Source organism: Aristolochia californica, unplaced genomic scaffold (assembly GCF_029961685.1).
Source record: "Aristolochia californica isolate CCGP_79_NKW_82.1479 unplaced genomic scaffold, dmAriCali1.0.hap1 SCAF_14, whole genome shotgun sequence".
Classification (NCBI taxonomy): Eukaryota; Viridiplantae; Streptophyta; class Magnoliopsida; order Piperales; family Aristolochiaceae; genus Aristolochia; species Aristolochia californica.
The window spans coordinates 1,192,686-1,253,633 of record NW_027181815.1 but is presented as its reverse complement, the minus strand read 5'-3'; the positions used below and the strand labels follow the sequence as shown (position 1 = coordinate 1,253,633).

At 37.7% G+C, this 60,948-nt stretch overlaps 7 protein-coding genes across 14 annotated transcripts in view; 4 read left to right on the top strand and 3 right to left on the bottom strand.

Moving 5' to 3' along the window:
- The first annotated feature begins 1,594 nt into the window (after positions 1–1,594).
- LOC137950660 (UDP-galactose/UDP-glucose transporter 7-like) lies at positions 1,595–8,783 on the top strand. Of its 2 annotated transcripts, XM_068797243.1 has the most exons (9): positions 1,595–1,867; positions 1,982–2,073; positions 2,176–2,270; positions 3,060–3,165; positions 3,253–3,498; positions 6,424–6,534; positions 6,643–6,801; positions 8,240–8,383; positions 8,456–8,783. In XM_068797243.1, exons 3-9 carry the CDS (start codon positions 2,230–2,232, stop codon positions 8,624–8,626), a joined length of 978 nt encoding a protein of 325 aa, XP_068653344.1. In that variant the 5' UTR covers positions 1,595–1,867; positions 1,982–2,073; positions 2,176–2,229; the 3' UTR covers positions 8,627–8,783. The 2 variants fall into 2 exon arrangements, with proteins under 2 accessions (XP_068653344.1, XP_068653345.1); XM_068797244.1 differs by lacking the exons at positions 1,595–1,867; positions 1,982–2,073 and adding an exon at positions 2,080–2,108 and having other exon boundaries at positions 2,237–2,270.
- A 5,310-nt stretch (positions 8,784–14,093) lies between these two features.
- On the top strand, positions 14,094–18,009 carry LOC137949883 (probable xyloglucan glycosyltransferase 5). The gene is made up of 5 exons (XM_068796115.1): positions 14,094–15,533; positions 15,773–16,081; positions 16,173–16,463; positions 16,607–16,720; positions 16,807–18,009. Exons 1-5 carry the CDS (start codon positions 14,814–14,816, stop codon positions 17,446–17,448), a joined length of 2,076 nt encoding a protein of 691 aa, XP_068652216.1. The 5' UTR covers positions 14,094–14,813; the 3' UTR covers positions 17,449–18,009.
- Positions 18,010–18,695: 686 nt separating this feature from the next.
- LOC137949526 (preprotein translocase subunit SCY1, chloroplastic) lies at positions 18,696–23,435 on the top strand. 2 transcript variants are annotated; one of them, XM_068795589.1, is made up of 8 exons: positions 18,696–18,891; positions 19,961–20,127; positions 20,239–20,624; positions 21,028–21,327; positions 21,448–21,537; positions 21,706–21,829; positions 22,680–22,843; positions 22,925–23,435. In XM_068795589.1, the coding sequence occupies exons 1-8, from the start codon at positions 18,734–18,736 to the stop codon at positions 23,156–23,158; spliced, it is 1,623 nt and encodes a 540-aa protein (XP_068651690.1). In that variant the 5' UTR covers positions 18,696–18,733; the 3' UTR covers positions 23,159–23,435. The 2 variants fall into 2 exon arrangements, with proteins under 2 accessions (XP_068651690.1, XP_068651691.1); XM_068795590.1 differs by lacking the exon at positions 21,028–21,327.
- An 18-nt stretch (positions 23,436–23,453) lies between these two features.
- LOC137949525 (cyclic nucleotide-gated ion channel 17-like) lies at positions 23,454–38,020 on the bottom strand. Its single transcript, XM_068795588.1, has 7 exons — positions 37,660–38,020; positions 37,042–37,561; positions 33,004–33,216; positions 31,594–31,901; positions 29,753–29,864; positions 25,093–25,329; positions 23,454–24,392 (listed from the first exon to the last, which is right to left on the bottom strand). The coding sequence occupies exons 1-7, from the start codon at positions 37,686–37,688 to the stop codon at positions 23,652–23,654; spliced, it is 2,160 nt and encodes a 719-aa protein (XP_068651689.1). The 5' UTR covers positions 37,689–38,020; the 3' UTR covers positions 23,454–23,651.
- A 3,113-nt stretch (positions 38,021–41,133) lies between these two features.
- Positions 41,134–45,091, bottom strand: LOC137949993 (serine/arginine-rich splicing factor RSZ21A-like). Of its 2 annotated transcripts, none has more exons than XM_068796306.1 (6): positions 44,948–45,091; positions 44,255–44,358; positions 43,076–43,164; positions 42,098–42,329; positions 41,516–41,638; positions 41,134–41,424 (listed from the first exon to the last, which is right to left on the bottom strand). In XM_068796306.1, the coding sequence occupies exons 2-6, from the start codon at positions 44,341–44,343 to the stop codon at positions 41,388–41,390; spliced, it is 570 nt and encodes a 189-aa protein (XP_068652407.1). In that variant the 5' UTR covers positions 44,344–44,358; positions 44,948–45,091; the 3' UTR covers positions 41,134–41,387. The 2 variants fall into 2 exon arrangements, with proteins under 2 accessions (XP_068652407.1, XP_068652408.1); XM_068796307.1 differs by lacking the exon at positions 44,948–45,091 and adding an exon at positions 44,855–44,941.
- A 4,072-nt stretch (positions 45,092–49,163) lies between these two features.
- On the bottom strand, positions 49,164–50,168 carry LOC137950162 (uncharacterized). Its single transcript, XM_068796543.1, has one exon. It carries the CDS (start codon positions 50,166–50,168, stop codon positions 49,164–49,166), a length of 1,005 nt encoding a protein of 334 aa, XP_068652644.1.
- Positions 50,169–57,831: 7,663 nt separating this feature from the next.
- The window catches only part of LOC137949934 (SWR1 complex subunit 2), a 6,188-nt gene continuing 3,071 nt past the window's right edge, over positions 57,832–60,948 (top strand). For all 5 annotated transcript variants that reach the window (XR_011111908.1, XM_068796187.1, XM_068796185.1 and 2 more), the window contains exons 1-7: positions 57,832–57,992; positions 58,915–58,984; positions 59,565–59,636; positions 59,745–59,788; positions 59,865–60,153; positions 60,545–60,620; positions 60,734–60,853. Coding sequence is in view for 4 of the 5 variants with exons in the window: in XM_068796187.1 (XP_068652288.1) it covers positions 57,928–57,992; positions 58,915–58,984; positions 59,565–59,636; positions 59,745–59,788; positions 59,865–60,153; positions 60,545–60,620; positions 60,734–60,853 (736 nt within the window). In the remaining variant the exon portion in view is untranslated. The remainder of the gene's footprint in view (positions 57,993–58,914; positions 58,985–59,564; positions 59,637–59,744; positions 59,789–59,864; positions 60,154–60,544; positions 60,621–60,733; positions 60,854–60,948) is intronic.

Genomic DNA, 60,948 nt, shown 5'->3' with positions numbered 1-60,948 from the left:
TATGAATGATTTTATGCAGAGTGTATAGATAATTTTATATACAATTTATTTGACATTTATTTTATGCAAAATTTAAATATAGGTAGAAACTCGAACTCGATTAAAATTATTGGGCTCAAACTAGATTACAATTTTAGGTTTGAGGCTAGGCTCGACTCGAGCTCGAGTTCGAATTATTTAAATCAAGCCCAACTCGAACATAGGCAGCTTCGGGCTCGGCTTGATTCGATGCCACCCCTAGTTGTAAGGATGGTGATTGGATTGGAGTCAGGTTAGGTTTGAAATTTTGGTTTTTTTGGGTTTAGGTTTTGAGGTAGAGGTTCAATTAGGTTTGGATTTCAGAAACCCAATCACCATCAACAACCCTTGCGCACCCTTCATGGAGAGAGATCCCTTGTGCTAGAAATCACAACCCTTTGAGAAAGACCCTATCCTTAAATCTAATTATTTATTTAAGATTTTTTAAATCATTATGACATCATAGCAATTTAACTTGCGACGAAACTTAAGGGGGGTTAGTCAACTTGAAGTCCGAGATGAAGATCAACCGCATGACGCCCTTCATCAGTTGAAGTCGTTAGTGGAGCACATATGATATTTCATCTGGATGTTGGGGATGAAGCGGTCCTTCATCTCCACGTTTTAAAATCCTTCATCTCGTTGAAGACCATTTTTTATCTTCTTCGAGATGAAGGACATGCGCGCTTGGTTTTTTTTCCCCTCTCCTCGCACCCCCCTCTCTCGCGCGTCTTCATTTCTCTTTTTTCCTCCCTCTCTCCCGCACCCCCTCTCTCGTCTCCCTGCGCCCCCGACGTCGCTGCTCCCTCTCTTCTCTCGGACTCTCATCTCTAGCCTCCGTCTCTGCTCTTCGTCTCTCGGTCTTCTCTTGGACTCGCCCTCTCTCTCGCACCCACTCTCTCGTCTCCGTGCCTCCCTCTCTTCTCTCGGACTTGCTCTCCATTTTTCTCTCTTGCTTCTCTCTCTCTCTTATCCCTCTCGACCTCCCTTTCCTCTCTCTCTTCTCCCTCTCTTCTCCCTTTCAGCCTCCCAATCCCTTATCTCTCTGGCTATTCTCCTTTTCCCCAAAATACTTTTCGATTTTGTTCGATTTTCCCATTTCGATTTCGAAGATGAAGATGAACTGTCCACACTAACACCCTATTTTGAAGATTTCGAACATGAATTTGTCCACACTAACACCCATTTCGAAGATGAAGATCATGTAGATGCATGAGATGAAGATGAAGATCAAATTTCCAGTTTGTTGACTAAATCACTGGGGTTGAATAAAACTCAATCAATTGATCGATTTTATAAGGTTAAATATTCTTGTAATAACTCGTAATTAGTTAATTATTTCATTAAATTATCTTCTATAAAATCTGTGGAAATGCTATTCAATTCTTATTAGTTTGCTGCTTTCCATAATAATTTCACGAATTTTTAAAAATAATTAATATTAATTTATTGTTTGTTATTTCTTTAACTATTACCAACTCGGACTGTGACCTTCCGCGATGAAGTTTTCGTGCTTTTGGAAGTCCAATTTGTCATTTAAATCTCGGCAAAATTGAAAAAATTGCAGTAATAAGTTTTGAGGATCGGAATCCGGCAAAAGTACAAAATAGGGAACGTGGACTGCCCCAGTCGCTCGTTTTTTCCTATCACAGACAAATGCGGCAACCGACTGTCATGTCTCTTGAATACCATGGCGTGGATTTTCCACGCCAGCTGGTGTCTGACGGACCCAATCTCAATCTGCCCTTGCTTTTTTTTTTTTTTATCAAGCAGTCACGTTCTTGGTCTCACTCGCTGCGTTGAGCTCCCTTGATCTGTAGACTACCGGGCGATGTAATTCTTCCTGCATGTGAGGTTTCCTGGGTTTTATTCAATCTATTTTGCTGAGGGCTTGTATGGGATTTTGTGTCTTTCCTTATACAATATCTATTACGGGTGAATGCCATCTTTTTTTTTTTTTCAGGTTATCTTTTACCTGATCGATGTCGGATCTCGTGATTAGTTGATTGTTGTTCTTATACTTGTAGTTCCTCTACGATGTAGCAGAATCTGCAGGTGATGTGTTATTCATATTGAGAACCGTGGAATAGGTATTAATATTTATTCTTATTTCGGTTTTTGTGTTGAATCTTCCTGCTTTTGTTTTGTGGATTTCAGATAGAGGTGGGGTTTAATTCTTTCTATCTTTTCCGGTGACGTACTTCGACTACCATGGAAGGTGGCAGCGGCATGGAGCCGAGCCCATTTATAAGGTCTTCTTTTCTTTCCTTACTGTATTCAAATTCATGTTGTTTGGAATGGTGGTGATAATAAGTGGCTGTTTAAAACTGTGATTCACGTCTAATTGAAATGGTCTTTGGAACAAAAACGAAGAGTACAAACATAATTCTAGAACAATGTTTGTTTTGACTTCTGACAACTGGAAATTGCTAGAATCCTATTATAGACAAGGAATGAAAGTATTTGAATCCCTCTCTGTTTGAGGTTTATCAGAAGTAGTGTCGTCCATTTGATTGGTAGTGTTTGGTTAAGCTTGAGCTCAAATGTTCCAGCTTCTTTTGGCCTTGCAATTCTGAAATGCTGTACAATTTATTTGAAGTCGTATGGTGTATGTCATGTACTCCAAATAATTGGTTTAATGTTAATTTTCTGACGGGAGTTTGGGGTGTCCATGTGTGCAATGTATGGTAATCAAACTGACCAGCTAGGTTATGGGGCTTGTCATTTTCATTCTATCTGTTTCTATGTTTCAGCAAATATGTTGGAAGGAAACATGGCATTAAGATATGAAACTCCTATTTGAGTCCAATTAGAAGTGAAGACACTTCCATAATTGCTTTTATTTCATCAAAAAGTTTCTATTTGTAGCCTAGATTTCTTGGTTTCCTTCCTAATTAAAACTACTTTCCCATTTTTTTCTTCCAAAGATACAAATAAATGTATTTATCTTTCTGTTGAAACTATAATATATTTACTGATAAGCAAGGCATATACAATCATATGACCTTACATACACATCATATTGGTATCATTGTTTGCAGTTTACTTGCTGCCCTCTCCTATGGAGTTACTTCAATGGCCATGGTTTTCATCAACAAGGCTGTTCTGATGCAATACACATACTCAATGACTCTTCTCACTCTTCAGGTTTTAGCTCACAAAGCATAAGTGTCTGAGAATATTTTTCCTCTAGATGAATTGTTTGTTAACGCATATCATTCATTTTTGGTCTAGCAACTGGCAACTGCCTTGGTAATACACTTTGGTCGAGTGATGGGTTACACAAAGGCTCAGGATTTAAGCTGGATTACTGCAAAGAAGCTTCTCCCCATCTCACTGTTCTATAATGCAAATGTTGCATTTGCTTTGGCAAGCTTGAAAGGGGTGAATATTCCAATGTACATTGCTTTGAAAAGACTTACACCTCTTGCAGTTCTGGTGGCTGGATTTTTTTCAGGAAAGGGGAGACCACCGATACAGGTATGTTCCTTGTATGCCAAAATTTGAATTGAAACTCCAGATCCCATGCCCCATAAAATCAAGTTGCAAAATCATCCTGGAAAACACAGTGACTGATATTCAGTAAATAAAGCAGTCCATAAAATAGTTAAAGAAATCCTTTATTTAAGAAATCGATTGGATTCAGTCTCATGTGCCTGTATAAGTGATTTCTTTAGATGGTGCTTAGGTGGACCAGCCAACTTCAAGTTGGTGTGATTTAACATTCATTAATGAAAACTAGAGATCCAAATCAGATTCCTAATCATTTGATTTGGGTTAGAGTTAGCTATTACTACATCATAATGTCAAAACCTAAATCTCCATGGGTTATTTAAAGGTAACTGATGTAGATTGACTGAACAGTCAGATTAAGAACTAGGAGATGCAACATTGCTATCTTGTATCTTTATTTCTTGAGGATGGACCAGGTGACACTGAAAATTTTGAGAATTTAGGCCCTCTCGAGGAAATTTTGGCAAAATATATTTCAATCTACTAATTTGAGAAGAGGTCTGCAACCCTAAGAGAAATAGCAGCCTGGGCATCTAGCTTGTTGGGCTATGAACCATGCCTTAGCCAAATAGCTGCGGAAGTTTGGCACTGGAAAACCAATACCCTGTGGAGAAGGCTTGTCACTAAGTATATATACATGCGTAATTTATGACTCCATCCCTATATATGTTGCAAGCCTTTGGTATTTCATTTATAAATTTAAAGGTTAATTTATTCTAGATATAAAGTCACATTTGGTGTTGTTATCTTACCAAATTTAGAACAATGTTTGATGATGTTGCGGTTTTGGGAGTGTTTCTTATTCTTAGAGTTGAATGCCATGCTCATACTTCATTGCAAAATTTGTTTCTCCCCCAAGAGGATATTGTTCTTAAAAAACCTAATTTGAGAAAAACCCTGGTGGATGAGAAAGCCATACGGCAAGTCAACTTCCTCAATGGTAATGGTGGGGACTAGATGATTTGGAAGTGAAGTACCTCTGGAACTTTTCATTTAGGGTGCTGCTTGAGGTAAATCATTAACCATTGTAAACTTCAGGACATGCAATGCAACACATTTGTGATGTGCTCCTGCTCAAAGTAACCATATGGACACTTCAATTGTTCTAATTTTTCATGCTTTTATGAGGTTGTAGCTGTAAAAAATAAAATAAAGATAAACTTCCAGAAAGAAGCTAGTTTCCTGCTTCCCAAGACTACATAAAAAATGATGACGAGGGGTGCACTCTGCCAGATGGGAAAGAGCAATTGTGCTCTTGGGGGCGGGGGTACACCTGCTCCCCAAGACTAAATCAACAATCATGAGGGAGGAGTGTATTTTGCTAGATGAGAAAGAGCAATTGCTCTCTTGTTATGCAGGTGGGAGCATTAGTCCTATTAGTGAGACCATATGGGAAGACCATTGGATAAAGAGAAAGTCAATACATGATATTATTAAATAATGGTTTCACGTAGATTAATTAGTAGAAAAATATTGGGTTTGTTAGTTAGAAAAGAGGCATCTTAATGGGGCTAGTGATTTTGGAATGAGCCTTGACCAAATTTAACATGTTATCAAGTAGATGCTTGTACGTGAACCTCCACCCAAACTATCCAAATGTAAGAGCCACAAAGTGGTTTTTCTATGGGCCTCCACCCAAATTGTCTACACATAGGAGCTACAAAGAGGACCCATACATGAGGGGGAATATTAAAAAATAATTATACATGGATCAATGAGTAAAAACATCTGGGTTTATTAGTTGGGAAGAGGCTTCCAATGTTTGCTAGTCATTGTAGAATGCGCCTTGGACCCAATCTTAACAACTATTAGCTGTCCTATGATTCAGAAAGAAGAAAGCCAAACAAGTCACCCTTGCAATAGAGCGGACTGCCGCATTGATAAAAGGCAATGGTAATTATATCCTACTTCATTGTCTGTTTATCTTCTAACCATGGACTCCATGCTACAAAAATTTGATGTCCAATTATCACTTCACTGCTAACTAGGGTTGCAAATAGAACAAGCAAGGATGATTATCCGTTCTGATTACCTTAATCTCCATTGTGCTGTTACCCCATTTCACCTGAAACAGTTAGTGGATATTTTTCTGGTGAATGGATAAATAAATGGGTGTTTAAAATGATAAATTGTAAAATCAGTTCCTTGAAAGATGAGAATTATTATTTAAGATGAAGTAGGAAACAAAAAGACATCAGCAATACAGGGCTAATCGAAGCTGCAAATAAGGCTGCTAATCAGAAAACAGCAAAACAAAAAGGCAAAGAACTAGGAGAGGGAAAATTTTGGATTGGTACTCCACACCATCTTTATCAAGGGATTCTGTGAGGCATGCTTGGAGAATGGGATCGAGAAATGTGCATGTCTCTAATGATGCCCCGTAAATTATAAATCATAATACTAAAGAGATACAAAACAACAGTAAAATATGCAAAAGTTCTCAAACACTACATTATATGTACGCCTAAAACAGATAATCAAGTCCTACATTATTTAAAATGAAATCATCTGTTAGGGTTTCATTTGTTAAACTTATATATGGAGAGAAAGTTCCAAAGTTACTCCTCTCTCTAACTGGGTAATTGTGTGGACAAAATATGAACGACTTGTTCTGCTTGATAAACAGTATGCAGGTATTTGAGTAATCTCATTGAAATCTTTAAAAGGGTAAGGATTTTCAATTTTGTTCTGTAAGCGATTATAATGGATAGATGAGAATTAAATGGTAATCAGGTTTCTGATGTCGTATATTCTGATAAAAAAATTTCCTTATTCCTGAAGAACTTCTACATACAGCATGAATTAATTAACAAGCTATGGAGTAGCCTTTGCCTAGTATTGTTTTGAGAGTTTCAACTTCTAAGACCTGGCATCCTTTTAATTGTTTTTCAGGTATCGCTATCAGTTGTATTTACTGCTGTTGGAGTCATAATTGCAGCTCTGGGAGATTTCTCTTTTGATCTGTTTGGATATACGATGGCTCTCACTTCTGTCTTTTTCCAGGTTCACTTAAATGTTCTGATTTGTATTTTTCACTTTTTTAAAGTTTTAATTATATCTTGGAAGACATTGGTTTGCTGTTTAGGTATCAATAGCTGTTTTTGTATGTAGACCATGTACTTGGTATTGGTGGAGAAGTCAGGTGCGGAGGATGGACTTTCATCAGTTGAGCTGATGTTATACAACAGTGTGTTGTCAGTACCTTTTCTGCTCTTTCTGATCATAGCAACTGGAGAATTTCCGCATTCCTTGTCTCTATTATTTGGAAAGGTCAGCATCAATAATAAGTCCTTTCTTCCACCCACGTAATTGGTTCCTTTATTTTGCTGGGAAAAAAATATCAACATTACTGTTTTTAGTTTGAGATAATGGTATAGTTATTTCTATATAATTGGATTTCAGAGTACTTTCCGTTTGACATGTCCTAGTGCTTAGGAATGTTTTCCTTTGTCTGAGCCACTCTGACTAAGAAATGTATATGGCATCCTAAAGAACGCAAGAAATCTATAGATAGTTTCCCTCTCTCCTGAACCTATGGCTGAGACTCGACTTCTTGTAACCTAGCCAAAATTGCATGTATCCTGTGCCATACATTGGGGCATGAAATCTTTTTGGTTATTTCTTGTTGGTATCTTTACACTAAAATTTCTTGTTATCTTTGTCCTTGAAGCTTTGGTTTTCCCTGGTAGCAGTGCTACTCTATGCTCTCTCTTCTTTAGGGACATTATGTAACTGTTTCAGTAGGAAGAATAACCTTTCGGATGTTAATTTATTTTTCAGCAACGGTGTAGCCAAACCCTTCATAAGCTAATTAGAGAACATCGGAGTCATCTACTGATCCTGATTAGCATCAAGAATTTGTATCCTCTTCTAAATAGTCACTTTCAGCCTAGATTGCATTGGTCGACTTGTACTAAAATTAGTTTACATAAGGAATCACTGGAAAGCATATTGATTAAGGTATTCTAGGAGCTCCAGTTTTTGTTTTTCCTGTACCCTATTTAGTAATAATCAACGGATGGACTGCTAACAGTGATCCGGTCAGAATTTGTTCAAAGGTAGTCATTTTATAACATGTGCAAGTCGACTAAAATTTGTTCAACGGAGCTCTTTGAAGTTGCTTTTCAAAAAAGAAAAAAGAAAAAAAAAAGCTCTTTGGAATTTATTGAATTTTAGATGGTGCCATTTCCATGATAGGTTTTTACATGTAAACCAGGGTTTCTGGTGCTGATTTGAAATGTTTCTATACAAGGTGCCATAGTAGATCCTCAAGAGGCTGTCTAACATGAATCCTGAATATCCTTTCGGTCCTATCCACATGTTCTTACATAGTTCTTTGAAAGCAGTTGCATTAGCTAGTCAAAGAGGGGCTAACCTGATCCTGACCATATACCTCTTTTATCTTGTGGTTTGTTCTTCACAAAAGGTCATTAAGACATTAAGCTTCATTTTGTATCTATTTTCTTTTTATTGACCAAAGGTTCTGTTATATTTGAATCATTTTTTAAAAACTTGGGATGAATTCTTCGGCGGCAGATGTACTTGCCAGACAGGGAGCTACCCTACAATCGCTGGTTGTAAAGGAAATGCTCCCCCAAACTTTGTAATTTCTCCTGTTTTATTAATACATCTTTTCCAAAAAAAAAAAAAAAAAAAAAACTGGGGATGAATTCGTTCTGAATTTAAAATTGTGGTGCTGCTTTTGCAGGCTAATTCTTTATCATTTTTGGTGATTCTTATACTTTCAGTAGTCATGGGTATCGTTCTCAACTTCACCATGTTCTGGTGTACCATAGTGAACTCAGCTCTTACAACGACCATTGTTGGAGTTCTCAAGGGAGTGGGCTCCACGGTGAGTACATTTAAATCTCTCTCCCACTTAATTGTTTACGAATTCCACTAAATTTATTATGGTCTTCTCCAGACACTAGGCTTTGTCCTGCTGGGCGGGGTGCAAGTACACGCTCTCAATGTGACTGGATTGGTTATCAACACTGCTGGTGGTATATGGTATTCATATGCTAAGTATCAGCTAAAGAAGAACAAGCCACGAAAAATGATTTCAGATGCCGAAGCAGTAATGAGTAAAAAGTAGATTATATGAAGGGAATCCATGCTTCAGTTGGTGGGTACTCCCATATCATTAGCTATTCGAAAAAAAATTGTTCTACTCAAACTTTTCATGGGTAGAGACGAAATTGTTTCACTGGGTGAAAAAGCAACAATAAATCGGTACCTATTTAGTTGGTCCATCTCTTGAACTTGTGAATTAACTTGGAGAAATGCTTTCTTCCCTGATAAAGTTGAAAAGGAGGAGGAGAAGAGAAACGGTACGGCACCCTCTGAGCTAAATAAGGGAGATGGCTCTTTTAAATTTTTTTCCATGCGAAGGGTGATTGGTGAAGATTGGTGAAGGGTGATGTTATTTCTGAAAATTGATACACCGAAATTAATTTTTGTGTCCATCTAGCGTGAGTGTTTCTGGTGAGGAAAAGTTTCTTTTATCATTTGTGTCAAAACTGCCATGGGATGCAGTAACTGTAATAGTTCATGAATCTTAATAGGAAGGAATCAAATTGGTCATTGGAGATGATTCCATGGATACCGGTAATGATAAGCCTTTGAAAGTTTTACAAGAAATCAAGACATGATCAAGGCACCTTTGAATTATGTTCTCGTGTCTTTTTAGCGAGAATCATGATGTCGTGTTGTCGTGTTGATGCCAATACTTTGAATGGGGTCTATTTGGCTGTGTTTAGAACGCAGAAATGGAGAGAGAGAGAGAGAGAAAGAGAAGGAGAAAGAGAAAGAGGAAAAAAAGAATTTTAAACGAACATAAATTATAACATAAATAGAAAGAGAAGAGAAGGAGAAAGTGGAGAGAAAAGAACATAAATTAGAAGAAAAAGATCACTTAAACTCATTTAAACGAAGAAATGCTCTTTTTAATCCTCTCTAGTGATGGTTAAAATATAGCAAAGCTGATTCAAATTACAACAAGATTCTATCCCTAGTATGTCGGCAAGGTGACATTTTAACCGACACGTCCTGATCACCCGTGACTATTGAACCTCAAGAAAATAGCAGTTCCTCCTCCCCAGAAAATGAAAAAAGAAGCAATTAACGAATTAGAATCAGCTACCACGAAGACAAGAGTTGAGACAATAGTATGTGCCTTGTCTTCCTCTTTGAGGATGCCCACGTTGTGTCAGACAGTGAACCAGGGCCCCTGTTGCACAGATGTGAAAACCGAAGAGCTGCCTTTGATAATTGGCGTGTCAACCCAGTTTTTTTCTTCTTATCTTTTTGAATTGACATCCATGTGCTAAGGGATTTGATTTTGACTCTGCAACTAACCTTCACTTTCACTTCTTCCTAATTCTTAATTATACACTGCTTGTCCAAAATCCAATGGACGACAAGATAACAGCCTAAAACGATGGTGGCCAGTGAAGCTCACCGAAGAAAAAGAGCAATGCATTTGACGTTCAAGCGCACTGTAAGAGATACCACTCACCGGTTTCGCCTGTAGACCTCTCTTTAATACTGAAAACGGCCTTCTATGACACAGAAAGGCGCTTGTGTTCCGACAATGGCTTGCTTCTCCGGCAACGAATTTATTCTGCCCCATGTTCCTTTAGTAGTTGTTGGCATGGCAGCAGAGCAGGGGTTGCTGGGTGCTTAGCTGCTTGAAGCGATCCAAACGTCATTTCAGCGGCTTACAATGGTTTCTGCTTGTATATTTTGTTCCTGGCAAACAGGTAAAGAGTTATGTTTATGGTCTTCTGGAAGTGTTGCAACATGTCATTTAGTCTTTGGTCTGTGCAGAAGAGCACATAGAAGGTGTTCTCCAGTACAATTTCTAGTGGGAAATGTAGTGGAGAAAATTCCTGCTCTTTCAAGAACTTCTCTCGTATCTTCATTCACCATCACTCCATGGAGTCTTCGCCTCAGTGGCTTTGAAGGATTTTTTCCTCTGCTTCACTTCCAACCCCTATGGACTTGTATCACCAAAAGGGTTAGAGCTGATTGATTTCTCCTCTTAGCTGACCAATTGATCAGAAATGAAAAAAATAAAAATAAAAACAGTAAACAGAGAACTGAACCTACCATTTTCACAAACAGATAAAATGCAAGGTCAAAATGCCGAACTTATTACCCTTTCTAATTAAAATAGTAACGATTATCAGTATACAGTTGGAACTAATTCTTAAACCATAGAAAACCAAAAAGAGAGTTTCCCTATTGACAGATCGTACCCAACCTAGGATTTTTAAGCCAGCTGACATAAATGAGAGAACTACAAGATAGTCGCAGCCCCATGGCTGTGAGCTTCGTATGTCGGTGGTTGGGTCTTCTTCTACCCCACGCACTGAAAGTTGGACACCTTCCCATGTCAGATTGTTCCAGGCCACTTCTCTGACAATCGCTCAGGCAGCTCTCTGATGAGATGAGTAAGCAAACCGAGGATGAGTGCGTGCATCACTGAATCATTCTCTTAAAGATGCTAAACATATCCTTCCTTTCTGGAGCTTGGTTTGAATCAACTAGGCTGGATGCTTTCTCACACAATAAAAAAATTCAAGACTCGGTTCCCCACATGCATGAGGCCGCCGCATTGATTGATCTGGGTACTAGATCTAATTATTGAATTGAATGCTTGTGTGGTTGAGTGCCTAAAGGTGTCTTCTCTTGTTCTACATGTTGTAGTCTAAGCTCTGAACGTTTACCGAGACAAGAATTTACCCGTTTAATGTGCAGACAGGCCAACCCTTGTGCAACTTGCAACTAAACCTTTCGTCTATTATAGATTTTTCATTTCATTCTGTAATTGTGGAGCACCGGTGATACCTGGTCGGAAGTGCCACAGACGGATACATGCACAGTTAGGCCAAATATAGCTCATTTCTCTCCCTTTTGGTTGATTTCCCCTTAAATGGCCGAAGCTTTACCGCCCAATATAGCGGCGTGACAACCGGGCACTAAACCTTTATTATAGAATGGCAACTTTGTCTTTCATCCAACATTTCTATGACCAAAGAGTCAGAAGCATTAGAGATTAGTGAATGTCAAGTCTTGTGGCGAAGTTCATATTGTCCATAATTGAGAAGTTTACTAGAAAAAATATTTTTACCCTCCAACCACTAAGTTAAATGTTTTAACAGTTTTCATACTTAAAATTTTAGTTTGATCGGTGCGGAAGATCCTACAGCCCAGGTCTGATTCATAACTTGGAGAAAGGCTGTTCAGTGAGTTCATTCCCATGTTATACCGAATCATCACTGAAGCAAACTTTCATGCTACCCAGTCCCATGTGAGCATGTGATTTTCTGGGCTTATCGGAAGCGAATTTGATGCAATTATGTCATCTCTGTGCATGAAGATTCCATCTCATGCACCGTTTAATGAAGTATTAAACACAAGATCAGATACTATAGTTTATTAAGTGCTCTCTAACAACGACTCCTGAAAATTACTCCCAACAGTAGCTATCAAGAGTGTTAGCTTGAAAATGATGATTTAGTCTTTCCAAATCTTTGCCTTCAGAACCCTTTTTTTGATTATCATTCACACTGGGAAAGAAGAGAACCAGTGGAAGGAGAGCTTTTGAGGTCCTTTTCTTCGATACGAAACAAGCAGTTACTGCTATCGTTAGGTACAGAACAGAACAGAACAGGCGACTGATCTACGTCACGTAAATTTCTTATAATTCTATTACATTGAGTCACTGTTTGATCTCAGATAGCGATGTTCTTCTGTTCGTGTTTGTCTGCTGCGAGAGTCTGTCCGTGAGTGCCCACTACAATCGCCTCATCTGCGGCTAAGCTTCCGGAGGAAGGTCCAAATCAGGACGCAAAGAGAGAAATCGCATTCATTTTGTTAAAAAGTTTGAAGACGTGACGATTCAATCGACTCTTTTAGTGTTGTATAGTCTTGAAACATCTCAATCTTTGAAGACTCCCAACTCTTTTTCTGATGAAAACAACCTGTCAAAGTGCGACTAAACCATGAATCACGCAGTAAGCAACGCGGTCTGATTTACTCATCTGAAAACTTGTTTATTACACGTTTAACAGTTCTTCTCTTCATGGAGTTATGAACTTGCTGGGGAAGGTAGAAAACCCATCTTGCTAAAATCTCAAGTAATACAGCAGACACCCTACAAGTCGAACTGCTGTAAGGAGCAAGCATCATTAATGGAGCACCTGAGGGAAATAATTAGTTGTTAAACATAGAATTAACGAAAAAATTAAGAAAAATGGTTCCCAAGGGCAGTGTGGGAACTCCGGGTGGCCATAAATAACACGAACGAGATCGTCTCGTGCATAACGTGACTCTGTGGTGTCGGTGGGGGGACTAACCCACTTATATGACACAACCACCGTCTTGATTGAAATATTAAGTTGACCTTTGACTTTTCCGTTATCCGATACGTAATTTTTATCGGGACTCCGAAATAACAGTCCGGAACGTTTCGTACTCTTGACCCATCCATTTTATTGAATTTTTTCTTTTTTTTATATAATAATAATTTTCAGAGTTTTTAACTTGTTCTCATTGACGCATCGCATTCTGGAACAGTGGGGCCAGAGACACTGGAGAGTGTAAGAAACTCGGCGAGGATTTGGACTGTCGGTGACCTTCTCCTGCGGACCACCAAACTCTCGCCGTGTCGAAATATCCTATTTACCCTTCCAACGTCGCTTACACGTGGGCCCGATGGAACCCACTCAGCACATGTCAAGTCACCATTAATGAACCGCTCAGATTGAACCATTTTTTTATTTATATTTTAATTATTTTATTTCTATAATGGTCCCCACGAAAAGTGTATATTTAAGGCAAGGCATATTCCCAAGGTCGCGATGAATTGCCGAGGAATATTCTTTTGTGATTATGGGTTGAAATGCAATAATATTAAAGACCCAAAATATTGGAAACTCCAGCTGTTTCTTCAAACTTCCGTGTCTTTAAAGATTTTGTTTTACCAGGAAAAGGGTCTTCAAAGATCCTCTCAGGCCCCCCATCCCATTTGATTTCTTTAGGAAAAAAAAAATCTTAATCTGCCCATTATTATCTAATCATCGATTTATGAACGCAGAATTTATTCGAATGGGTGGATGCCCATGAGCCAGGTTCACTTTTGAGAACAGCGGACATCAGTTGAGTGTTGCTTTAAGGCTGTAAACAAAAAAAAAAACGAATATACTTTGCTTGGTGTGCATTGGCTTGCTTGCATGCATGAATGGATGAAGTCTCCCATGAATGATGCGTATCATCGTTCTAAGAGTTTGCAGTTTTGAGTAAGAAATTGTGTTTCTTCTACTGTTTCTGAAAGTAAAAGGTTAGAATTTAGCCTGGGAATTGTCAAATGATTAACGGAGGATTATCCATTTGCCTTTTTAATTTAAAAATATATACATTAGTTTTTTCTTTTCTGTTTACTGAATTTAATTTTCTTACTCATCTTAACCGCGGGAGAGCTTGATTTCCACCAACCCGTTGTCCTATATAATGGGCAGCTGCGATCTTCTGGTTTCGCCATTCTAATCTCGCCTTTATAGGACATTAAGGTCAGCTTGGGGCCTGCTTTGTTTCAATCCGTCTATGGTTCTGGGTGATCCTTTCCGTGTTCTGTTGCTGTTACTCCGACTCCTGTAGTGGACAATATTACTGGGTAGTGGGTACCCTTTGTTTTCTGGAACGGATGCAGTAATCTGGTGATTCTGAGGTTCATTTGCAGAGCGCTTATATTTTCTACCTCATTTTTACGTTCCTTGTATGCTTTTGACGGCTGCCGTCCTCCATGGTTATGTTTCTTAAAGGTGGAAAAGCCAGGTTTCTTTCTTTTGTTGTATACTGAATAATACCCACATGGTTTCTAGCTTTACAACTGCAGATACCTTTCCCTATAATGCTGTTTTCGCTCGTAGTGTTGTAGTCGGAAGCGGGTAGTTGATCCAAACCCTAGTACAGCGGCCCCTTCTTGCTGCATTGGACCTGAAATGCCGATTTAGTACAAGCTTACCAGGTTCTCCAGTGGCAGATCTCGTCTTTGAAGCCCAATGAGTTGGTCGAGCTTCTGTGTTTTGAGATTCGGTTGCTGAAGTTTAGTCACCACTCCTCGGAAGCGTTTCCGATTCCGCTCTCTTCTTCAAATGGGTTGCTTGAGTTTCTTCACTTCGGGATCTGGGCTGTGAACGCTGGAGAGATTCTTTGGGTTCTTGTTGGTTCTTAAGTGGAAAGTTTCAGCTTCTTGACTGAGAAGTTAAGAGTGTTTCATGGCTCCAAGTTTGGATTTTTCCGAATGGTTTCCGAAGGATGCCCGGAAGGGTACACCGGTGGTGGTGACGATGGAGAATCCCAATTACTCAGTTGTGGAGATTGACGGGCCGGATGCTGCATTTCGCCCGGTCGACAAGGACCGAGGGAAGAATGCAAAGCAGTTCACTTGGGTCCTGCTTCTCAAGGCGCATCGAGCTGTTGGATGTCTAGCATGGGTTGCAACCGTGTTATGGGCATTACTCGGGACTGTGAAGAAACGTCTAATTTTCCAACAAGGAGTTGCCATGGAATCTGACAAGGCTGGCAAGGGCCGCTTGTTATTCATGTTCATTAGGGGCTTTTTAGCACTTTCTTTGGGAATTCTCGCGTTTGAGTTAGTTGCTCACCTCAATGGTTGGCATTTCCGGAGACCCAATTTGCATATACCACAGACTTCTGAAATCCAAGGTTGGTTCCATTTGGTTTACATCTCATGGTTGGCCTTTCGAGCAGACTATATTGCTCCACCTATACAAGCTTTGTCAGGCTTTTGTGTTGTATTGTTCCTAATTCAATCATTGGATCGGTTAGTACTCTGTCTTGGCTGCTTTTGGATTAAGTACAAGAAAACTAAGCCTAGAGTTAAAGGTGAACCCTTTAATCCAGAAGATGTGGAAGCTTCAGGCTACGAGTATCCAAAGGTTCTAGTGCAGATTCCGATGTGCAATGAGAGAGAGGTATGCTGAACAACCATTTTTCAATTCTACCATTGATCTATGATTTGGAGTATTAATCCCGTCTATGTTACTTCGTTATGGGCAGAAATTGTAGCATTCCATATTTAGGTGTTTCTTGGTAAATTTTGTTGCTGCAACTTATTCAATTATGTCAATCTAAGAGATAATTATTTCACTTACTATAAACCATATTATATGGAACAAATTCAGGATAACTTTAAGCACATTCGGTGTCTCAGGTGTATGAGCAATCAATTTCTGCTGTTTGCCAAATTGACTGGCCAAAAGATCGCTTCTTGATTCAAGTTCTTGATGACTCTGATGATGAGAGTATTGAATGTTTAATCAGAGCTGAGGTTACAAAATGGAGCCAAAAGGGGATCAATATAGTCTATCGTCACCGATTGGTTAGAACTGGTTATAAAGCAGGCAATCTCAAGTCAGCCATGAATTGTGACTATGTCAAAGATTATGAGTTTGTTGCAATCTTTGATGCAGATTTTCAACCAAACCCAGATTTCCTAAAGCAAACAGTGCCTCATTTTAAGGTAATTTGATTGAAAACCATTCTTAGTGAAGACTATTTTAGTGGTAATTTATCTTCTTTGTAGTTATTCTTGTTTTTACTGGCTGGAACAGGATAATCCTGAATTGGGCCTGGTTCAGGCTCGATGGGCATTCGTTAACAAGGATGAGAATCTGTTAACTCGTCTCCAAAACATTAACTTGTGCTTCCACTTTGAGGTGGAGCAGCAGGTTAACGGGGTCTTCCTGAACTTCTTTGGCTTCAATGGAACCGCTGGTGTTTGGAGGATTAAAGCACTGGAGGAATCCGGTGGTTGGCTTGAGAGAACTACTGTTGAGGATATGGATATAGCTGTCCGTGCCCATCTTGATGGTTGGAAATTCATCTTCCTCAATGATGTCAAGGTACACTGTACCTTTTTTTTTTTTTTTTTCTGAACATGATGAGCAAGTTAAGTTGTTCATAAAGTAATTCCATTACCTCTTACAAGGTTAGGATAGAAACAATCATAAGTAACGTAACCAACTCATCTGAGATTGATTTTCAGGTTATCTGTGAAGTTCCTGAGTCTTATGAAGCATATAGGAAACAGCAACATCGGTGGCATTCAGGTCCAATGCAACTTTTTCGCTTGTGTCTCCCAGCTATTGTAACATCAAAGGTATGTCTCACCCACAGAATCAGACTGTCTTTATAGAAAGTTACAGTCTTATAAACTTACTGTGTTTTTTTACCATTGAATTGCAGATATCTGTCTGGAGGAAGGCAAATCTCATTCTTCTGTTCTTTCTCTTAAGAAAGCTAATACTGCCCTTTTACTCCTTCACATTATTTTGCATAATTCTTCCTCTAACCATGTTTGTCCCTGAGGCAGAGCTACCTATGTGGGTAATCTGCTACGTACCTGTGTTCATGTCCTTCTTAAACATTCTTCCTGCTCCTAAATCTTTCCCCTTTATTGTGCCCTACCTTCTCTTTGAAAACACTATGTCAGTAACCAAATTTAATGCCATGGTCTCTGGCTTATTCCAATTGGGTAGTTCGTATGAGTGGATTGTGACCAAGAAGGCTGGTAGATCTTCTGAATCAGATTTGATCGCTGCTGCTGAACGGGAATCGAAGACTATTGCCCATCCACAACTTCATAGAGGAGCTTCAGAAAGTGAGCTATCTGAGCTAAACAGATTGAAGGAACACCAAGTAGCATCACCACCTGTGAAAAAGATCAATAAAATCTATAGAAAGGAGCTTTGTTTGGCATTTTTGTTACTCACTGCATCCATCAGAAGTCTCTTATCGGCGCAAGGGGTCCATTTCTACTTCCTCCTCTTCCAAGGGGTTTCCTTCCTCCTTGTGGGTCTTGACCTAATTGGCGAACAGATGAGCTGATTGAGAGAGCAGGTCCCAATTTCTGCACCAAAACATTGTTGCTGAAATTTGTGTCAATATCTCGAAAAGATTTGGATTGATTTATTGGTTTTGATCCGCTCAAGTTCAAATCGGGCTTTTTGCCTTTGCGAAGCGGGTGAGGGTGAAGACCTCTCAGCTGAATAAATAAGTTCCACAGGTCCCTTTTCTTCTTTGAGTCATTCTCTGTCCTTTTTTGCATTGTTACATAGACATTCTTCCCTTGAACTGATGATGCGTTTAAAGGTAGAATCAGAATCAGAGTGTGTCTCTCTCTCTGTCTAGTGGGTTTGGTGGCTGGGGCATTCAAACCGGCCATATGTATTTGATAGAGCTGGAAGGATTACTGAAAGGATGAAGTAAAAAAGGAGAGATTACAAGAGAAGAAAAAAAGACTTTTGATTCCAGCAATAATTTAGAGTTTATCAGTTGGGTTCTTCTGTTCTTGCAATCCATTTATACTGAGATGTATAACAGTTGTTTGTATATTGTGATAATTCAGTTTATTTAAAGTGAAAGGTAGCCGCTGCCTCTTTTCCTTCATGAACATGTCTTCCTCTTTATCTTTTTTCTCTTGAACGTTTTTCATCCGGCCCCGTTTGGTGCCTCTACATCTCATTGATGACTGCCACTGCGGCCTTGGTTGGCCAAAGAAACCGTCGGCAGGAGTAAAGAAGAGGCGAAATGCGTAGGACCCAGAAATCATAGTAAAGAGATCAGGATCCCCGTCGTAGGCCAACGCTTATCCCTCAGCAGGTTTTGGCATGTTCTACTACTATCCAAGCCTGGAACACCGAAGTTGACAGACCATCCACCTTTGGCCAACTTTGTAAAACCTCACTACCCCCATTCTAACTCTACCTATCACTGACTAGTTTCAATGGGTTTCCATTGGTTGATGTAGGTGCTTTTGTCATTTCTCGCACGTCCCCCACTGTTCTCTTCTCTTCCTCTCCTGCAACTGCAAGCAAGAGCAAATAAAAGGCTTAGAAGCAATCCAGAGCTCCCGTTTTGACCGTATGAGGAATTAATCAAATAATATTTTTTTTTTAAAAAATAGTCTCTCTATCCAAATTTAGGTGGACCTCGCCACCTCTTGCAACTGGGACTGATTTTGGGCTGATAGTCCATTCTAGAAGTTAAGACCCATAAGGCCCATCAGTACACCCTGGTCCCCGCAAGCTGCAACTGAAACCAGAGTACGAAGAAACTGCCTGGTCCGCGACTGAAAAGAGCAGTGAGAAGCGTGAGCCGAAGTGAGAAGATAATGTTGTTAACGGTACCAGAAGCTTCGCCTTGGTCCGTCGTCTCTCTCGCTCGCAAAAGCTCTTCAAAACCCAGAAATCAGATTTGCAGAGCTGCACTTTCTGTTGAGACAAAACAGAAGAGCGCCTCGTCATGGAAGTTCAACCTTCCGTTTAAGAGGTAACAATTCATCCTGGGCTCTCTAACCGTTTGAAATGCACAAATTTCTTTCTGCGCCTGCAGCATTAGGTCAACTATACAACTGAAGTTCGTGATGAGCCTTATATATGTTGTGCAGTAGTCGTATTTGATTTTGCTTCCTATTCATTCTTGGATTTCTAGGCGTTTTAACAATGGGTTCATTTAGGATGTGCTCGTTTCCTGTTCCCAACTGAAGTGTTTTTTTTAATCTAACAAGAATTTGGCTTTTGAAAGTAGGAAGCGTTGCAGAATTCTCAGCGGCAGATATTTATTTCTTCAGAGTTCAGATCATTGGGTTGTTTCCATTGATCTTTTTGTTGCAATTTTCATTTTTAAAGAGGATTAACATTGGGGATGAAATGTTCGTACATTAAAAACATAATATTCTTTTCAGACCAGCCTCCTCGGGTGGTAATAGTGCTCACGCGTAACTCGGGTTGGATTGTTAAGTTTTCCTGTTCAGTTGATTATAGAACTTCTTCTCTCTTAAATTCTATACCACAGGTTCTGAAATTTGAAATTCTCCTTGAAATCGTAGGCATTTAGTTTTCACTTTGGCAGAAGCTATGAATTCATTCACCACAAGGTGTATGTTCCTTGTTCTCGATGTGCTTTTCATCATCTAAGTGTTCGGTGTAACAAGATTTTGGCTTCTTAAAGTCGGGAAGTTTGGAGTGTTTATAGTCACAGATTTTTATCACTTCAAACTTTATATCACTTCGTTTTTTCCTTTAATCTTTTTGGTGCAATTTTGCTGTTTTAAGTGGATTAAAATTAGAGATGAGATATTTTACATTAAAATTTGTTATGTTTATGTAGATTCTTCAAAACATCGGCCTGCTTGGTTGGGGTGCTCTTTCCAGTCAAATTGTCACTCTTCCTATTCAATTAATTATTGCAATTAGTTGAGGAAAAAATACCTCTTCACCTTTTTTTACTAAAATTAATTATAATTGGTAAATCCTAACCATCCAAGAAAAAAATTGTGTGAATGCTGTCATTTTGTTTCTATACGTTTGTTCCATTGATCAGTGGTCATATATTGCAGATATCTTCAACAAACAGATGGTTCGGTGTTTGATCCTTTGGGTCTCAATGTGAGAAATTCTTCAGGTCTTAATGGTGCTTGGGAAAGTATAGTAGATTTGTTCTCTCCTGTATTCGTTTCTACATCTGGTACTAGAAAGGATAGGTCCTCTACTCGTGGAGTTGCAGGTCTGACTTTTTTATCCATCTCTCTCTCTCCTCTCACATAGACGCACATTGGTGACGATTATGTACCTTCTGAGATTCTCGTGGCTCAGTTGCCTTCTTTTGATTTGGCAGCTGCAATTGAGGATAGTTCTATAGACATTGGTGATTTTTTCAAAGGCCCACTACCTGGGAAGTTTCTGAAGTTGTTAGGATATTTGGCCTTATCCCGACTTGGAATATATATACCTCTAGGTGGTGTCAACCGTGAGGCTTTTGTGGGGAATTTGGACCAAAATAGTTTGTTAAGCACTTTGGACTCGTTTTCTGGTGGAGGCATCGGACGACTTGGAATATGCTCCCTTGGAATCGTGCCATTTATCAATGCACAGATTGTGTTTCAGCTTCTTGCACAAATTTACCCCAAGCTTCAAGACCTTCAGAAACGGGAGGGAGAAGCTGGAAGAAAGAAAATTCTTCAGTACACTCGATACGCTTCTGTTGGATTTGCAGTTGTGCAGGTAGAGGATGTCTCCTTTTCTTGAATGGGTTCTTTTGGCTAACATTTCAATATATTTTGAAAAAGTACCTTGCTACATTTCAATTCCACGTAATACACGGCTTGCATAGGTATTCATCATAGGATCTGCATATGAGTGTTGTAGAAGTACTGAAATTAGATGAGGGCATGGTGTTGAAGTGTTCTCAGACATTAAGAATGTTATTTCAAAAATTAAATTAACTGTACATTGATGAATACATCCTTTTGGGCTTACCACTCTTGCATTTTATACTCTTCAGAGTTCCTTTTCAACCTCAAAACTTGCAAATTTGAATATGGTCAAATTCAAGATATTTTTGGGTAGTGATGGATCTGCTATTTTAAAGCTTTTTTGATGGCTCTTTTGTAAAATTTTGTGCAAGGCTATAGGTCAAGTACTTTACCTCCGTCCATTTGTGAATGACTTCAGTACAGAGTGGGTAGTATCATCTATCACATTATTGACTGTTGGATCAGTTTTAACAACATATATTGGTGAAAGAATATCGGATCTAAAACTTGGAAATGGGACATCTCTTCTGATCTTCACAAGCATAATTTCGTACTTGCCTGCATCATTTGGGAGAACAGTTGCTGAAGCATTTCAAGATGGAAATTATACTGGATTTGCCACCATTGTCCTTTCATTTCTAGTCTTGGTTTTTGGTATCGTATATGTTCAGGTAACTTCAATTTTTTTCATCAAAGTGTTAGTCATTTGTATATTTCTTTATTTCTTTGTACTTCCCGACATGTTTTATAAATATTTCATGCCTAACAAGTTACCTGGAGAAGTGTTTCAGGAGGCCGAGAGGAAAATTCCACTTAACTATGCCTCCAGATACAGCATGAGAAACGGTGGACTTCAAAGATCTGCTTACCTTCCTTTTAAGGTGCTTTTTGTTTGTTGTTTAGTGAAGAAACTAGCATGATCTTAGTGATTGCTAACTTTGGCAGTTTGCAAAGATCTTTATGGGTTTGCTAGAAAAAGCCACATGTTCTACATAACATAAATTTCTGTTAGGATATGTTTTCCTTCTCACGTGTGTTTCTGTAACCAGGTAAATAGTTCGGGTGTGATGCCCATCATATTTTCTACGTCATCATTGGCTCTTCCAGGCACCTTGGCACGCTTCACCGGCCTTGCAGCTCTTAAAAAAGCTGCACTTACTTTAAACCCTGGAGGTATAGCACATTGGCCCATTCAACACGATGAATATATTCTGTTGTTGTTGTCAGCACTATTTCAAATATATATATATATAAATATAAATATTCTGTTGTCCTTTGGAGGAAATTTATACTTTTACTCCCAAGACTTGTCTACATAAATGAAATTCTGCTTGCGAATTACCATAACTGGGGGACATTGTTTTGAAATGTTTGGGGTGCTCAAAGTTAATATATTTGCCGCATCTGTTGCATCTTTTTTTTTTTTTGGCTCAATTGGATGAGAATAAGGAGCTTATTTTTTATTTATTAACTCTAGAGAGATCGAGCTCTATGAGACTGTTTGTAATGATCGCAGAAACCTACTTTTAGATAATCTGAGGGTTTTCCTATTACCAAAGATAGTTGGGTCTTACTACCTGGTGGTTTGGTTGTTTTTATTACCATATTCATAATGACTGCTTACCAACATCATATATAATAAAACTGTATCATTCCATAAGAAATACTGGAGTTCATGGGTTGATACTGCGGAATTCTTCTTGCCCAACCACTGATTTTCTGGAATTTTTTGGGGTCTACTGATGATGTGGACACATGTTACTGGTACCCAGAGAGTACAGCCGGTTTCTTACATGCATTATGCTATCAAATAGTCGAAATATTTCAAATTCCATAACACATGGCGACATGCTCTATACCTGTGTTGATTCAGCAAAATCTTCATTGTCACCTTGTAGCTGGCTGACACTTACAGCTGTTATTGGAGTTTGCCCTCTCTTTTAGAGTCCAGATATCTGATATGTTGAGAATTCAAATAGATACATATTCTAATGTGTCTAATTCTTAATTAAATTTCTTGTAGGATCTCTCTATCTTCCAACCAACATATTGTTGATAGCTTTTTTCAACTATTACTATACATTTTTGCAATTGGATCCCGATGATGTGAGTGAGCAGTTGAAGCGCCAGGGTGCTTCAATTCCACTTGTTCGACCTGGCAAGAGCACAGCTGCCTTCATTAAAACGGTAAGTAGATTAAGAACCAGTTTCATTGGCATCTAGTTTTAGCTAGATATTCTGTTTAGCATAAATGTTTTGAATATGCAGGTTCTTAGTCGGATATCAGTACTGGGTTCAGCCTTTCTGGCAATACTGGCAGCAGGACCTGCTGTAGTGGAACAAATCACGCACCTGACTGCATTTCGTGGGTTTGCTGGCACTTCTGTACTCATTCTTGTTGGATGTGCAACTGATACTGCAAGAAAAGTTCAAGCGGAGATCATTTCCCAAAAGTACACAAACATTGAGTTCTATGACCTCGACAAGTTTGGGGACTCATGAAAACACGTCTATAGACGTACATTAAGCAAATTGACTGATAAGAGTAGCTAAAAGCTTTTAACTGCTAATGTACGTGGAACGATACAACAACCAGGCTAAGCATTTGAGATCCTCAATTTGATGACAACCCAAGTTGTATTATCCTATGGAACACATTTACAGATAACATCAAAAGCTTTGGCTTTTATTGTAAGATGTAACTACACAAGATGCCTGCACTGAACATTGGATCACCGGCATGAATATCTAAAGGAATTTTGACTCACTCCTGTTAAAAGTGGATGCCCCTCTTTGCTTCAGGCTCTGTAAAAACGGAGAAAGAAGTCTTCCGCAACATCAGAGGGCGTCCATATGATCAGAGAGAAGGGAAAAATTAACTGTAATTTTTTATATATAAATACGGATGTAAATGTATGAAACCGAGAGAAGAAAATAAGACTTTAACGAAAAACCTACAAATAATTTATATTACACACTATATCAGGCTAAAAACCTAGTCATCATCCTCAGGTTCGGTAGAGAAGTCTGGCTCTTCAGGCTTCTGTAACTTGGGCATACCATCATTCTTAATCTTCTGTGCTCCTCTCCTTGTATTAGCAGCAAATCTTGATGCCAATATTGTCACTCCAAGATTCTGTCTGACCTGAAAAGGGTTAAAAGGAGCAGCTTCGTTACCCTCCTCTTCTTGACCTGTCTCATCAGCCACATGTTCATCGGAGGCATAATAGAAAGACTCCTGCATACTAAGCTCCTTGGCCATCATTTTTCTTCTCTTGAGCCTTCGCCAAGCAACTTGTATGAAACAAGCAGCCCAAGTCCTCCAGTGGTGTGAATAATAACGGAAAGTGTGTTGAAGCTTTTTACTGTGTAGCCGCCTAAATTGGTTAGCCACAAACTTCAGATCTTCGGCCCGTAAAGCAAAAGCTTCCACTTCGGTCAGGGCTCTTACTGTCCTTGTCGAAGAGGGTAAGTTGAGTGTGGACTTTGGAAGCAAGGCCCATGCAAGAAGCTCTTCACCACAAAAATCGCCAGGCCTGAGGGTTATAGAATTGAAGAAACCAGTCCGGCCTCCATTGGTAGTTGAACTCTCCAAACGACCACGAATAATAAAGAGCATCTCTGTAACAGGGTCCCCCTCACGCACTATGTAGGCATCCTCAGTGCTTAAGGAGGAGACTAAGCGCTCACATATAGCATCAAGAAGCTGATCATCCATTTGTGAGAAGAAAGGAACCTGCAATTTTAGCATGCAAGAAGCAAATTCCTCATCAAAATGTCAAAGCTTGACCATTTCATAAAACATTATATCAACAGCAGTTTTGTCACACGATACCCACTCAAGAAGGGACTTGCACTTCGGCAATAAAAATCACCAAATTTGTGAATCAACAATTACAACATGCAGTAAGTCACTTCTTCATTTCAAATGGAACAGTTATTCATTTACCTGATTAATTGCATGTACACAGGTGCACAGGTAAATAAATCCATGTAAATAAAACTTGATAGACCGCTTGTGAAACAGTAAAATAAATTAAAAAAACCTCAAAGATAACAACAAGAACCATAAAAACCTATAAGGATGTTAAATAAACACACACCTAAGTCCTTATAGCCTATTATAGGTTAGCATTTGTAAGAAGTAAGCTATCCACAGCAATGGATGAGTTCATGGAAGGACTGAAATTACAGAAGTAGCCCTTTTCATATAAAGGAAGTCAGGTAATCGGTTACTAAATATCCTTTCCCTATATCTATTCTGCTTAATAATTTGCATATGTGTGACAAGTAATTTTCACCACAAATACTCACATGGATAAGAATTTTTGTTCCATTACCATTTTTAGAACAGGGGTAACATTCAACCCTATACATTAGAAAAGGTTTCAATGCGTACTTAACAACTTTGTCCAAGATTGACGTCAAATACTTACTCGTCGAACAAGGTCCAAGCATAAGTGACATTGAATATCTCTTCGAAGATCAGTAGGTAAGGCACGAAGAATAGATTCTTCATCTACCCCTCGTGTTGCAAGCCACTTGTATTGGACAAAGCGACGGACCCGTTCTCTCAAATCTTGGGGAAGTTGACGGTGTCTCATCCACTCTTGAGTGTCTCGCCGTTTAAGTCTCCACTCTTCCAGCCGAACAGTGATGGATTGCAAATATGTCTGCATAAAAGTGGGGAGACTTTACATAAAATCCAAAAAAGTGGATGAGTATAAATATAACACAAGAGACACAGGAGTATTAGGTTCGATGAATCTTCAAAAAGAGAACCTTTTTCATTAAAAGGCCTGTGTTGTGAGTTCGAAACAATTAATTTTTGCTTGCCTATCATGAGATTGCCCAGGAATTATCCATCAAAATTCAGTTCAATTCTAATGAGAGAAATTTCCTTCAAGTTTTAGCAAATATATAGCAATGTCATAACTGTTTTTTGTCATCTTCTTTCCATATAATATCAATAAATTTTAAACCAAAAAATATAGCATAAAAAACATAAGAATCAAATTGATGAACAGTCATCAATACCAATATATTACAGACCAACATGAGCAAACCAGAATATATTCAATCCAATCTGGTTCATCCATCAGCAGACTCAGATATGTTCACATTCTAATGGTGGATATGGGCCTATTCACCCAAGTAAACACATTTAACATCATGGACTATAAAATGATAAAAACAGTTCCATCCAACAGAGTAGCCCTTTGCTTGTTCTTTTCTAAACAATTGAGAAAAAACGATTTTAGTAAGAGAAACAGCTGGGCATTAACATTACAATTGAAAAAAGTGTGAAATATTAAGAGTTTAGAGAGAGAAATTGAGAGAGACAAAACAGGAGAAAGATATGTGAGAAACGACAGTTCTGAAAAACTCTCATGCGGACTATTTTAGTTAATTGCTAAGGGATTCTACAAGAGATTGAAATTTATCATCCAATTACTACAAACAAAATAAATATTTGAAAGCAGAAATGTTGCTAAATTTCTAGACGATTTGGGCTTAGAGTGTAATGCAGTTCAAGCTCAAATTCTTAAAGCAACCGATGTACCATCCCGCACCAAGGTATTTAATCATGTTATTCAAGCTGAAGTGGTAGTTGTCCCATCCAAAAAAATACAGAGATGGCTGCTCTTCTTTTTCATCAAGCACAACAGTGCTCAGAAACCACCAATAGGTGTGGACAAGGTGATCATGATTGAGGTAGAGATGTCTCTAGCATGACAAAGGTTAGGGAGAAGGTAGTTGAGAGAAACAATGTGCTAATTGTGGGTGTACCAATCACTACCTAGACAAATGCCGGGACAAGTATGGTAAGCTTTCTTGTGTCGGCCCAGGTGGGCTAATGCAAGTGTCACAGAAGATGGGAAAGCCTCGACTACTTGAACAATTGGCATTCTTCCTGGTGTACATGACGAGCTTCAATAATTAGCTCAGCCCAGTTAGCAGCTACGTTCCTACTACCCAACTACTATGGTTAGTTCAAGTACATTTGCATTCCATATGGGTCTAGTTTCTCCTTTGGTTATTGATTTTGATGCATCAACGCACACGTTAGGTATGTCTTATCCCTAGAATTTGTTTTATTCGTTCCTAAATTCCCAATTAATTGATTGTAAGAGGGTCCCTAGATTTTTTCCCTACTTATTGTGTCTTTTAGGACATTCAGATGAGGAAGAGGATTGGTTTAGGGCATAAGATTGGAGGCCTCTAATACTTGGAAAGTTCCATAAATTCGTCTCCCTCAACACCCTGGATAGCTGAATCTTTCTTCCAGTGGCACTTGAGGCTAAGACATCCATCTCTAGAGAAGCTCAGACAATTGTCTCCAGAGTTACCTTACACATTGTCTTCTCAATGTGATTTGTGTCAGTTGGGGAAGCACCACAGAGCTAGTTTTTCTTCTTATCCACAACATTGTCCGAGTTTATTTGAGATAGTTCATTAAGATGAATGGGGTTCCATATTGGATTCCCAGTTTTTAGGTTATCAATATCCAATTCTCTTTATTGATGGTTATAGTAGGTCTACAAGGGTGTATCAATTTTAGAACAAGTCTGAAGTTTTAATGCATTTCTCAACTTTTATAATGAAATAAAGAATTGGTTAGGTACTTCAATTTGTGCCTTGCGAACTGATAATGGGTTTAAGTTCATGAACAATAAGTTTGTTTCTTTTTCTACTGCTTATGGTGTTCTTCACCAATCCTCATGTATGTATACACCTCAACAAAATGGTGTCACTCAAAGAAAGAATCACCACTTACATTTGCAAGCGTTATTATGATCCAAATGAAGGTTCCTAAACATTAATGAGGCAATACTTTTCTTTTTTTTTTTTTTTTGAAAAGGAAAAAAGACTTTAATAATGAAAATGAGGCAATACTTTTCTCACAACGCGTTTGTTCTAGTCTCTCCTACTTATGCAATGCATTCCTCGTCTACTGCTCCTTAAGTAAGTGTCCTTTCACAAAGGTGTTCATGCTTGTAACCGAAAAGGTACCAGATATTCGATCTCCAAATTTATGTCATTTGATCACTTGTTGAAGTCCTCTAAATCCTTTGCATCATCTTTATCCCGTTGCTCAATTCTTTCTGTGCAAGAAGTTTTGTTCCCACTTCTTTGGAAACATGCCATGGATACTAAGGTCAAAGCTTTAACTGATAGAAGAACATGGACTTTATGCAAGCCACCATCGGATGTAACCATAGAATGTTGTTGTTGGTTGTAGACAATGAAATATAAAGCCAATGGTTCCATTGAGAAGTATAGGGCCAAACTTGTGGCCAAAGGGTGCACACAAACTTATGAGGTGGATGTCTTTGAGAATGTCTCTCATTGCGCAGTTATCTTATGTTTGTATTTTGATGTCTATTGCAGTTAATCAGGGTTGACCATTATATCAATTGGACATAAAAAATGTCTTCTTGTATGGAGATCTAGCTAAAAAGGTATAAATAGAACAACCTCTAGGGCATATTGCTCAAGGGGAGACAGGAAAGTATACAGGTTACATAAAAATATCTACAATCTAAAAAAGAGTCATAAATAAGTTCAGCCGGGTTGTGATGTCCTTGGCCTTTCAAAAGAGTTATTTTGATCACTCTTTATTTGTGTTGTAGCGGTTCTCTGAAATTGTGGTTTTGATTGTATACGTTGATGACATAGTTCTATCTAGCAATGATAAAAATGGCATTAACGAGGTGAAAAGGCACTAAAGCACCATTTTCAAACCAAGGATCTAGGAACACTTAAATATTTTCTTGGGATTAAAGTAGTGAGAAACAAAGCAAGGATATTCTAACCCAAAGAAAGTATGTAACTAATATGCTACATGAATATGAGTTGTTACAAACTAAACTTGTGGAGACTATAGAGGTTAATCATAAACTTCATGAGGAGGACAGTGACAACCTCAGAGATAAGATCGTGTATAGGAGGCTGGTAGGCAAACATATTTATGCTATAGTAACCAAGCCTGATATAGCTTTTGCAATGACCATGGTTAGCCAGTTTATGGAAAACCCAAAAACAATTCATTTAAAAGCTGCCTTGAATATGAGCCGCATAATCATCTGTAAATTACAAGGTATTCAAACACTGACTAAGCTGAGTCCAAATTGGATAGAAAATAAACTTTTGAATATCCTGTTATGTTGGAGGTAACTTAGTTAGTTGGCAGATCAAGAAGCAGAATGTAATTGTTTGTTCAAGTGCAAAGATTGAGTATAGAGCGATGGCACAAACAGTCACTGAACTTCGGTAAGTTAGTTAACAAGCGAGGGTTCTAGATATATATGCTCCAAACTTGAGGGGGATTGTTAAAGTTATTAGTATCAAAAGTAATTTGGTCAATTTACATACATGTATTCTTCCTCTAGGAATAGGATAGTGTTTACTCAGTTACGGTGGATGTTAAAGTAAATTTTCAGATTTATGTCTTATACTCTAGGAGATACAAGTAGGTTAACCTAGAGGGGCATTCCTGTCATTGTATACATTAGTCACTTAAGTGACCTATTTAATGAAAGGAGGAGGTCAAGATCCTCCTTGAGATCAAATCTGCACACTGCAACACTTTTGCATCTTCTTATGTCTCTAGTTTTTTCATTCTTCTTCTTTATTTCACCTCTTTTTGTTATTTTTAAAACATCATAACTCTGGATTCACTGCTAGCACTGATGAGCTGAGATTATTTTAGTGCATGGTTAAACCAGAAGCCCTTGCTGTTTATAGTATGAGGATTCTCAAGAATAAACCTTCCCTAGTTAAGATATCATATAAGGCTCAACAATTGACTCGAGGGGTTTGCTCTTAACAGAGCTGCCTCTGATAACAGAATCAAGACCTTCCATCCGCGAGTATTAATGTAAAAGAAGAGCCTATATTTTATCTTTAAAAATATTTTAGGCTACTTATTGAGGGCAAGGAACTACTTCAAGTTGACAATAACCACAGTCATTCATTAAATGGCAGCAGAACTCTTGTGAACTTATTAAGATATAACAAAACCAGATTTTTATCCTCTATCAAGATATATCTGAAACTATAATGAAAACACTAGGACAAGGGTACAGAAAATACCTGCATATTCCCAATAAGATGTGCAAATAAAACTAGACCCAGAATGGCAATGAGTATGGCAAACAGTGTCTCCCCAATGAATGTGCTTGTCTCCAAAGTTTGCCCATATGAACTGAGGAGAAACAGAAACAAAATGACTACATAAAACATGCAAATGGATTGGTTCGCTTTAACAGGTTTTAGAAACAGTTGGATCAGAGATTTAAATAAAATAAAATACGATAGAGAGAGAGTGTGTGGTGTTAGGGGTACAAACTTCTGTAAAGGAGAAGGAAGTACTGGCCCAAAAAAAAAAAAAAACAACAAAAACTATTCAATCGCTTAGAAATGGGGATGCAGTTCCAATCAATATTATGCAGCCAAAACCAATCATATGCTAACTGTTAATAGGGAATCTATTATCATCATCGAAGTTTTCAAAAAAAATCTATTATCATCATAACTATAGAAGCCCTATTCCAAGTATGCTGGGATAATTAATCCTTTCTCTCATTTTAAAATCTAGAAAATGCTCTGTCATTGCACTAGGCTGACTGGCCTAAAAATTTTCCTCATTATTCCATTTCATTTTTAGCCTGCCTCCACTACCCGTTGATCCATCAACCAAAACCAATAAAACCCTTCTTACTAATGCACTATTGGCTTGCATCAAACATGTTCAAAACATCTCAATAGCTCTCTGATTTTTCTCATTTCTCGGGACCATCATAACATTTCCAGAACATTTATTTCCATACAAAATTTACTGACATTAAGGGCATAATATGAAATTTACCATGCAATATAAGATTAAAAATATTGTTGCATCAGACTATATTGCATAACAGCAATTATTTTTAGGGGTGTCAATTTTATTCAATTACCCAATTTTTCGTCTGCCATCTATTAAACACAACAGGAACGAAATAAAAAATCTTACCCATAACAATTTTACCCGTTTACCATTTATTAAATGGAACTGAAACACATAAAAACTATTGTATACCCGTTTATTGTAGCATCTTTATATACCTATGTAGGGGACCTTGTTATGTATGTTGCTGTATGACTTTCTACTGTCTTCAGATATTATAAACATGTTGTTATGTTTTTTTTTTCTAATTTCTAAGAATTTTATACCTTTTTTTATTAATTTTTACTATTTTTCGTTTACTACCCATTTAGCCGGTTGTTAACCGGGTAAATAAATGGGACAGAAATGCCTTAAAAAATAACAGGACAGAATAGATATGGAATACAGAAATGGTATATAGAATAGCCTTGTCCATTTCATCCAAGTACCATTTACACTCCTAATCATTTTGCAAATGTGCTGTCGAAGGAACTAGATAACACAAGTTCATAAACCAGATAGATATCAGGTTTGATGCTGTTGGAGGTTGAAAAGGGAATCCTTGTCCAGTCTTATTTTATCTTTCATGACATAAGTACGAGGTTTTTTAACAGGTGCATAACGACCATTGTTTTTTTTTTAATGAACGATGAGGAATGGGAGACCCACCCTGTTTTATTGTCATAAAACTGTATTTCTGGAGTTAATCATCTTCTTATTTTCTCTCTTCTCTATCTCTGGTTTACTGATTAATCTGAGCATTCCAGAGATGCATGTCAACCAACAGATGTATTTCAATATTTGAAAACAGTATGAAATAAAGTAAACGGTGAATCCCATGCCTCACAGATGCCTATTTCTAGGAAAAGTTATGAACATTCCACAGAACTGTCATTATATTGGATCAAGAAAGACATGCTATTTCTAGGAAAAGTTATGAACATTCCGCAGAATTGTCATTATATTGGATCAAGAAAGACAAAGTAAACCACATGGGAAAAAGGCATACCTTAGATTTTGCAGGCCCCACCACAAACAATAGAAATATTTTTTGTGAAACTCTGATGAGACAACGTTATTTTTCAATGCAGCTTCAAATATGCCATAATTGAAGCTGACATTTTGGTCATTAGGATTACAATGAATGAACACAAGGGTCTTGTTTGCCCAACGCTGTCGAACCTCATCTTTTGACTTGTCGCAGTCCAAAAACTCGGGCCTGCATTTGATAAATGTGGCAGGCTCATGTTTGCATTCTCGCTTCCAGCAGGCAGTATGTCGTTCAATTGACAGAAGATACCAACATGCGCCCAAAACCTACATAGATAATGGGTATCTATATGCATATTAAAAGTATAGGAAAAAGACCAAATATTTTTTATTACAAAGTTACGAATCAGCAGGCTATCAAGTTCAAGTGTATAAACCAAATATATTCATAGACATGACAAAAAATCTTGTGTCCATGATACTTGGAGAATTCCATTTGGACATTGCAGGGGGGCCATTTGATTTATGATGAGCTACAGGGTTGTTGTGACCATTCAATTTGTCTTTTTATGTGAGAAATACTGCAACTCATACAAGATTGTGCATCACAAATTTTCTGTTTATGAGATTAAAGCTAGCGACTTTTTTTCAGAAAATGAACTAAAAAAAAAAGTAAATAACTTTCTATCAACTATAAAATTAAATGTAAAGTACAAACTAATATCAGTGTTTCTGACTCAGAAGACAAAAAGACTCATTTTTGCTCTTTTCACAATGATAGGAATAGTTTATGTTGAAGAAGTAGGTTTGATATTTTTTTTTAAATGAAAATAGGTTTGATAGTTGACAGCTTCCATGGCATTCCTGTATCCTACGGTATTGACAGGATTGGTTGTATTCATGAAAGTGAATCTACTGTTTCCTGCTCCAGACTGCCAATGTTTTATCTACTTGTGGTTGAGCTGACAGCACTTCTCCAAGAAATCAAGTTCTACATGAGCAACCATTGTCACCATTCTCACGGGAACAATCATGTAGTACTAGATACCCTTTCGCATGTTAAAACTACTGTTTTGAGACAAATTTTAGTGAGGCAAAGGAATGTACAAATGGCACCCCAAAAGGATGGCGCTTATGATCAAGTTACAAGCAGTAACAGCTCAATACTTGAAAGAAAATATATTTACATAAACAAAGGAAAAAAAGCACCTAATGCTCCAGCTGATGAACAATTCAAGTCCTGTCTAGGTCAGGTTTTCAGCAATGAGTTTGCTAATCTTGGTTTGTGAATCAGAAGTTAATGAGGGTATTGGCAATGTCAAAAATTTCCTCCACCAATGACAAAAGCCTCCAAGGGGTTCCATATTTCAAAACTAATGGTTAAATTTCGTAAAAATATTAAATGAAGAGAAATATGAGTCCTACTTACATGGCTAGCCAGCATATAAAGAAGCAAATTGTACGCAGCACCTGCCCATGCAGTCCTTGTAACAACTCCATTTGCTTTGATAATTTGAGACATTAATGGGAAAATAAGATATAATCTGGGTATGTACTGTAGCAGAACAATCAGAGCAAGGGCATTGTTGGTATAATCTGCATGGGTGCTTCTAACTGTTGGTATGATAAACCAGATGACAATCTGCATATAAAGTTCTTCATAGTTAACCAACACTCTCTTCTCATACAGAACAACACATACAGAATACTGACTACATCACAAATAAATTATAGAAACTAAGAGAGTCTGGTCAGGGATTCCACAGATTCATACTCACTGCTCAGAGATATGAAACTCATGATAGTGATGCCATATTTGTGTAACTTAAAAAGAGGAAGCATGAAAAACATTCAATACTGAATACACTAAGCGCAAGGTCAATATAAACAATGAATGATACAAAACTGTACATTACGTGGTTACAATGTGGTTATCTGTGTGAGATAGACAGAGAATCAGAATAACTTTCATCAGAAAACAAAGATGCAAGAAAGATTTAAGTATATGCCTGAATCTCCCTGGTGGACCATTGTCAACCAACTTGTTTCACATAATTTTCAGCACCACGAAAGCAGATAAGATTTGTCCCTCAGAAGCAGAGAGCAATTTCAGACCATAAAGCTGCTTTTACTAAGGAACTGTAAAGGTACTATTTATATCGAAACTTTCACAGATAGACAACAATCTAAATAGACAAAGTCCAATGTCAGTAATTTGAGATTTGAGTAACCAATTTGTATGTTGGTCAAACAAAATTACAAGAAGAACCTGACATTAACTGCGCCAGAAGAAACTCAGCTATTAATAAGCTGCAGGTACCAAACATAGGAAGGAGATTTTGTCAGATTGACAACCAACACAAAACTTTGGTCAATCATTAGAATATAAACCTGTAAGTACAACTGCCTGAAACTATTAAATCACTGCCGGATTCATGTGACTGACAATATGGATTTTATCCAGTAAAGGGTTCCCATTGCAGCAGTGAGTGGAAGAGGAAAACAGGGTCATGTACCGAATGATAATAATGATGGAGAGGACTCATTTGAGATTGATACTTAGTCTGACCAGAAGATGCAAGCATAACTGGTAGTGTAAAGACAAGCCAATTATCATTTTAAGGTCTCTTAATGCTCCTAGAAATAAGTAGCTTTTAGACAAGAAACTGCCACTTTCAGCAATTCCTTTTAAAATGCTTTTCAAGACAAGAGTTGGATTTTCTTTTTATCGTATTACTTAATATTGAACAAAAAATTCAAGTTATTTTTCCTTTTAGGACACCAGAGCAAGCTTTTTTGTCTTTATTACTGTCTTAAACCCAAGCATTCCCTGCCAAAGCTTGCATCCATTCTATTCCAGACTCCAATAGAAGCTGTCTCTGCACCTGATTACTATCTGGTGATTCTTTTCTTGCAACCTCCCTTGCAAAAAGTTTCGCCCTTTTTTTAAGTGAGAATTCATTAAGACAAAAGCAAATACCAGAGCCACAAAAAACAAAAACCGGAGATAAGGATCCTAAAGCTAAAAAAGAAGAAGCATAAAACATAATAAAAAACAGAGAATGCACAATAGGCTTACAGAAACCCACCCTTACAAAGTCAACCCTCACCCTACAAGCTAGGGAGAGGGTGAAGGAAAAAACATGTGCAAGGTGAGAGCAGGGATGGGTTTTCTTCAGCCAACTCCCAGTCTTATTACCACATTATCCTTCATATCCCTTCACAAGACATAGCTATTCATAGTTCAAAGAGAGAGAAATAGAGAGAGTTTGAGGAAAAGAAAAAAATTCGGCAAACATCTCTGAAACACTTATGCGCTTCTATTTTAAAGAAAAGACTAACATAATTTAAAAAAAAAAAACTAAATTAAACAAGGGTTTTTGAAAGAAGGTCGGAATGGGTCATTGGCCGTTGGCCATTGCTGGATGGGCCAGGAAAAGTTGGAAGGGGAGGAAGGGTGGAAAAGGTGAAGCGGGATTGGAACTCCAATCCTATCATGGGTTTCCGTCGTTAAGTTGTGGAGCCTAATTAACACCTTACCCTCTGGCGCGGACTGACCTTCATGGTAAAGTCCCTGTGGAGGTTGGAAGGGGGGCGGGGAACCCCGGGCAGGTCCACAATATATTGATTTTTGGGGATTTTACACTTGTAATCCAGTTGCCCTAATTTTTCTTTACATATGGGAGCACCGTTGGTAGGGTTTTATCATCTTGACGATCATTAATCATCCGAGGAGCATTAGTTGCGGCCGATAGAGGTTAGAGAAAAACAACACCTGTAAGTGTGTGCGATCTCTTTTGTAAACTATTTCATCTTCATAGTGGATTACTACAGCGGCGGAAGACAAAACATAGTCTCACTATATAAATATTGTTTGTTCTCATGTTTGTTTTTCTTTTCTTCCGCGATTATTATTATTGCTCTCGTTAGGTTGGAATTAGGGCGTCTAATTCCTAACATCCCCATGAGTGGGTTTTGGGTTAAACTTATGGGGCGGAATCGGGTTTTTTGGAACCCACCTCGAACTCAAACCCTACCCAACTCATGAGCACCCATATTAGAAAAATCCAAGCTTTGGGGTATTACTACAATATTGCCCCAATCTTTCGAGTAATGACATAGGTTTAAAGATAAAAAAAAGGGGTAAGTGAGGTATTTAGAGGAAACCATTTGTCCAATAAGCCACAATTATTCAAATGCACTTTATCTTTACCAAAATAACACTTTTTAAAAAATAAGTGCAAATATTTTTTAAGCAAGGGCATTATGAAAGAGCAGGCAAGGACAAGGCATGGATATATGGGGCAAGAATTTTAGTAGTAGGGTGAGATTTGGGTTTCCAAAAATCTAACCTCACCTAGATTAGTAGCCAATCCCTACTCTGGGAAGCTTGGGTATGTGCAGAGGGAGCAAATACCCAATAACAAGGTGTTTGAATGGAGTTTAACCACCGTTGCATAATGGGCAAACTTAAAGCACCATAGGGACAATAATGGATGGGACATGTTTCAAGATAATAACACAAATAGGAAGGTCTTAACAACCCAATCAATAAAGGAATCGGACAAAAACTCCTAAAAGTGCAATAAGCTCTAAAGTGAGAGAATCCACTTAAGAGGATATCAACAATTCTTTAACATATGGTGCCATCTTAAGGCTGTCAATTATTTATAGAAGTCAACAACATCCAAATATTTTGACTTAACTTTTCTCTTTTTTTGGACAAATGTCTAAAGATTTCTTATCCCATATATAACAGCCAAGAAAGAGAACCATCTTCTAAAAAATCGTGATATCAAAAAAATGTAAAAGACACTAAGATTTCAACTCCTTCACACTCAGCATTCAATATTCATTTGAAGCAACTCCTGCATCCTTTCCAGTGTCAACCAATGCAAGCAAAACTCACCCAGAGTCTAAAAGAGTCTACCCTAGAACTGTAGGAGTATATTTGAAGAACATCTCCTACATGAAGACTCTGCAGTCATGCAATCTTTCCTGTCAGCCTATTAAAAAGAAATAATCCCAGTGGCCAGTGCTCCCAAATTTGGAGTTTCACATGGAATTCATTAAGGATAGATTTTTCACAATTATTCTATTGGGCTTTGCACTTAAAGATACAAAGATCAAATTTCTATCTGCTAGAACGGATTCAGTAATTAGTCAAGACTCAAACAGTGAGATAATTCTAACTGTCACAAAAGTTGGCAAAATTCAGAGAAAGCTTGCTGCATTTCTTCTGTGTGAACACGGAACTGAAACTCTCCAGAATGTTTCTATTAATAGTAAGTTCTCCAGATGTTTCTATTAAAAGTAAGCTCTCCAGATGTCTCTATCCATAGTATAGAATGTTTTACTTATCATCATATTGGTATATTATAAAGACCAAGTGACTTGAAAAGAGCTATTTCGAAACTCAACGAGTTGAATTCACCATTGTATGAAAGCCAATTAATTACCTAATTACCTGAGGAAGAGGCAAAGTAGCAGTCAAATCTATAAAAAAATCCGACTTCAGATATTTCCTAGCAATTTTCTTCGGATCCATCACTAGCTCACCCCTGCCAAACACCCGTGAGCTTGGAGCTACATAGGCCGTCCGAAACTTGATCCCCATATGCAGCACATAGAAGAGGTCGGCGATAGTCCGGAAACAAGTGACAACAATTCCCAAATTCAAGTCCATTTTCATGCACATACCGGAACCCACAGATGGCAGGTAGAAGTACAAGGGGTCAACGAAAAGAGCCACCAAACAGGATATAAGAAAGACCCGATTCCACTGTAATACAAGGTCGCTGCCGGGATCAAGAATCCGCTTGCTCCAAGGTTCATGGTCTTCTGCAAAAACCTTTGACTGGCCCAGCTTGGCGTTGCTGCCGGCTTTCAGCAAGTGACCGGAAAGCTGGTAATTGGGTAACGATTTCGTGATAGGCGGCGCGGGTGTCGGGGAGTCATCTTTCTCCCAAGGGAGTACATGATTGAACCTAAATGGAGCACCTAAAATTTTAGAGAAAAAAAGAAGAAGAGAAAATAGCAGACAACCAAGCATAAACTGCAAAACGAGAAGTAGCTCAGCAATTACCTGACAAGCTTCGATTTCTTCAAGTCCATATCGAGCCGCGATGATTCTAACGCATTGTGAGAAACCAAAACAAAGGACCTTTAGCACCGAAAAAATAAGAAAAGAGAGCAAAAGCTAGGGCCTGCGGAAGCATTGCCAAGCTCCGTCGAACAGGTTGATCAAGAAAAAGGAGAGAATAAAGACCGGAAAGACTTTATTTCACGTACAGATTTTATGTGTTTGAAGCTATGGAAGAGAGAGGGTAATCTCGCCAAGACTCCCTTCTAGTGGAGAAGAAATTAATGGCGTCGTTGAATGTAAAGATGGAATTGAAATCGGAGGGGACGGCGAGTCTCAGTCGAGTTGACGAAACTGTCGTTAGTCTTTACTGTTATAACACCGTCGTTGTAAGAACGCACAGTGGAAGAGAGAGAGACTCAATCGAAAAAAGTGACCCACAGTTAAAACGTGCTGTCCATCTAATTTCTGGACTCTTAAAGGTAGGCCCACGGACCCACGGTGGCCCACAGTAATCCTGTCTTTTTGGAGCAGCCGCCGCAAACTTGGAATGTAAGAAAATAGCACAACACCCATTTGTTATCTTTTGTTAGAAAAGATAAAAAATCAACAGTGAACATTCCATATATTCACGGCCGAACGATTTAAGATAAATTTTATGTGTTTTGCTGTAATATAAATATGTAAATACAGGTAATGCAAATGCCTTAAAAGCTTCAATTAAATCATGCAATCAACTTACTGAAGAATCTATAAAGATCTCTCTTCAGACGCACAGAATTCCATGACGGAGAAGATGAGAAAATTTTTGTTAAGAAAATAGTTCCATAAACACAACAAACATATTAGAAGAATTCTCTAGCAAACCATGACACCCAGATTTTTTGCGAGTCTATAATCTTTTTGTAAAATCTCTTTTTTTTATTCTAACGATTTCAATTTCATACAAGAGATTACAGCTGATTTCAACTGGTCTCTCAGGTCATCTACGAAGCCGTTGTACAACTAACTTCTTCCTCTGTTTTTATAGATCTGGAAGATCACTCTAAAGAAAAAAATCTTCCTCTAAAGGAACTCACGCCAACAAACCCCTTCGAGTTGGTACATATAAATCTCTAATATCCCAATTGCCAAGTGAATTACAAAAATTCTTGCCACGTACTGCTCTTGTGTATGTTTGCAACCTGGTCTCGAGGAATCAAATTATTTTGGTTTCAAAGGTTTTTCTCCATAATCAGATATAGCCTAAACCATATATCCAGGTCCGAACGACGAAAATCTATTTCAAACCAGAGGCCTTAGAAATTATTGTAGATATTTTAAAAGATAGTTTCTCCCTGGGGCATCACCGAACATAAAAGTTTTTTCTCCTGCAATCATTACCGAACTGCTATTCCCGCCCTAAAACCATGTAAACTTTTTGTAAAATCTTTTTTTTTTATTCCAATAATTTCATACAAATACATTATATTTATATACAAAGACATTACAATTTATTTCAACTAGTGGAGAAGCCTTTGTTACTGATTTCTTCCTCTGTTTTTATGGATCCGGAAGACCTCCGAAGAAGACGAAGTCCTCTGGAGGAACTCCCGACCTTATTACGTTACCAGATTTCAATTTAAATGCACTTTGCGACGCTCTGAGAGAACGAATTTCATCTTAGTGGAATTGAACCACTTTCAACGACTGTTTCAACTTTCAAAAAAAACATCCTTAAACATTACGCCAGCCTCGTTAAAGACAGCGAGGAGCTCCGCCCGATAAGCATGAAACAAATTCAATTAAACGTACTCACGTTAGGAGACATTGGATGGGACAAACAATGTGAAAACACCCTATTCAATCTCACAGCCGCATCAATCCTGCATTCCATGGAAAAGGAAAATAACAAGAACCAAATATAGAAAAATCACATATATCATCACACCAGGCAGGGTAAATAAGACTTCAAAAATACTTAACAAGTAGTAATTACAAGTGTAAGATCACCAAAACTCACGGATCTCACTCCGCCCAAAAGCTGTAACCAAAAGTAATGCGACAAAAACCAGGTTGATAATTTAAGGTTGCTAGTGTATAAGCATAATAGATCTAACGACAACACACCCAACCAACGGTAAGCAATCAAGCATGGAGGCTAACTGACACTTGTACTAAGCACAATCAGGCATAATCTCAAAGAAACAATACTGTGAACCTTACCGTGGCCACTACTCTCAAATACTTACAATCAGAAAGTTTTCACACAAGGAAGCCCAGGAGAAACTTTTAACTCGGTCTTCAAAGAAAATGGAGGTCCCTCACTGTAGCATCTTACACCATAAAGACCGGATCACAGAGTAGTTTACATGCTCGTGATCGGAGTGCTTGATTTGTAGAAACTTTCGAGTTGCCTCCTCGGAACACCAGCAGCTCACAAACTGCTGATAATCGTACGCCAAGATGCGACTGGATCAAATATCAATTGAGCAAGCAGAACAAAAAGGTAGCTGCTTCTCACAGGGGAACCAAAAGGTCGCTGCTTCTCAATTGAGCCACATGCTTGCTGTACGCACCCAAAGCTAGATTGACTAGTCACTTCCACTAGTGAAACCGCGCTACTAATACACTGGAGCAAACACTTCTTGCACACATCGTGTACGTGAAGTACCAAGAGATACCCCAGGCTAGATTACCTTCAGTAACATCAATTATGGAAACATGGTAACCAACATTGATCTGGTCACAAGTCTGAACTCAGAAACGCTACAATGACAATAGAATTCAATAAATCTACCTAGGACAACTTACCATTCGATGAGATCGACAAAATAGGTACCACACTAGGCTACATTTCCACAATATAGATGTTGTAACGAGCAATCAGCAATTTGTAGTTCAAAAGAACTACAATGTCAAAACCCCGACTCCTAATCATGAATACACTAATCACCTTAGACAAAGAGTCTTCTTTCTTTCAAACCTCTCCATGATGTAGATCCCTCCGGCTACAGCAAATAATCTGTGGTCTCATTTAGAAGCTTTTTCAATCAAAAGCCTTCTATAGATCTACAGCCTTAATCATTATTTCAGAAAGGGATTGAAATACCTGCCTTGCATCACAAGCAGCTCCTCAATCTTAGTTTAGTTTTAAAGCAATGCCCCTTTAGCGGCATGGAGGAGGTGGTGCCTTCACAGCCGGAAGAAGTCACGCAGACAAGCATATATATAGCAAAGAAGGTTGACAACCCAAGACCATCAATTTCATTTGATGACAGATAAGGTGAGGAACAAAACCATGTGAGGCGAGAAACAACACCACGATGGGCGAGCGAGCAAATAACGAAACCACATGGTGCAGAAGCACGAAACCGAAGTAGTACGATGAAGCAGCAAGTAGTCTACCGAGTCGTTTAAGTAGTGTAGTGGAACCACGCCTCCTCAACACAAGACAAAAAAAAGGTACAGATCTCAGTGAGATTTTCCCATCTAATATTTTTCTTCAAAGACCCATTCTTATATAATGAATACCAGAAATATGTTATTGCAACAACAAAAAGCAATACTGTATATCTATTATAACTGATAAGTATAGCAGTAAGAAGTAAGAAACTTATCAAAATGTGAGCAGTTGAGGCAGAGCGTGTAGCTAACTAAAATCACTGTTCACTGTTCACTGTTCCAAGAGTTCCACTTCTCTAATGTTACTCCACCTCCGTACAGACAAAGCCATCATCTCTCACAAAATTTCAGCTTCTGCTTCGACGGCGATCGCGGGTAGAGTTTCTGGGGACAACACCAACATATCATATAGCACTTGTTAAAAACATAGCGAACCCAAGCAAAACAAAAATCTACTAAGCAAATACAAACTTACCCGTTGGCATAAGGAGAGTCATCACGTCCACGGTGATAACCAGGTGACCTACTATAACTGCGACCACGAGGTCGAGGTGACGAACTTCTGCGTCTGGGTGAATGACCATTTGGACTGTAGCTCCTGCACCATTATATTATTGAGCTATTCAGAAAGAAGAAACCAAATAAAAAAAATTATATTTGTTGGGAAAAGATCCGTTTGCCAGAACAGATAGTTTATATTTTCCCAGAACAGTGAGTTTTTCATCTCGCACACTTTTGGATACTCACAGACGGTACCAAACGACACTTACTTTCCCATCTATTGTTTTCTTGCCTATTTCATGCTACTCTTTAACATATTATACATGTCACCACGTCACCTAGAACATTTTTATACTTTCTGATTAATTCGGCACTTTTCATTGCAACCAAGAAGGTTTTAGCCTATAGACTACATACCATTGCCTAGGAGTAGTTAGTACAGCAAGACAATCTTACAACTTCCATTAAGTTTTCCTGAACCTATGAAGTACACCACTTTCAATGGACAGAAGAAATTATATAGCTTGCTATAATATGAATGACAAATTTCACTTACCTACGACCGTAGCTGGGGCTCTTACGATACCTAGGAGGTGTGCGACTTCGACGTCTTCCGCTACCCAAGCCACCAGAGCCAATACGTAAGCGACACTCCCGAGCAAAGTGACCTGGCTCCCCACACTCATAACATTTCATATCTGAACCCCCTGAACGTCCACGGCCACCACCACCACGACCACCACCACCTCTGGAGTTGTGAGAGAGCTCCACCCTCCATCCATTTTTACCTAATAATAGAGATCATTATCACATAATACAGTACAAGATTTTATTTATAGCTTCAGATAACTAGCACGCTAATCAATAAAGAATTAGCCCAGAATAACTACTGTTTTTTTTTTTTTTATGTGTCAACCCACATACACAGGTGAGTCTTCTGAAGATTGCACACTAGAAACAACCCGATGTGGCAATTGAGCCAAAGGCCCAATGCACAAAGATTACCAAGTAATGGATATTAAAATAAAGCATTCAAATGCACATAATCATACAGTTGGCAAAGACATTACACAAAAAAATTTAAATCATGTATTTTTTTAAAATAGATTTATCCAACAATAAAATAATAAATTCTCACTTTATATTCAATTTCTTTGGATGCAAAAAATTCAAGATCATAAACAACCACAAATTTCCAGTGCTGACCCACATAAAAGGTTCATAAATCAATAAACTTTTTCTTGAAATATTTGTATGAAACAGAAAAATCATAGAAGCCAAAAAATACACACATGAACCAAATATAGTTATCAGGGACCGTGTGAAACCTGACACACTGTCCTCCAATATTATAAGCCACTATCAACTTATACACATCATATTAACCTTTGCAAATCCAAAAATTCAGGCAATAAAGCAAATAGTACTAAACATAACAAAATAAAGCATTTAAGGGACCACAACACTTGGTGCAAATATAATGCATAAAATCACCCATATAGAATGTTGAAACATTTAAAGATCAAGTACATACCATCCAATTCACGAATTGCATCCAGAGCATCTCTAGAATCATCAAAATCAATAAAAGCATAGCCGGGTGGCTTTCGAGCAACCCATACACTGCATAGCACAAGCAAAACCAACCAATTGCATCAATACCATATTCAAGAAGTTAGATCTACCCTATTTTATAATGCATCACCCTGTCCTTCTCTAAATCTAATGCCAAGTTACTCATATGTGAACTAAAATATCTAAAAAACAATGTTGCCAGTTCAAGAACAAGGTGAAGGGAACCACAACATCAACTACAATAAGTGTCCAAATAAGTGGCAATTGCATCAGAACAATAATAAAAAAAACACAGTAATATTCATCATAAAAAACATTGCTACAGATAACATGCACCCACCCCCCCCCCCCCAAAAAAAATAATAATAATAAATATATATATATATATATACATCAAACACTAACATGCATATATAGTTATATAAACACATTTATGAGAAGAAGCAGTTCAGGTGACTATAATTCTAATGGCTAATAAAATGACGTGCTAGACATTATGAGTGAATAAAAGAATTTTTGCATATAGAATACCTACTGTCTATCTAATAAGGAACTTGAATAAAAAGGAGGATTACTGAGAGATGTGGCTTCAAGAGCATCGTTCGAAATGCAAGCAGGAATGAGACCAAGAAAGCAAAAATTAAAGTCAACTTAGGCACACTGGAATGAATAAAAGTCATATCAGACCAATCCCCAATTTTAGCTGTTTGCGATTTCCAAAGACACATATAGCTGAGCCTGAAAGAAGTATGAACCTCTTATTCTTTTCAACATCTTCCATGTCAGGTTTTATTTGTCTCCAAGCAAACAGTTGTTTATAGAGCGGGATTCATGCATGCTTGCTAAATAAACAACACAGAAACAAAGATGATGAATATCTCAAGCAAGAAACCTTCCGTCTCCTCGGGAACATAAAATCTTATTATAACGACCTACTGACTGTCAAGGAAGGGTAGCAATCTCCATCGAAGCAAGCGAAAATGAAAAATAATGAAAAAAAGAAAAACTAAAAAATTATTTTTAAATGAATAAAAAATAAGTATCAACAACTCATACAACTATAATAGCATCCAAAAGTACAATAGTTCACACAAACAGACGTGTTAACAGTAGATACACACTCTTTACAAGCATTTACCTTCGGAGAACCCCATAAACCCGAAATTCATCTTCTAGATCTCGCTCGGTTACCCGAGGGTCCAGGTTTCCAACGTAAACACGAGACATTGGTAGAAGTTAAACCTACAAAATATGCACGTTTAGAAAGTAGAAACAATTATAAAACAACAACAAGTAACACATTGCGGGCAACTAAGCCTTCGTCAGAATATTTCGCAAGAAAACACTTTCTACAATGCCTCGCAGCTATTACGGCCACAAAAAATGCTTTGATGTCACGGGGAATTCAAGTGCAATGCGCAGAAGACCAGATAAAATTGAAAGCCAATGTCGGCTCAGATCGCTAAAAAGAAGAAGGAAAACAGAGGAGATGAGAAGAAAAGCCAACAAGGATATGAACTCTGGTTCCACAAAAAAAGAAAGACTGACCATACACAAGAGCAACAGCCATCACAACGAAATCTACTTATTTCTTACAATAAAACCTTCACCTTGATCTCTTAAAATTAATACGTAAACACGGGAAACAAATTCTTGCAGATCACTGCTTGAAGTTTCTGAAGATCAAACGAATCAACGATAGAAAAGAAATATATGGATAATTTTGAAGCAGATCAACCTTGTCTGGAAATCTCCGGAGAGACTAGGATATTGTAGTCTGAACTGAAAAAATATCGGTAAAAATAACTCTTCGCAAGGGGAGATTGGTTACCTTAACTTGATAAATAGATGGAAGAGGAAGAAAGGAAAACCGCTGTGAAACCCTAGCTATCGCCTTCCTTTATCAACTAATGTCGTACACGTTGTTGTTGACTTTATATGGGAGGCAGAGGTTTCTTACATGCGTCGCGAGTGTAGAGATAATTGAGCCTCGATGACGTCTTGGCTGAAGCGACGCAATTTAAAGACCAGGTTTAGCCCAATGACATGAATTAGGCCCATTTTCATTTGGCCCAACGCCCAACCTTAGTTTTCCTTTGATATGGGTAATTCAAATCATAGGGAGGGATTCGGTTCTTTTGTTTTGGCCGAATCATTTCTCACTCGCCCCGAGTCCGGTCAGCAGACCAGCAAATCCCAATCTGACTCGGTCAATCCAACTCGGATTTTCATATCCGAGACGAGTCCCGAATTCAAGTACGAAAACCCTCTTCCCTATTTCCTTTTTACTTTTTCCTGTTTTCGTCTTGCATGATCTAAGAACTGAGTTGTAGTGGTTGAATCGGTTGTGAGTCGGAGACATATGCTCGACGCAAGTGTTCGCCACGATCTAAAATCGTTACAAAACCTTCAGGTAGTTGAAACGATGCTGGCGATTCCCGTCAGGTCTCCATTAACGGTTCCTAGAGTCCACTCCCACGAACTCCATGTCTCTTCTCTTCGAACAGGGATTCGCAAGAGGTAAGCAACATGATCATCCTCATTATTCCGTCTCTTAGCTTTTTGAATTCGTCTGTTTTTGTACCTTGCCCAGGTCAGTGTTTATTCACGGCAAAGTTGCCAAGGAGCTTCCGAGGAAAAGCATTTGGAGGAGAAATCAGGGGTATTGGTAGTAGCGGAAACGATCAATTATCGCCTTGGGATGAAAACCCGTACGAATTGTTGCCGGGAGGGAGGAAAGCCTATCTGGACGAACAAGATATCGTGACGCTATTAGATCCGCCCAAAGAGCTGATTCCCTTGGAACCAGCTTCCTATAATCCTGCAGTCTATCTTTGGTTGGCCTTTCTTTTCTGTTCACCACATTATGGTTTTTTTTTTTCTTTTTCTGATTGGCTGTGAATGCGGAAGCCACTAGATGACCAGTCTGAAAAGATTAGTTTAAACATTGCAGTGACGCCTTAAAACTCTGCCTTCACTTCTAGACAATGTAGATATATAATTTGAAAGGGTGTGTTTTACCTTCAGCTGGTGCCGGGACCGTGGGAGGATACGTTTAGTTGAACGTGGGACTTTTTCAGATGAACTGAATACAGAATATCAAGAGTATTGTTGAATTTGAAGTTCCAGGAGATATTCATGAAGAAACTCTTGTTGAATTTGAAGTTCCAAGAGATATTCATGAAGAAACTCTTGGGTATAGTAACAGATGATTTTGTCAGTTTAATTTGTAAAGTTGATTTGCTCTATGGTATAAATCATTTTCCGTTGGTTGCTCGTCTATTTTATCTCAAACATGATGTCTAGATGGACTGCAGTACCAAATATTTAATGCAATTTGGTCAAATCACCAGGAAGAAGATTGAAGATATTCCAGAAGAAAGGTGTCACCGATTACTCTACTTGCTAAAACCAAGGTAGTTTGATCTCCATCTCTTAAGTCGAAAAGATCTTATTTGCACTGTCTTAAAAATTGCTAAGGCAATATCAGCCTAGCTGATTTGTCCATAATTAAGTTGTTTAGTAGTTAGCAGGGACAATTGACCTACCTGCTTGAGCCGATGGAGATGCCTCATGGAGTTTTATGGAGGTTGCTTTTCCAAGCATGAGCTACAAATATGTTTTACAGATGTCATATATGAATTGTTTGTTCATTATGTAATACAAACCAGGCTTGTAACAATATGTGGGAAATGGCTGGACTTCACTATGGGGATGCTAAGTTAGTCAACAAAAGCTCATCCAACCTTTTATCAAAGGAAGAGAGCTTGCTGACTCTTGAACTTTGGAGTTGCAGTATGAGTGGAGGTATTTTTCTTCTTTTTTTTTTTGCCTAATTATGTCAAAAACTTAATCATGCTCACACCGTTTCTTTTTGCGAGTCATTGGTAAATGCCTTCTGCTTACCATAGAGAGAAAGCATCACTCTGGTAGCATCATATAATCTTTTTTAGCAGAAATTCATTGGTCTATAGGTTCCATAAAAAATAAAATAAAAAATTATCAGTCACAAATATGTGGACCTGTCTACACAGATTCTGCACCCCCATTTTGCTCTATCATTTCAGTGTTCCACATAGCAAACATTATAGTATAAATTTTAGAGGACCTTTTCTTCTCATATCATTGTATTTACTACATATGTGTATCTGGCCCCTGCCTATTGCTTGGGTAAATAAATTCAAAAAGGCGATTTTTATATTCATATGAATTTCATGAAAGCCAACTGTTTGATTTTTTATTTTGTTTCTGCCACATCGCATTACAACCATGTTGATAACACTTCTAGCTGACGCTGACAACTTCTCCTTGTCTCAGGCAGTATTTTGTAGCCAGGATGGCAAAAATTATGGAAGAATGTTCCTTGGTAATTTGACATACAGTTTTATTTACTCATTATTTGATACGATTCTAAAATGCAGTAGTTCTAGGACTTCTAAACCTCTTTCAAGTATGAGTTTTTTAAAATAATTATTGGTGGGTTTCTAGTAAGAGTTCCTTAAGTTCTCAGCTAAGTTAGAACCTGTCAGCTTACCCTCTTGATGCAGCCATTTCTATTAAGATGGGCAACTTTTTGGTTCCTGAATCAAATTGACCTAGTGTTGATGAATGTATGTCTAGTCATCTTATTCATTAGCTGATGACATCTGTTCTGATATGGTATGCTTATTTTCTGAAAATTTGTGTTTTATGAAATCCAGACTTCTGTCTATATGATTGAAACACTAGATTCTAGTAGTTAAGGTCATTTGGGTTTTAATTGGAACCATTATCCTTCTGACAAAGATCAAAGGGCATAAAAGCAAAGAGTGGCATTTCTCTAAAAGGTTAATTGGAAAATATTAGTCTCGTTGGCTGAAAAAATTAGTCTGGGGCCCATCCTCTTTTTTTCTTAATTTCATCAGATTGTTGTTCACAGACATATCAAACTCCACATGGAGCTTTTGCTACCAGAAACAGTGGACGAGAATTAGGCAAGATATAAGACAAGTCATTGGGTCGGTATTTTCTGCTTTTGCTTTCAAATACTAACCGTTCTTGTAAATGCTTTTGAATGAAGTTGCTATTGAGTTACTTGGGTTAACAAAAGGACTCGTTGGGAGAAAACAGGAAGAAGAAGAAGTTATGAACTTATGTCCTAACCCTTCCCTTGAAGTTCAATTTATTACTTAATGAAACTACAATATTACAATTATGCTCTTGGAACTTAAACTAATTACATTAATGTCATCTCTATGAGATGACTTTTTATTTACCATACTGCCATCACTATGTGGGCCTATGGGACTTGAGCCCATCTTCTACATCTCTTGGATGTCTGGGCCTTCCTTGGTCTTATGGGCTTGGGCCCATCTTCCAACATTTACCTTTGCCGTTTTTATATCTTTTTGTCCATATTACAATTTTCTTTTATATCCTTAGCATTTAGATGCACTAACTCATGGTTGTAATTGCAATATGCTGTAAAAAAAATTGTATTATGCTTTCGAAGTTCAAACTTTGTTTTTTCTATTCAAATGTTCTTGAATATAATTGCTCCCTGGTGGACAATTTCTCTTAAGAATTACAAGTTCCAGGAGTCCATTATATTTTACGGTGACTGAACTTAAAGAAGTTATGTCTACAGAACAGCCTTGTCACCTAGCAAATGAGTTTGGAGACGGGCTTTTAGACCTTTGTGACTACCCAGAAGGCTTCCCCAAACCAAGTACGTAAATTTTAGATATTTTATACCATTTATTTTTTTTCTGAATCAAGGACCCTTGGAGGGTCTTCAAAAGAGGACCTCTGTGAAGGTGCTCCTTCATTATCATTAGGTTTGTCGCTGCTTGTTTTTTGACTTTTTGTACTTGCACAATAAGTTGTCCTAAACTTGAGATGCCTATCAAATTCTGTGGCTACCAATTCACAAGTTCCTGTTTGAAGAACTGGGAACAATAGAACATAGCAAAATTTATTTTCCAATAAGAGGCCAGACTTCAAGAACAACATTCCTGCTTGAAGGAACACAAACAGGAGAACATCGATGTCACTGTACACACGTTCTCCTATACGTCTCCAGACGGAACTGAAGTATAAACAAATCCTATATTTGCCATCTTTTCCTCTTCTAGCTTTTGTACTTCATCCTTCTTACACTCATGGTAGAATACGGTGGCAATAATAAAGGTAAAGAACTTCAGTAGAACAATCAAGCAAAGTCCCACAATAGAAGAAACAGACCTTCCTGTAGAATTCTTTAATACAGTCACCCTGAAGCCACAGAGGAGAACAATGGCTGAACCTGCAATGAAGAGAAGAAACTTGAGCAGAAATCCTTGAACCTTTCTCCCCTTAATGAGGTCTTCTGCTCTCGCAATCGCCTTCATCCCACGACAATCCTCTTCCATCACTGAGACTACCAGAGCCAACGTCCAAACTGCAGCCAAGTACACAAAAACAAAGATAGCAAGCAGGCAGACCGTCATGAAGAGGACTGGCAGTAATCGACCGTCGGTGGTTGCTCCGACGATGCCAAGCAGGAGTAAGGTGAGAACACCGTAAGCAATGGCTATGAGGAAGATATAGAACCAAGTCACTAGCGGTTTCTTCCATGTTCCTTTCATCCTCAGAAGCAACTCCATGAGTGAGAATTTTCTCTTGGTGTAACCTATGGTTGATGCAGAAACTGCAGCTACCAGTGAAAATAAGGCCAAAGTAATCACTACCAGAAGGAAGATGGTTTCCAGTCCCAGCACTACTCGAGAGTCATGTTTGAGCTCATCGAGTATCTCGGCCCTGAGGGGGGAATCAACTGGGTGCTTTTCCAGAAGAGCCAACTTGGAATAGAAATCTTCTGCTAATGGTGTGAAGATCGGTGTGAAGATCAGTTTTTTAGCTTTAACAAGGATCTGATATAGAATGATCACAAGAAGGATAATCGAGGTCATAACCTTTCCATTTGCAGCAAGAACACTGAAAGCTTCTCTGAAGATGCCAAACACCCCCAGTGAACGGGGTGATGGTCTGGATGACTTGCCGGAGAGCATCGGAAGCTTAGTCTCCTCTTCCATCGGTACTGGGTTATGCCGTTTCCATCTGGCGTGACGTATTTATAGCAGTAATTAAGATTTTTAAGATTCAAGTTGTTCTTTGGGTCTATCGATTGATTGAAACCAAATCTGTCGTCTGCGATGGAGAAATTTTTTCGATGTGACTCGATTGTGAAATGGTGAAAGGACCGAGATAAAGTATTTGTTGTCTTAGAGACTCCGTAGTCACTGATGTTTCGTTGATTGTCTCATATGCACATAAAAGACGTCTCCCTATAGATCAGAGCTTCATATTCTGGCTCCGGTTGATTAAACTATGTTGAATAACCTCTCTGTTCCACGTTAGTTTCCCTTGTTAGAAATTTATATTGCAAGAAAAATTAGAAATATTTTTCATATGATACACAGATCAAACTCTATTAGTGTAGACGTATTTCAACACTAACACGACCAATATAATTACCCGAAGCTTATCCCCTCCGACAGTCAGAGTAGAACATCACATGAAGATCTTGGAGAATGCCATCGGAATAAAATAATAATCAAACCTTAATATTGATATCTACGAGTCCAGGATGCCCACATTAGTATCGGGACCTTTAAAATCTACTAAAACAGGAAGATGAACAGGACCAGGATTCATCTTGCATGTCCAGTAAAACACAGTGAACACGACGAAAGTGAACAGGTTCCCTAAGCAAACTGAAGTACTTGTAATCGTCCCTACTATGACATGAATCACAGCGCTCAGTTCGTCGTCAACCATGTTTACAAGGAAAATCATATAAATTGGAGCACTTAGGAGAACAAACATGAGCATTAGAACGAACATCTGAAGCTTTCTCGCCGTAATCAGCTCTCCAGCCCTTGCAATTGCTCTTGCGCCGTGCAAATCGTCTTCCACAACTGAAACAACGACGCTCAACAGCCCAATCCCAGCCAAGTAGATAAAAAAGAGAGTTCCTGGGACACCCATCAAGCCAATCCAAACATGAGCTAGGGTATTATCACCAAGAACCAGTGCAAAGGCTCCGATCAGCAGTGTCACGCCGGAAATGTAAACCACTGCAATGAGCAGACAGCAAAGGAATGTGGAAGCAGGCCCTGTCCATTTTGCAGAAATCCTCTGAAGCGTCCCATGAAAGGTCACGTTCTCGCCGTTGTAAATCGCCGACGAGCAGTAGATTGTTGCCGTCATCGCGAACAGGAAGAGAACAGCGAACAACACGTCGAAAATCAACTCAGCAACGATAAGGACTACGATATTGTGATGTTCTAACGAGAATTCTTCGTCCTCAATCTCCTCCAAGGATGGCCCTACTATAAGAGTGTGCAGGAGCACAAGGAGGGAGAAGGGAAGAATCACGAGAAGAGTGAGTGAGAGCGTGAGCTTGGCATTCTTCCAAGGGAGCCACAAGGCTTCCGTAAGAACACCTGAAACATCGAATGCCCTGCGAGAGTTCATCGGCCGGAGTCACAGGTACAACCGGTATCACCATGAAAACCTATTAAATCGGAGAAGCATGACGTTCCACGTATTGAGCGACTGAGACACCTGTACTCTTTTTCTTGGTGGTAACTGGGTACCTTCCTCAGTTAGGTCTCGGATTTAGGGAGGGGTTATCTGCAGATGAGCCGTCGCAAAACAATAGAAAAATCGCAGTACGGATGGGAAGATGAGGGCATGACTTCTGTCGGTGGATTTGGCGAATAGATCCAGAGATTTGCTTATTTGACATTTGTCTTTTTGAGCTGGATTCAGGGATTTATTGAATATTATATGAGAGTTAAGTAGACAAAAATTACTGTTACATGCAAAGCTTTACGTCCAACTACAATGATATAATCATACAATATCTTGATATAAATCCAGTAATTCAGTCCTAATTTAATTTTATTATTAATTATAATTTATGGTCTTACTTAAAACACTTTTTATACTCTTACATTTATAAGACTATGAAATTCATCTATTTGACTATGATGACTAGGAGGGAGCATTATATCGACACTATGTCCTGTAGCGTAATAATTAGAATTTCGTTCAGGTAAATAATGGTGCAAATTTACACAATTCACTTAGATTTTATATGTTAGATGATTGTCTATAGAGTAAAGGTGGCATCGAACTGAGCCGGTTCGTGAATAGTTCAAGTTTGAACAGTAATTTGCACTCGTTTAAATAATTGAGTTGAACACAAGTGAGCCCGAGTTTAGTTTGCAAGTTTGTAAGTTGGCTCGGTTACTAAAATAGTAAAATCTAGGGGTGGCGCCAAACCGAGCCAGTTCGCGAATGGCTCGAACTCGACTCGGTTCAAATCGACTTAAAAGCATTTCGAACCATTCATGCTTGTGTAAGTAACCGAAGCCAAACTTGAGTGGGATGCGGTTTAGTTTGCAAGCTCATGAGCAAACTCAGTTATTAAAACAATAAAACCCCTTTCGGGACTTAGGAGATGGGAGCTTCGTTTTTTACTTTTCATTTTGATTTTGAACTCTTTCGAAATCAAAACTTTGAGTCTCAGACTCCGGTAGTCTAGTTCAAACTCTCTTAGCAAAACTTTCGGGAGCAAAATTGTTGACGCAAACTGCCCCATTTTAAGATGATGATGGCAATTTTCTTGCTTTCTAGACCTTAGCCTCTTCATCTCTCAACCGGTTGTAATCAACTGTTGGTGTTGACGATGGAAGAAATTTGACCTAAAAGGTAAGTTTGTTCATTTTTTTCTTATGATATTGAGCCCTCAAGATTCGATTTTGTGAAAATTTCATTTTTTTTCTCATATCCTATATTTCTCCTTTAGCACTGCTATTTTTGTTAAAGAATATTCCGAGGTAGCGAGTAGCAACATTATTTATGATTCGACTTGTTAAATATTATATCTACTTATTTTTCTTGTTATTGCTTTTAACTTTGTTTCCAATGCTTGTTAAAAATAGGTAAGTGACAGTTTGCATTAGCTCTTCTATGGTTATTTCTTATCGTGTTAGCTTTTAGCTTTGTTAAAGTAAACAAAGTCAAAATTGGTATGTTACTAATGAGCTCTTATGTGGTTATTTCTTATTGAGTTCAATTTTTATTGTTTTTCTCTTAATTTTCTTGTGTTCATGAAAAGTCATTGCATCAAAACACCAATCCTTAGTTGATATGTTTTCTTTTGGTATTAAGAGGAGCTTCTTAGCCATAAAGAATGACAACGAATGTCGATAGTTCTTAGAAAACAGGATGTGTTAAGGAACTCAAAAGTTTCAATATTCATTGATGATTTAGAAAACACTAATTTCCATTCCTTCTATAGTGCACCTTACGCACGTAAAACATTATATAGCCCTGAGAGGTCCTCACAATATTTTCACTACCTTGTGTGATCCAAACATCATCACATTTATACCATTGATTATTTAGTTATAGGTAGGTCACATAATGGCCTGCATCTAGCTTGCCGGTGTCAGTAACCACAACAAATAATTTCCATTTCCTGTTCCACCTTTTCATGGATGCCATGGAGCATTCAAATGAAAAATTCATGCACATCTTGTTGTTCGTAGCCAGCTAGGTTTGTTGCATGTTGCCACCAATTGCAACAAAACAAATATTGGATTTCACATATCTGATTGAAAATAATAACAATTTAAACCTAGTACCTACTTGAGAACTAGTTATTAGCAAATGAACTAGTAAAAATGAAAATAGCTAAAGAGTTGGAAATACAAAGGTTATGCATAAATTTCATAAACATTGGCTAACGTATATTATGAATAACCCATACTTCGACCATAGTTAGAAATGCAAGATTTTTAGGGTATATTATCATATAGGAACATCTTAATCATTTGGGAATTACGAGGGATGTACAAGAATCTAGAGGTCTGACAAGAAACGTTTGGAAGCAGTATATTTTCTGTGAGAGTTAGGTGCTTCCGGCCACTTGGGTGGTTTTGTCCACCACTGATGGGTTAGGTACTTGGCTTTTCGCTCCCTAACAAGTCGGCCTTTTCGGGAGTATAGCTAAATGTTTGACATGATATCAGAGTTGGGCACCAAGTTCCGTGTTCGAATCCCGGTGGAAGCGATAGGGAACGGGAACAGTGGGTGTCAGAGTTAGGTGGTTCCATCCACCACTGATGGGTTAGGTATTTGGCTTTCCGCTCTCTAACAGGTCGGCCTTTTCGGGAGTATTGGCTAAGTGTTTATCATTTTCAGCGTAGAAGACTCCATTACCATTGACATGAATGGATTCAATGAATAGTGTTGTATGGAATAGACAAAGAATAGATAACATAAATGGAATTGTCTTTGTTGTTTGGATTGCTATTTTTAATTTTTTATTTTATTTGTTGAAGTAGTCAGTAAGAATGTCAACATTTTCTATTCATGTGACATTTATATCTAACACTAGTTCTAAAGTGGGCATAGATAATGACTTAACTCCTTCAGAGTATTGTTCCTCTCAAACTACTAATGCAATTGAAATAAGCCTAGATGAATGTACCCAAATTGAAGAAGAAGGCGACTCTATCCATAGTATAAAAAGACAAAAAATGTCTCATGTGTGGATGGAATTCAAAGAACTCTCATTTCTATATGATACAAAAAAGGTTCAATGTGTTCACTGTAAATTCAATTTGAGTATTATTAGTAATGAAGTGACTTCACAAGTGTGTCCTAATAAATTTTCAAACTAGTGAGGTTTATTGTTGATAATAGTTCATCTGATTTTCCTTTTATAGATTTTGGAGGCAAATATGATCAAGCTAAAATAAGAATGTTTATTGCCCGTTGGATTTTTATGCATGATCATCCATTAAAGATAGTAGAAGATGGGGGATTTTATTTTGTTATGAAGATGTCAAATATGAATTATGAAAAAAAAATATCGTAAGACCATTAAGAAGGAATGTCTAGGGGTGTACGAGGCAGAGAAAAATAAATTAAAAACTTTATTGAAAGAGATTAACAAGATTAGTCTTGTTACGGATCTTTGGAAGTCTAAAAATAAAAAAAATTGAACACATAGTTATTACTAGGCATTTCATTGATAGGAATCAGGTATTGAGTTTTGTGCATACTCCTCCTCCTTGTCATGGTGTCGACAAATGTTATTTACAAATGTTTGAAAGATTGGGAAATAAAAAAATAAAGTATTTAGTATCTCAATTGATAATGTTACATATAATAAAGTTTGTCTGAGAGTTTTGAAAGATGATTTTTTTAGAAATAGGAAATTGGTTTGTGGTGGGAAATTATTTCATGTGTGTTCTTGTGTTCATATTCAAAACTTATTAGTCCAAAATGGTCTTTTTTATATTAAGGATATCATTGAGAATGAGCGTGAGAGTGTCAAATTCATTAATCAACCTGAGGCTAGACTTCACACTTATTAAAAAATTGTGCATAAACTACATCTAGAGCCAAAAAGGTTGGTTATTGATTGTCCAATTTGTTGGAACTCTCCTTATGATATGTTGTTTTCTGCATTCAAATTCAAATATGCATTTCCTAGATTTCAAGATAGAGAACCAATTTATGATTATTTGTTAAGTCTTGATGAATAGGAAAATGTTGAAAATGGTGTGAGATTCTAGAAGTCTTTAATGTAGTCACTAATACCATTTCTGGGAGTGGCTACCCTACTTCTAATTTGTACTTTAGTGAGGTATATCAGGTAACAGAAGTTTTGAATTTTATTCTACAAATGAAACTGTCTTCATTAGGACGATTGTTGGTAAAATGAAACAAAAATTTGAAAAATACCGAGGTGAATGCAATTTATTGATGGTTGTTGCTTTTGTTTTGGATACAAGGGTCAAGTTAAGATTGATTGAAATGTGTTTTTCAGATATATATTATGAGGTAGAAGCTATAATGAATATTAGTTTGATAGACCTTATTTGAGATCCATGATGATTATATAGCCATGTGTAATGTGAAAATTAATAACGAATACGTTGTTTCAAGTATTAGCTATATGGGTGTTTCCACAAGTTGTAGGTCACATTCTTCATCAAGTTCTAGTTGGTCAAAGTTAATGACTTATGTGAAACAAGTGGAAGTAACGAATTCACCAAAGTTATAATTGAAAAATTATCTTAAAGAAGGTGTGTATATGTGTGAGAAAATTTCACAATGTGATTTTGATGTTTTAGAATGGTGGAAAATTAATAATTTGAAAATTTGGGTATTATCTAGGATGACAATAGACATCCTTACAATTCTTATATCTATAATAGCCTCAAAGTTTACCTTCAGTACCGGTGGTAAAGTAATAAACCCATATGGTTTTTTCTTGGCACCAAATACAGTTCAAACTTTGATTTGTGACAGTGATTGGATTCAAACTCTTCATGGTGCCAAGAAAAATCAAAAGGTGAACTACTTTTGAAGCATGTGGAGATAATGCTACTAGTTACTTGATTTTTCATCTTTTTCTCATCTTGGTAATTTTTAATATCTTTCACTACATTAAGTAATTAGTGGTGGAAAAATATTTTTTTTATCATACAATAATAAGTTTTATTATTTTGTTTTTGTCATAAGTGGAGATTTTGGTCATACGAAGGGGGACTTAGCATATTGTTTTCTAGCACGAAGAGAAAGTGTTGGAGTTTACAAATTTATACTGGATTTATAGTTTTTGTTTGGGTAATTGTAAATTTGATATTGATATTTCACTTCAATTTTTGTGTTTGATTATTTAAAAAAGTGCATGCATAATATTATGGCGTGTTTATGAATAATTTTTATGCAGAGTGTATAGACAATTTTATGCAGTGTTTGTGTATAGTATTTATGTACAATTTTATGTAGAGGTCATGCTCAATTTTAAGTAAAATTTATGTACAATTTATTTGAGATGTATTTTATGCAAAGTTTAAAATTTAGGTTGGAGCTCGAACTTAGGCTCGAGCTCAAGCTCAAACTCAAACTTAATTAAATTTTTTGGGTTCGAATTCGATTCCAATTTTAGGCTCATTCAAAGTATTCAGATCAAGCCCAACCTGAACAATACAGGTTTGGGCTCGAGGTCGATTCAATGTAGAGTATTGGTCATAGAAATATGTAATAATAAGTTGTCATATCGTTGTACATTATTATAACACAAATATAGTTAGGCTTTGGTTATTTTAGCCCAATCACGTCATAGATCCTATTTTTTTGTGCGATAACTTACGATTATTTACTTTGGAGTGGAAATGATAGAACAAATAGATTATTTGATGTATCTAATCACTTTGATAATTCATATTTCTAACAGAGTTCAAAGGTTCTTTATTCGATTTGAACTCGTCCCATGAGTAAATCATAATTTTGAGACAAATCAATAAACTCAAAAGATTATCGATCATACTTAAAATGATGAAAACTTTTTTTAATGGTTATGTAGATAATTATTTTTAAAAATATTTTAATAATTATTTTTAAAAATATTTTATAAAAATATATTTCTATAATATTTTTTATTGTAAAACTTGAATGGAATTAGGGCAAGTGAACTATACTTTGTTGGGACCTCATCTAGCTAGAGTTTTAACGAATAAATCATTGTCCAATGATAAATACAACTTTGGACTCGTTCACTCAGGCTCAACGTGGTTGGGACAAGCAAGTGGAACTGTAACAAGTACTTGTCCTTTCTTTCTTCCCTAACCGTCTCATTTGTGCAGCAGAGCAGCGGCTGAGCGTCTATTGCCCCGTCGCATAACGCCATAGCTCGGTCCTTTGCTGTTGCGCTCGTCACCTGCCCTATTCTTGAAGTCGCTGTGATTTGAGCCTGGAATAATGACGAATCCTGAAGAGGAAACCCTCTTTCTTGATCGTGTTGCTCGATTAACGAGAGGAAAAAGGTATTTTTCGTTCGTTCTCTACGTCGTTGAATTTGATGCTGCTCGTGTGGCTTTTTCCTTCATCTTAAACCTACTCTTTTTGGCGCACCAATTTCATTTTGAACTTTGGAACGATATTTTAGTTTTTGACGTTCATAGGGCTCGTCTATCTGTTTTTATGTTTGGGGCGTGTCAACTGGATGGAGTTCAGCTGTTATCTAAAGTATTGATTTTTGTTTTCTTTTTTTAATATTCATTTGAACGTGTCTTTTGCTCGTTAGCTGCTAGAATATTTGCTTGAGAGTTGTGTAAACAGGGATTTCGATTTCCCTTTTAGATGTATTTTTGGCTTGGAAATACAAGTGTATTAAAGATCAGGTTCGGGGGCTTGAAGATGGTTGCTTTTAAAAGCTAAAACAGCTAAGCAGTATGGTGAACAAGTTATAATGGTTTCTTACATTTGAGGCCCTTCAAGAAAACTAAGTGAAGCCATGAGTGACAGAGAAGTCTTCCTGTGGTTCATTTTGTAATTAGGGAATTGAAAGGAATGGAGTTCCTACATTAGAGGCCATTCAAGAAATGGTTTATAATGGTGAACAGACAAGTCTTCCTGTGGTGAACAATTTATAATGGTTTCCTACAGAATGGTGAACAATTTATAATCGGGCCATTCAAGAAAGCTAAGTGTATCCACTAGTGACAGACAAGTCTTCCTTGGCTCATTTTATTAGGGAATTGAAAGGAATGCAGTTACTTTTACATTCATTACGGAGTAAACTTAATCTCTTTTCATGTGGTTCATTTTGTAATTAGGGTATTGAAAGGAATGGAGTTACTCTTTTACATTCATTATGAAGTGAACTTTATCTCTTTTTGTCACAAGATCATTTATTGGATAGTGCCTGAGTTTCTGAACAGTGACTAAAATTGTCATCTTTATTAGGATGACGAAGTTGCTTGATGAGGAGGTTGAAGAGGATGAGACGTTCTGGAATCAAGAGGCTTTTAAAGAGGTCTTTGAGCTTGCAATACTATCATTTCTGCACTTTTCTCCTTTCCAGTTGCAATTTGACAAATTCTATATACTCAATAGCTCTTATATTTACTTTCAAAAAAATAAAAAAAATGGCTCTTATATTTATTTCATCTTGTGCATTTAGGCTCTGATCTTGGTTTTTTTGTTTTGTTAAAGTTGCCTCTAGGTCTAATCCCAAAATGAGTGGCAGGAGTTAGTGGGCCTTTTACTAATTAATAGCCACTAGGTTTTCCGTGACTCTTAACCTAACCTAATCTATGTAAGATTATTCCTACTGACGTTCCCCCTCACATCTAGCCTAAACAAATAAACAATTGGCTTGAGATGTGGACGATAAAAAAAGGTACGGACTAAGCCCAACAGTTTGGACAACTGGCTTTAATACCATTTAAAGTTGGGTACAGGTCCTTTTTTTACTAGCTGAAGTTAAGAGTGCTTTTCCCCTACTAATGACCACAAAATTTTTCTCAACTCTATGTGAGATTATTCCTGCTATTAAGTTTCTTTTTCCATATTCTTTATGTCAAATATTTTACATTTGACTTTGTTATTTCCAGGATGAGAATGATGCTAGTTATGAAGAAGAAGCAGAGGTTGCTGATGTGTTTGATAGCGATTTTGATGAGGATGTTAGTTTACCCTTTTCTGTTTCCATCCTTATTGTTTATTTGTTTTCTTTGCCATTTTTCTTCAAACAACTCTGTTCTGCATCTCATTTTTTTCTCTAATGTTGATAGGAACCTGAGCCTGAGGAAGAGGTTGAAAATGAAGTAGATGAGAGGTTTGACACATTCTATAGAACAACAGTCTCTTATAATTGCCATTTCTAGATACTTAAATTTTACATTTTCCAATAGGGTTCAGACGAAAAAGCGATTAATTTTCCCAGGAAAATCAGTTGCAAAGAAGAAAAGCAAGAAGAAGGTCCTCTCAAAGTTAGAAAAAAATCCCAAAGAGGAAATAATAGACCAAGTTCTCAGAGAGGATGAATCTTCTCCCAAACAGCAATCTGATGTCCCTGAACATCAAGAAGTACTGGATGATGCCGAAGCTGAAAAAACTGTCAGGAAGTCTACTAGAACTTCCGTAATTGTGAGGCAAGCAGAGAGAGATGCCATACGAGCAGCACTGCAAGCGACAATGAAGGTTAGTATTCTGTGCTTTGTAATGCTGCTTATTTTAAAAGAAACAGAGCATTGGTCAAGTGTCATACATTGCAGTTTAGCTCTTTAAAGTATGCCTAGGAAGAAAAAGAGAACATTATTTTTTTAATGAAATGTTAAGAGTGTCCTTAAAATGTAATTGTATTTCAAGCTTCTGGAAACATATTTGATTAGATGCTGTTGATCTTACGAACTCTGAAATTTTGTTTATATTATTATAGCAGGAACAAAATTCTCTGTATCTTTTATTGTGCAAAGTGACGTAAGCTCATAAGAACTTGGGGAAATTGTGGATTATAAGTGTTTCAAGCATGACAGTTTTGGTTCAATTTGTTGTTTAAAAACTCATTTTTTTTATTTTATTCTTTGTTCAGCCTATAAAGCGGAGAAAAGAGGGTGAAGAGAAAAGAATGACACAAGAAGAGATGCTTTTGGAAGCAGCCGAAACAGGTCTGGTTTACTTTCTTTGGGATGGTATGCTGAATGATTCAATTTATCTTGAAGATTGATTTCGTTGGTTCATTTATCTGTTTGTAATTGTATACTTGGTCTAAATACTGCAGAAATTATGAACTTAAGAAATTTGGAGCGTGTATTAGCTAGGGAAGAAGAAGTTAAGAAAAGAGCAGTGGTCCATAAAGAAGTTTATAGTGGTCCTCAAATACGATTCTCTTCCCGAAATGGTTAGTCTTTTGATCTTTTCTCTTTCCTTAAGTAATCCTTTGTCTCTGAAAAGACATTTATCTGTTTTAGTTCATTTCTCTTCAATATTTAAGTT

What these genes read in the sequence shown, in the direction of transcription:
- LOC137950660 (XM_068797243.1), top strand. Translation starts at nt 2,230, where the DNA reads ATGGAAGGTGGCAGCGGCATGGAGCCGAGCCCATTTATAAG. An exon ending in AGGGGAGACCACCGATACAG is followed by an intron (nt 3,499 to 6,423) that starts GTATGTTCCTTG and finishes ATTGTTTTTCAG; the next exon opens with GTATCGCTATCAGTTGTATT. An exon ending in TCACTTCTGTCTTTTTCCAG is followed by an intron (nt 6,535 to 6,642) that starts GTTCACTTAAAT and finishes TTTTGTATGTAG; the next exon opens with ACCATGTACTTGGTATTGGT.
- LOC137949883 (XM_068796115.1), top strand. Translation starts at nt 14,814, where the DNA reads ATGGCTCCAAGTTTGGATTTTTCCGAATGGTTTCCGAAGGATGCCCGG. An exon ending in CGATGTGCAATGAGAGAGAG is followed by an intron (nt 15,534 to 15,772) that starts GTATGCTGAACA and finishes TCGGTGTCTCAG; the next exon opens with GTGTATGAGCAATCAATTTC. An exon ending in CAGCTATTGTAACATCAAAG is followed by an intron (nt 16,721 to 16,806) that starts GTATGTCTCACC and finishes ATTGAATTGCAG; the next exon opens with ATATCTGTCTGGAGGAAGGC.
- LOC137949526 (XM_068795589.1), top strand. Translation starts at nt 18,734, where the DNA reads ATGTTGTTAACGGTACCAGAAGCTTCGCCTTGGTCCGTCGTCTCTCTC. An exon ending in CTCTACTCGTGGAGTTGCAG is followed by an intron (nt 20,128 to 20,238) that starts GTCTGACTTTTT and finishes TTGATTTGGCAG; the next exon opens with CTGCAATTGAGGATAGTTCT. An exon ending in CAGCTGCCTTCATTAAAACG is followed by an intron (nt 22,844 to 22,924) that starts GTAAGTAGATTA and finishes TTGAATATGCAG; the next exon opens with GTTCTTAGTCGGATATCAGT.
- LOC137949525 (XM_068795588.1), bottom strand. Translation starts at nt 37,688, where the DNA reads ATGGACTTGAAGAAATCGAAGCTTGTCAG. An exon ending in TTTATATGCTGGCTAGCCAT is followed by an intron (nt 31,902 to 33,003) that starts GTAAGTAGGACT and finishes TTATCTATGTAG; the next exon opens with GTTTTGGGCGCATGTTGGTA. An exon ending in ATCTTATTGGGAATATGCAG is followed by an intron (nt 25,330 to 29,752) that starts GTATTTTCTGTA and finishes ACTTTTATGCAG; the next exon opens with ACATATTTGCAATCCATCAC.
- LOC137949993 (XM_068796306.1), bottom strand. Translation starts at nt 44,343, where the DNA reads ATGTCTCGTGTTTACGTTGGAAACCTGGACCCTCGGGTAACCGAGCGA. An exon ending in GTTTATGGGGTTCTCCGAAG is followed by an intron (nt 43,165 to 44,254) that starts GTAAATGCTTGT and finishes TGTGCTATGCAG; the next exon opens with TGTATGGGTTGCTCGAAAGC. An exon ending in TGCAATTCGTGAATTGGATG is followed by an intron (nt 42,330 to 43,075) that starts GTATGTACTTGA and finishes CTCTATTATTAG; the next exon opens with GTAAAAATGGATGGAGGGTG.
- LOC137950162 (XM_068796543.1), bottom strand. Translation starts at nt 50,168, where the DNA reads ATGGAAGAGGAGACTAAGCTTCCGATGCTCTCCGGCAAGTCATCCAGA.